Source organism: Hydra viridissima, unplaced genomic scaffold, assembly GCF_058129835.1.
Source record: "Hydra viridissima isolate aposymbiotic clone 2 unplaced genomic scaffold, HvirCarnegie_v1 scaffold_8, whole genome shotgun sequence".
NCBI lineage: Eukaryota > Metazoa > Cnidaria > Hydrozoa > Anthoathecata > Hydridae > Hydra > Hydra viridissima.
The window spans coordinates 14,346,343-14,407,290 of NW_028324307.1; the positions used below are offsets into that span (position 1 = coordinate 14,346,343).

The 60,948-nt window shown below is 31.5% G+C and overlaps 4 protein-coding genes and 1 long non-coding RNA gene across 8 annotated transcripts; 1 reads left to right on the plus strand and 4 right to left on the minus strand.

Annotated features, from left to right (window-relative positions):
• Window positions 1-2,897: 2,897 nt before the first annotated feature.
• On the minus strand, window positions 2,898-4,707 carry LOC149885251 (uncharacterized). Its single transcript, XR_016455209.1, has 4 exons — window positions 4,604-4,707; window positions 4,141-4,261; window positions 3,623-3,727; window positions 2,898-3,490 (listed from the first exon to the last, which is right to left on the minus strand). It is a non-coding gene; the product is annotated as an uncharacterized LOC149885251 (long non-coding RNA).
• Window positions 4,708-14,824: 10,117 nt separating this feature from the next.
• Window positions 14,825-19,639, minus strand: LOC149885252 (bombesin receptor subtype-3-like). Its single transcript, XM_090096636.1, has 2 exons — window positions 19,329-19,639; window positions 14,825-15,818 (listed from the first exon to the last, which is right to left on the minus strand). Exons 1-2 carry the CDS (start codon window positions 19,374-19,376, stop codon window positions 14,859-14,861), a joined length of 1,008 nt encoding a protein of 335 aa, XP_089952762.1. The 5' UTR covers window positions 19,377-19,639; the 3' UTR covers window positions 14,825-14,858.
• A 12,628-nt stretch (window positions 19,640-32,267) lies between these two features.
• LOC149885253 (uncharacterized) lies at window positions 32,268-36,337 on the minus strand. 4 transcript variants are annotated; one of them, XM_090096568.1, is made up of 4 exons: window positions 36,051-36,337; window positions 33,850-34,494; window positions 32,993-33,481; window positions 32,268-32,677 (listed from the first exon to the last, which is right to left on the minus strand). In XM_090096568.1, exons 2-3 carry the CDS (start codon window positions 33,929-33,931, stop codon window positions 32,994-32,996), a joined length of 570 nt encoding a protein of 189 aa, XP_089952694.1. In that variant the 5' UTR covers window positions 33,932-34,494; window positions 36,051-36,337; the 3' UTR covers window positions 32,268-32,677; window position 32,993. The 4 variants fall into 4 exon arrangements, with proteins under 4 accessions (XP_089952694.1, XP_089952695.1, XP_089952693.1 ...); XM_090096569.1 differs by lacking the exon at window positions 36,051-36,337 and having other exon boundaries at window positions 32,998-33,481; window positions 34,089-36,038; XM_090096567.1 differs by lacking the exon at window positions 36,051-36,337 and having other exon boundaries at window positions 33,850-36,038.
• A 2,127-nt stretch (window positions 36,338-38,464) lies between these two features.
• On the minus strand, window positions 38,465-41,502 carry LOC145182899 (uncharacterized). The gene is made up of 3 exons (XM_090096539.1): window positions 40,708-41,502; window positions 40,272-40,592; window positions 38,465-39,977 (listed from the first exon to the last, which is right to left on the minus strand). The coding sequence occupies exon 3, from the start codon at window positions 39,941-39,943 to the stop codon at window positions 38,507-38,509; it is 1,437 nt and encodes a 478-aa protein (XP_089952665.1). The 5' UTR covers window positions 39,944-39,977; window positions 40,272-40,592; window positions 40,708-41,502; the 3' UTR covers window positions 38,465-38,506.
• Window positions 41,503-44,755: 3,253 nt separating this feature from the next.
• Window positions 44,756-48,905, plus strand: LOC149885254 (uncharacterized). Its single transcript, XM_090094658.1, has 5 exons — window positions 44,756-44,931; window positions 45,150-45,195; window positions 45,274-45,898; window positions 46,486-47,313; window positions 47,472-48,905. The coding sequence occupies exons 1-5, from the start codon at window positions 44,756-44,758 to the stop codon at window positions 47,558-47,560; spliced, it is 1,764 nt and encodes a 587-aa protein (XP_089950784.1). The 3' UTR covers window positions 47,561-48,905.
• The last annotated feature ends 12,043 nt before the right edge of the window (window positions 48,906-60,948 follow it).

Sequence of the window (60,948 nt, forward strand, 5' to 3'; positions counted from 1 at the left end):
CTATCAAATGTTTGACCTTGACTTTTATTAATTGTCATTGAATAAGCCAATCTGACAGGAAACTGACGCCGTTTCAGAACAAAAGGTAAATTAGAATTTGATATTCAATTAATTTCAATTATATTGTATGTGTATTAAATTTGCATTCTTTTTAGATCTAAATATTTAGATTCATAAAATATGGTTTTTAAGTGTTGTGTCTCAGGATGCAGAGGTAACTACGATGTTACAAAGTCTGTGAAAGTTTTTCGCCTTCCAAATAAAAAAAATCTGGATGAACGAAAAAGATGGATAAGTGCTATACCTCGAGATAACATTCCAGATGGCCCAAATACTTTTATTTGTGAAGATCATTGGCCTAAAAACTATGAAAAAGTTTTAGTTTACGGAAAGTTAAGACCAAAATATCCACCATCTGTATTTTCTTCTGTAAACTCAAGTCAAATTCCAACTCCACAGGCACCACCAAGACCAACAAGTAAAGCATTACCATCTTTTAGAAGTATTGTGCCTGATGAAATTGAGGATTTTGTAAAAGCTGACAATATTTCATCCTTTGATGATTTGTGTGAAAAAATAATGTCTAAATCTATATCTTTTTCTTTTTCAATAATATCAAATATCTATGAAAACTGTTTACATCTTCAATCTGCTGATATATTAGACAACTTGGGTGTTCCAAAGTTTATTTTATAAAATAAAATAAACTTTGGATAAAAAATGATTTATCCTTTGAAAGCTACCACTGTGGTATTAAGTGCACCATAAAACCTCTTTCTTACAACCATATAAGTACTATTAACTGTATTAGTTGTCTCCATGCTGCAATACACTATCTGAATTCATTACCAATTGATCACAAAAAAAGTATTATTATTGAACAGATGTTAAGTATGAACTCCTTAGTGTTTATTGGTGAAAAAAAATATTCTCCTGATATGGTTGCCAGGGCATTTGAGTATTTTTCACTCTCAAGAACACTTTATTCTCGATTATGTGATGACTATGAACTACCAAGTATATCACTGATGACAAAATTGACATCAAAAGTTAGAAATGTTGGAGATGATGATTTTTTAAAGTTGTATTTTGACAAATGTTCTATTTCTCAAAGACTGGTCATTCTACTAATTGATGAAATTTATGTTAAACCACAGTTAACATATCAAGGAGGGAACATTTTTGGTAAATCTGTTAACTCCCCAAATGAATTGGCAAAAACAGTTTTGGGTTTAATGATTTGTTCTTTGTTTGGTGGAAAACAGTTTTTGTATAAAGCATTACCAGTAACAGGTTTAGATGCTAAATTTCAGTATGATCAAACAATGCAAACGATTGAAACAATAAAAAATTGTGGTGGCTCTGTTGTTGCTATTCTTTGCGACAATAATAAAGTAAATAAAAAGTTTTTTGGAATGTTTAATCTCCGTAATACTTGGTGTACTAATGATAATATTTTTCTTCTTTATGATTTCGTTCATTTAATAAAATCTATTCGTAATAATTGGCTCACAGAAAAATGCCAAGAACTATGTTTTACTTATGAAGGTGTTTCAAGAACTGCAAAATGGTCAGATCTTAAAAAACTTTTTCAACATGAAAAAGATGCTATTGTAAAACTGTCTAAACTAAATGAAACTGCAATTTTTCCTAAACCAATCGAACGTCAAAATGTGTCAACTTGTTTAAGAGTATTTTGTGATGAGACTGTAGCTGCTTTAAAAACTCATTCATCCATAAAAAATGTTGATGACACTACAGTTTTTTTTATCTATTTTTATTAAATTTTTTAAAATTGTTAACGTTAAAGGACTTTATGAAAACATTTGTACTAGAGATGAAAATCGTGCTGTTTTTTCATCAAACAATGATGAACGATTGAACTTTCTTTTAAATTTGGCTGATATGGTCGAAAAAATGGCACCTGAAATACATGGTCAAAGAATAAAAAATTTAACCAAAGATACTTTTCGTGCTTTTTCCCATACGTGTTGTGGAATGGTTGAACTAGTGAAACATTTACTAATTACAAGTCATAAGTATGTTTGTCTTGGACATTTTACTAGTGACCCTATTGAGAAAGCATTTGGAAAACTTCGCCAAGGATCAGGTGGTACCTATTTTATAAATGTTCAGCAAATATTGCAAAAAGTTGACATAAAAAAAACAAAACTTAAATATTGGTATCATAGCTAATGATTTAGAAGTTTCATCAAGTCATTTGTGTGACAAATGTAATTATGTAATGCAAGATGATACTTTGTTAAATGTTTTTCATAATCTTCCTGTTATTGAAAGCGATTTGTCTAAAGAAATTAAAATATCTTTGGTTTATATTGCTGGCTATGTCAGTAGAGAAGATCCTCCAGTTGAAGATACATCATTTTGTTTTGACCAATTTGGAGAATATATCAGAGAGATTAATCATGGTGGGTTAACTTTGCCTGGTGATAACATCTGCCATTGGATATTTTATTCGTACATTTTATTTCACCATCTTTACAAATGTGTCTGTCGTGTTAGCTTATCTAACAGTTTCTTGATGGTATCTGACTTTTATGGATTTACCAATGTTTCAAAAAAACATTGTAGAATCCTTGCCAATATATTTTTTAACAATTATTGCCATCTTTACTCCCCGCGATCTTCAAAGGAACCCAAAATGAAAATATTGAAACTATCTTAAACGTGATATATATAATATTGTTTTTTTTAACTAATTGTAGTTTTATTTTGAAAAGTTATGTTGTTGTTTTTTTTCATAAAGATGTTTGAGGTTTTAGTACTATAAAAAGTGAGTCTTTACTATGTTATAATGAAATGCGGTTTGCATTTAATAAACGATTTTTTTCATTTAAGAGGTTTTATTTGTTACAAAAACCTTTATTTATGATAAATTAATTACTATCTAATGAACTAATGAATCTATTTATTAAATAACCTAAAAAACGAATGCTTCCGTAAAAAAAAACAAACTCGCCTACAGTTTTTTTAAAAGCCGTACGTTTACTCGGCCTGTCACTATAGTAGGCCATGGTTTATACACAATTCTACTATATCATTTGTTGAACATTTTCATCAAAATTTTCTAGATTTAAGCCAATAAACTCATCAATAACAGGCAGATTGTAATCAGTCAGCATTTTACCACTGATTAATAATCTTTTCAATTTGATGAAGAGTAGCTTGTTCAGCTATTAGAAGTGGGACTGAGTGGTAAATGAAATCTTCTATCATAAAAAATTTGTATGTATTCCAGAGATGTAAAGGATTGTCAGATTCACAAAAGGTCAAAGTAATTGAAAACAACTGTCTAATTTGCTTTGGCATACGTGTTAAAACCGCCTCAGAAAGAATATTCTGCCATTCAGTGTCATCTTGCAACAGACCTTTCAAAACTCAAGCTTCACGAAACGTTTCAAGGACAATACCATTAACAGTATGCACATCCTCCCAAGATGTTGCTCCTTTTGCTTGCAAAAGTAACAGTCTAAGAAAAAACAATTCTCCAGTTGGATTAACTTTATACATTCTTACTATCACCTTATTACCACCCCTTTGTCTAACCTTCCATTTACAATGTTTATCATTAAATATAAAGTGAAAAGGAATGTCTACATACGAATAGCAATGTGCTCTTTCATTTTCAGTATTTAACTTAAACCATGCCGTTAGGTGCCTATCATGTTTAGCTGCACGATCTAAAGCCATTTGTTCTGCTCCTTCTCTAAAATACACAAATTGATTTTCAGGTAGATGTTTACCAAGTCACAGCACTCTGAAAACACGGAAACAACATAATATAAACATATGTACCGACTATAAACACAATAAATGTGCTTAAATATGTATATAAGGTTAAATATATTCCTTATATACATATTTAAACACATTTTTAAAACAATTATATAACACATATTAACACATACACAAACAGTAAAAAAACACTTTACATTATTATAAAAACATTATTATAAAAACATATTGATAAAACAACTATAAAGCACTTATTACCACATACACATACATATCAAAAAAGCATATATGCAAACAATAAAAGTGTGCAAACAAAAATTTTAAAAATGATGCGAGAAAATTTAAAAAGATACAAAATATATATTTACAAACAATACTCTTTACCTTATTTTTTTTCTTCATAAGAACTGTAATCCTCATAACAAAATTTAACCTTTTCATACAATAACATGTGACATGCCATGTCAGTGTTGGCACAAAAGTTTAATTTACTTTTCTAAATTTTCTAAAAAAGAACAAAAATAGTTAATAGCATCACAGAAATTTCAATGTAGTAATAACCATTTTATGGAAATAGCATTAGTATAACTTTAAATAACATACATACCCCTATTTTCCTACTAAAGTATAAGATAATAAAAACAAAACTGCAAAAAGAAAAACTAAAACAAACAAAATATAAACGATTTAAAAAATTAAAATCCTTTCTACTTTATCTAATAAAAATTTAAATCCTTTCTACTTTATCTAATAAAAATTGAAATCCTTTCTACTTTATCTAATTAAAATTTAAATCCTTTCTACTTTATCTAATAAAAATGTATATATAACTATTTTATATACTTACTTCAATTATAAGATGATCTTAACGATTGTTATTTATCTTCATATGATTCTTTATGTAATATATCTAAACTAATAATTAGATTCCAAAAGGAAGAAAGTTTTAACCCTCCGTCGGGCGCAACTGATCTAACAGGCACATGCTTCATTCATTTGTTACTTTCTCCACACCGGAGCGCTTTTAAATCTAGATCTTTCTAGTAATTTCCTGTCTTTTTAAGACTTATAAAACCCTCTCACTTAGTTACTTAACAGATAACGCAAAGTGTATTAATTGACCTGTGTGTTCTGATAGGCTCATTGCGCCCGATTAAGTCATTTTATTTAGGTAGCTATTTTTTAATTTTTTTTTTTCAGATTTGTTGATTTCGCACATTTTAAACTAGTAATATTAAACTAACTGTGCGTATTTCATAAAAATAAATAGAAAATCTTCAAATGGCCTAATATGCACATTGCGTCTGATTATGTCATAATTTATTTATTAAAGAAAAATTTAATGGCATCTCAATTTGATGAGCTAAGGAAGTTACTTGAGGAAGAAGTTGAAGAAGAACCTGCACAAATTGAATATTTTGCAGAAGAAAGTGATATTGACTCTGACGATGAAGTTGAACAATGCATTCTTAATTCAGAAACTGAGCAATCTGAAAACGAAACAAAAGAAGATGACAAAGAAGAAGGAAACTCTTTTATGGGCAAAGATAAAAAAACGGAGTGGCTAACTAAACCACTAAAAAAAAGTCGACGTCGAAAGACACACAACATTTGCACTCATCTTCCAGGAGTAATTGGAAATGCAAAAAATGCCAAAACTCCATATGAATGTTGGAATAATATTTTTAATGACAATATAATTGAAATGATTGTCACATACACAAATATTTATATTGACTCCGTAAAAGATAGGTTTGTGCGGCAGAGAGATATCAAATCCACTGACATAATTGAGGTAAAAGCATTCATCGGACTATTGTATTTAGCAGGAGTATATAGAGCAAATCGAATGAGTTTGGAAGATCTTTGGGGAAAAGAAGGTGATGGCATTGAAAAATTCTCTCTTGTTATGAGTCTCAAACGGTTTAAGACACTTATTTGTTGTCTTCGTTTTGATGACCGAAGAACTCGAAACCAAAGACAAGAAACTGACCGCCTTGCCCCAGTTCGAATAATCTTTGAAACATTTGTCAATAATCGTCAGAAAAGTTTTAGTCCAGGGGAAAATCTTACTGTTGATGAAATGCTTCCGGGATTTCGAGGTAGATGTCAGTTTCGGCAATACATACCCTCAAAACCAAACAAATACGGTATAAAACTTTATAGTCTAGTTGATGCCAGGATGTTTTATACTGTCAAATTGGAAATTTATGCTGGGCAACAACCACAAGGCCCTTTTTGTTTTAGCAATAAACCAAATGATGTGGTGATGAGAATGGCTGAACCTTTATTTGGATCTGGTCGGAATATAACAGCGGATAACTGGTTTACTAGCTTCGATCTCGTAGATAAATTAAAAACTAAGAAGCTTTCATATGTCGGCACTGTCAGAAAAAACAAAAAACAGCTACCAATTGCATTTATAAATGTCAAAGGTAGAAAAGCAAACACAAGCATGTTTGGTTTTAATAATAATAAAGTTTTGGTCTCCTACATCCCGCGCGAAAGAAAGAATGTCATTCTAGTTTCAAGTTTGCACGATGATGATGCCATTGATCCTCAATCTGGAGAGCAAATGAAACCGGAAATAATCACTTTTTACAATCAAACTAAGTGTGGAGTTGATGTAGCAGATCAAATGTGCGCTTCTTATAACGTGAGCCGAAACACCAGACGTTGGCCTATGGTAATTTTCTATACAATACTAAATATTGCTGGGATCAATTCGCAAGTAATTTACATTGGGAATAACCTCGAAAAAAAACGAAGAAGATTATTTCTAAAAGAGTTGTCACATGAATTGGTTTTGGAACACCTACAGAGAAGAAGCATGAATATCGTTGGAATACCTTTTAGTCTACGTATTAGGATGCAAAGATTCCGTCCAAGAATTGATCAAGAAAAATCACAATCTCCTACAACTTCAAAAAGACGTAGATGTGTCACGTGCACTTTAGAAACGGGTGTAAGAAGGTTATCTCAATACGAATGTCGAAAATGCCACCAATCACTTTGCATGAGCCATCAGGTTTTAGTCTGTCAACCATGCTTTTCTTTATACGAATGCATCAATTTAAGTGAACATGAAATATCCAAATCAGAATAAATATGATTTAAGTACATTAATGTGACTTACAAATGGAATATTTTGAAAAATCTTGATGCTTAGTATTATTTATGTTTCTGGTTATTTTGAAACTAGATTTTTTTTGTTTTATTACTTAAATTGTAATATTACTCAGTATTTTATCATAAGACTGACTTTTTGCATAAAAAATTTGATATCATTTTTATATACATCTTTATAAAGGTCAGTGATTACTTAGTATAGTATATGTTAATATGAGTTGTTAAAAATAGCAGCTTTTAACTCTGTGCCTAATACGCACATTGCGCCCGATTTCACATGTTTCAATATTGCGCCCGACGGAGGGTTAACTCGCTTCATGGATCTTTCTCCAATGGCCGCGTGCATTTTAAGAACGCGCTCTTTCAAAGCCTAGTAACTAATGACGAAACGGCGACATTAAACATTAAACATTAAACATTAAACATTAATTTCTGTAGGAATTATATTATGATTATAAAAAACTAAGTAATGCACACTCGGTCAAAGCTTTAACTTAAATGAAGACCTCATGGGGAAAAAAAGGCAGTCACTACTGTATTTGAGATTTTAAACTTTAAGTGGAGCTACTTTCGTTTTTCAATTTTTTATAGTTGCTTCTTTCAAAGTTTTTTTTGAGACTCCACCGACTACTAATACTTAAAAACTGATTCAAAACATACATTTATTTATTACTAATAGATAAATGTATGTTTCGAATCAGGTTTTAAGCATTGAAATATTTAGTATAAAAATATTGAAATAAAGAACTTAACTTATGTAAAGTATGTTGGTTCTTAGTAACTAAAGACTACCAAGGAAAAATGGGCAGTCATTTTTTAAATATTTAAGCTACGCCCCCCTACCTAATAGTATTAACAACATACTTTAATACACTCAATAACATACTTTACATCAATAAGGTTCTTCTATTAAGTCTTATTACCACAGCTCTACAGTATAGCCAAGACCGCACTTATATCTATAGACTCTCCAGATATCTAAATAAAGATTACTCCAAATTTTTTAAGTGTTTTGAGCCTCATTTGTATCCTTTTCTGATAGCGCCAATACCAACACTCCATTTACAAAAACCATGTTGTATCTTTGACAGGTATGCTTGATATTTTTATTTCCACACTCCCTAAAATACTTTGATAGGCCGCATATTATAGATTTTACAAAAGGTAATACATGACAAAATATCATGTGAGTTTTCCGAGGTGATATTGCTGTCTTTTCAAATGAAGCAGCCACTTTCTGTAAGTTAAAGAAAGAAACTTTGAACTTATAGGCTTTCTGATAAAGGTCTGAATCAGGGAGTCAGAATGAATTAGAGAGTTAAAGACTTTTAGTATTCGATGGATGAACAAAACAAAATAATATTAAAAAAGAAATTTCACAAAGAAAGTATATTTTTTAAAAGGATCGTGTTGATTTTAAATTGGATGGCAGAAAGTAGAAAAGATACTTTTGAATTTTTTTTTTTTTTTATGTTTGAAATCTTGAAAAAGGCTCTTTAGGATGCCTAGAAAATTTTTATAGACTTTTTGAATTCTATAAGACTTATAAGTCTTATAAGACTTCTTTAAATTTTATTTAAAACTCGTTTTTTTTGAAACGTTTTATCATTTTTTGTCCTGGGAACCAGTTCCATGAAATCCTTTTTTTTATTATGTAATGCTCCTGTAATCATTGGTTCAAACCTATCACATTTAGTTAAGAGAATTCATGCTGTATTGTAATATTCAATAAAAGGTTACACTCAATCAAACCTACGTGACCTTTTAAACTACTATGTTCTTTTGTGGTGTGAGCCGATTGTCGGCCGCTTTGGTGGCTTTTGTTTAGTTTTTTAACTTTTTTTTTACATTTTTTCAAATGTTCCGTTTGAAAAAAACTTTAAAAAACGTTCCTGCTACAAAATCTAATTATCCATTCTTTAAGAATAGTACGGCTGTTTGTTCCTACAACTACAGGTGTATGACTTCAGAATGAAGATAATTTAATAAAAGGTTTAGCGGTCACCAACACTCTTTCACTTTGGTTTGTGAAAATTTCAAGCTGTTGAATAATGTCTATGTATATGGTGTACAAACAGTCAGGAATAAAAACCGCCACTATTAATTCGAATATCAATCTTAAATTTTAATGTCGCAGATTCATAACAGTTATCTTTGATCAGCGCTTAAATCATTTCAAGAAAAATTTTCTTCTATAAGAAGTATTCGAAAAAACCAGTTCCGATTGCTTTTCACTAAACTCAATTTATTGTCTTTAACATAAATTAGGTTAATTTATCAAATAAATTAGGTTGATTACCAGAAAAAATATGGTGCAAACTTATAATAATTGCAATTAATTTAAATCCTTTACGTTATATACAGAGACGTAACCACAATTTGATAAATTGGGGGGGGGGGGGGGGGGGAGAGCTTACTAGTGGGTTCTAACCTTGGAATGGCTAAGACCTCTTCAAAGTCATTTCTTCAAAAAAAACTTTATGCAGAACTCAAAGAAAAATCATTATAAATGCATATTATAAATGTATGTTAAACTTATGTTAAATAAATGTTAAATGTATGTTAAATGACCATCAAACGCCCTTTGATCAGTATAAAAATGATATAGTAAAAAGTTAAAACGCAAAATACAATAACCACGTTAAAAATTATTTATCTCAACAAAAAATTTAACTGAAATAATCGGAAAAACTGAAATAAAAACTGAAAATACTGGAAATGTTCATTCGTTTTTGACATTTTTTAACAAATTCATTTACAATATCGACCAAATCAACTTTATCAACTGCTTCTTAATGTCTATGAAGAAACAGCATGTTGTTCAGATGGGAACCTGTTGTTGACAATCGAAGAGAGGTTTTAAGTTTTTTCAAAACAAAAAACATCAATAGCTGACATGAAGAAAATTAGCATTGCAACCTTTACGACTTCAGTAAAAGTAAAGTTTTTTTAAAGTGATTAAAACACTTAAGAAACAAGATGAGATCTTAGTTAGTTTTTTGGTGTCGTAACCAAGTGAAGCTACAATGCTAAAGAGAAGGGCACTTTGTGCTTTTACTAAAAGTGGGTAAATGCTAACAAACAAGTTGTAGCAGTTTTACAAAAGTGAGCTAAATTATACAAAAGAATAGTTTTACAAAAAAGTAAGCTTTAGATAAATCTTAACAGATTTTTAATAATAAAATGTAAATTTTAGTTAGACGTACTGCTTTTATAAACCATCCTTTTTTACCTCTAGTTCTGACCAAATACCATTAATTTCGGTATTTGGTCAGAACTTGGTGTAAAAAAGGATTTCATAAACATATTTATTTTTTCTGACTAACTTTATGAGAGATGTTTATTGTGTATCTAATTCGTCAATACTTTTGAAAGACTTTTCATTGGAACTGGAAGCGTTGAGAGCAATCGAGGGCACAACCTGGATCCAAAAACTGTCAAAATGCTGCTCTTTACGTAACAAAATTATAAAAAAGTCAGGATCAAAAATCGGAAATATAACTCAGCCGTAATGAAAAAAAACACTTTTTTTCATTTTTTTTCTTTTGACTTTTGTTGCTTACAATTTTTTTTTTTTTTGTAATAGGAAAAAACTTTACAATTTTTTTCTCTAAAAATATTTAAAAAGATTAAGCTTTTTTGATACCAAGTAAAATTAATCAGCTTCAAGATATATTCAAAGGTAAAAAAGATTTTTTTAAAGTTCATTTATTTACAATTGGGAACCTTTTTTCTTTAAAAACTATTATTGTCAAAGGAGAAAAGCAATGACATTGGGGTGGCTCTTACATATAGTCAAAAAAAAATACAACTAATCAATATATTTATGGCACGCATCATTACTTCATCTGAGCGTTCAAATTTATTAAGCCCTGCAACAAGTACGTGCTAGCAGGTTACTTTGTAAAGTAAGTAAACTGGCGTAGATGGTCCCAGACAACCTGATGGGGGAAACTAAAGTTGATCACCGGCTTTTGTCAGCTTTTTGTTAAAATCTTCGAAAAGGACCACCCTTATATAAGGACCACCCTTGTATCAGCCCTGTCAATGGCGAGTGCTACTCCTTTTAGTACTTCAAGTTCATTTGATTCATCTTCTTCCCAACAAGAAGAATCTTTGGTTAATAACGTGAGTTGGTTATGCAGAATCATTCAAGGCCACGGGTGCCTAAAAAAAGTTCTGATGTTATATTGGATTTTTATAAAGGTTAATAAAGTGCCACTTCTCCATAGTGGAAAGCTTTTCATCATGTGACACTCTGGAATCAAACTACACCGATCAGTTTCTTTAATATATTCCACAAGTGAAGCTAAAGCTTCTTGTTTGTAGCAGGTTAAATAGCTTTAAGCGAATATCTCAGCGGTTGTCCCTTAAATCTAAAGTGTTTCAAAGGGGTTGCTTCTCGGCCTAATGGCTAAGATCAAGTGTAGTATCCCAAAGCTCATCAAAAATTCAGCACTTCACTTTCGTGGCGTAAAAAGCTTGGTCATTAGCTGCTAAAGTCGGGCAGGGGATCCGGATCTTATTCAATTTCTTTCGTTTTTTCTTTCGTATTTTGGACACCCAGAGGCCCCAAGGTAGATCCGTCGGACTGGCAGATTCTCTCTGACTTCAAGACGTAAAACGGGGTGATGTAGGCAAGTGTCGAACATCCCACATTCTGTAGGGTATTTTAGCCGGTCGGACGTAAAACCGAAATAAAAAAAAAAAAAAGAAAGGTGTTTCAAAGGGGTCGTAACAGCAAATGTTGCATTTATCTAAGGTCTGATAACAAAAAAAGAGGCGAAATCGTATTATTCATTTTCTTCCGAAGCAGCCATATTGAATTCATTTTGAAGCAGCCTTTTTGAATTGACTATCGAACAGCCACATCTTGATCGCATAAATAACTTTGGACTTGATGCCCAGCATCATACTCGATCCATGGCACCGGGAGTTTGATATCTAATTCAACAAGTAGCGTCTCCAAGAAACACAGCTGAAAGCTTAAGAAACTCTTTTTAGCCGTCTCTTGGCTGTTCATCATGTAAATAAACTCAAGCACAGAGTCACCAAAAATATCTGATGAAGCTGCCAGGAAGCTGTTCAAAAACTGCCATTGGATTTACATCGTTGAATTTAACATCAATTTTATACACCAGGACTTGAATCCTTCCAATAATCTTTAAATCAATCTGATCAAGGTTAATACGTTATTATCAAGGTTATCGTGTAATTATCAAAACTATCATTATTATTATCAAGGTTATTGCATTATTATCAAAGAGGCTTTAAGTAAAAGATTTACGTCTGTTAATACAATAAAAGGACATACTAGTCTTTGTAATTCTTAGAATATCCGTTGAGCAAATCTAATAAGATCTTTGTTCAGCAGAGTGAGAAAAACTATAAGAAAAAAATCAAGAAGACATGTAATTAGGCTGTAATCGCATTTTTTAGGCCTTAAGATTAATAGAAAAAAATATAAAAACTTTAGTGACCAACTCGTGAGATGTTGATGGGTTGTTTTCATGCAAAAAAAGTGTGTTTATAATTGTAGGGCAAGCGTGATGCATGTATAGTAGGTGATCCTGTTATAAATTGCAGAATTCCTCCGATAAACTGTCAGGGCTAAAACAAAAATCAAAAGAAATGATTTCCATTTTGAAATCTAGTTAATCAAATGACAAAAACAGTCGTTTTTTTCTATGAAAATTTTTTCACGAAAATAATTTAAAAAAAATAAACAATGCAAAGCAGAATTTTGTTTGTCTAAGTAAAGCACTAATGCACTAATCACATAGAGGTATAATAGATAAAATGTTTTGGTTTAAGTCCTATAAAAATACATGTTACCGTAGGACTCCATATTCTTTTACTATAGAAAGATAAGAGGAATTCAAAGGGGGTGTTAAAACAGTCTGAAATAAAAGACACCGTTGATATAAGTGCACCCCCAGGGCAAAAAGTTCAATAGCGTTTCAAAAGTTTATACAAGTTCTATTTTTAACTAAAAGACGTGTTGTAAGACCCTTATAGAATTCAAAATGTCTATAGAAACTTTATACGATTTCTAAAGTATTTTTAGACCCGGCCTGCTTTAAAAATTGATAAAAAATTTAGGTTGATATAAATAAAAAACAAAACGTAATGAATTTGCTAACAATTAACGTATTATTGAAAATGAAGTTTTATTTCCTATATATAAATAAACGGCTTTTCTTTTGTTTCTTTTTTGCTCAAACAAGCATCTAAATTGGTTTTAACGTAATACTGTTGAAGAGAACAGTGATCATTATGAGTCAACTCTACTTAGTGGTTCGGATAAAAAAGCTTGATGTCCGCTTTAAAATCTAATTTTTTTTTTACATCTGATTACAAAAGTACAAAAAGTCACTAAAATGAAAAATCTCCATCATAACATTTTAAGCGTCATAAATATCACAATATCTCCATCATAACTTTTCGTAATATCAGCAGTTTTTGACAGTAATTTTTGAAAATGTTATTCTTTAAAAAGGCAGTATTTGTTTTCTTAAAAACTCATAAATATGTAACAGGTTTTATTCTTGACGAGACTTTTGTTCGCTAAAGTTTAACGTTGTTTTTTACTTTTTGTAAAAAAACTTAAATTTCCACGTATTTGAAAAATATTTCCAAAATAAATTGAAAGCCGAAAATATAATTCTACTTTTATGATTAAGAAATTTGAATTAAAAAAAGCAAAAACAAAAACAAAAGTACAAATAATTAGCAAACATTAAATGGTTTTACACAACAGATACAAGAAAAAAATCGACACAAAAAATTGATTTGGGATGATTTTTTAATCTCTCTGGATTTCAGAAAGAAAAGAAACCAGACAATTAACGAAATGTGCAGCAAGATAGCTCAATCTACTAAAACATACTTTGACTTGCTTCCTATAGAATCAGTGGATTAAACCAGGAATGGGTGCAGTGTTAAGGTTGGCAAGAGTTTTTCCTGGTTAATTTTTCCCAGAGAAAGAAAATGTAGTTATTGCAATGGTTAACATTTATTAGAGTTTTTAATCCTTTTATTTGCTAAAGCAATTGGTTCATCAAAGTTATTCCCTTTTTCAAAACATAGCTTCATTGGTTTAAAATTTCCTATTGTTAGATTTTTTAGCTTTTCATCAATTCAAACAGATGCTCTCCTTTTCCCTAAACCTGCATTGAAAATTAGCTATTTTCAGAAACCAAATCAAAGTTCAAGCTCCATTTTTTCACAAAATCATGGTATTTTGGGCTGGCTGATGTAGGCTAGAATAATCCAGGCTAACTTTCTTGGCAATATGAGACTTTTTTATTAATCGATACTACTTTGAGTAAACACTCATGTTGAAATCATCTCATTTTTAGAAAAGAGGTTCAAGACCCCCCCCCCCCTCCCGTATGACGGCATACAATCAGTTTTTTATTTCAATAGAATTATTGACGCTAAATTACAGTTTTATGTAACTAATGATCATCTTTTATTATACCAACAATGAAAATTACAGTTTTATGTAACTAATGATCATCTTTTATTATACCAACAATGAAAATTACAGTTTTTATGTAACTAATGATCATCTTTTATTATACCAACAATGAAAATTACAGTTTTATGTAACTAATGATCATCTTTTATTATACCAACAATGAAAATTACAGTTTTATGTAACTAATGATCATCTTTTATTATACCAACAATGAAAATTACAGTTTTTATGTAACTAATGATCATCTTTTATTATACCAACAATGAAAATTACAGTTTTTATGTAACTAATGATCACTTTTATTATACCAACAATGAAAATTTTAATTTGAAGTAAAAATACCAGTACCTAAAAAGTAATACCTAAAAACACCTAATACCTAAAAATATCAATAACCCTAACTTTTTAGTAGAAAAATAAAGATGAATCATAAATAAAGCATAAATTAAAAAACTTTAAAATCTGAAGTACAAAATCACAACAATGATCATTACAGCTTTTCAATTCTTTTTTTTATAAACACCGAGCGAAAATGTCTCCTAAATTCTCGACTAAAAAGTGAGTATACTAGTGGATTCACCAATGAATTTGAAAAACGCAAAAGCACAAACACTTGGTAAATGACTGAATTCATCCCTAAAGATTTAATAAAAAGAGAGAAAAAAAATAGCAGTCTGTTCGGTAAAATACAAAAGATAAACGCAAATACAACTATTCTCATTGTTTTCATTGTTTTGGTTTGACGATCTAACAAAAAATTGCGTTCACTTTTTGTCTGATACTCAACTAATTGGCTGGCTTTGAATAAACAATTCGCTTTCTTTATAGATGATGAGATTCTCCAGAAACAGATCAACATCAAAGTAAATGGTATTAACGTGTCCAAAACAAAAATAAGCAAATCAATAGTAATCATCTTGGTATATGTAAACGAATAATCACAAAAGTTACCATACGCACTTTGAGATGATTTGTACACCATGCCAAAAATTCTAGGAAGAAAATGCACCAAAAACGCTGCGAAAAACAATAACGCAACTCTTAAAAAAGTGTTTTTCACTGAGTTTGACAACAACAGAAGGGGATAGAAAACAGCTCTTTGTCGTTCAAAAGCAATATAAACTAACAGATAAATTGATGCATCCATCATCCAAAATGTTATCAGAGATCCAGTAATGAGCTTACACATCCAATCTCCTAGAATACCGGTTGGGTGATGAAAAGCATTTGTTCCAAGAATATAAATAGGAAACGAAGTTATCGAGGCTATCAAATCAGCAACTGCTAACGAAAATATAAGAATGTTAAATGTAGAAGTCCTTTTGATTTCTTTGCTCGCAAGTATCACCACCATTACAATGGCATTTCCAATCACTCCAAAAAAAGTGATGCATCCATACCAAACAGCTTCCCATATTTGAAACTGAAACGAGGTGTTATTTGATGCAGACTGAAAAAAAAAAATTAATAGAAAATATTTTTCTGGAACTGAAAAGTTTTGGTACAAAAAACAACTTTTTGTTTAAAAAAATTTTATTAAATATTTTGAGTCTTTTTTTTTTCTTTTTTAGAATAATATTCTATTTTTGATTACTTTGAATACCACTAATCAAATAGATTATCAGAATTAGTAAAGAATATTCTTTAACACAATTAAAATTAAAGAAAAAATTTCTAGTAAAGAGCAAAAAGAAAAAAAGAGTAGGAAAAATTAGACCATTGTAAAACTTTATGTTGTGTACAAAAGAAAATTTTATCTTTAGTACACAGCATGAAGTCTCCCCAACCTTGCTCAACCCCCCCCCCCCCCCTGAGAACTTCCATCCATATGGGAAACGGGAATTTGATGATCACCCACTTCATCAAAACCATTCATTCTTGCCACAATCTCTGAGATATACATTCTACTCAGAAGTTAAAGAAATTGAAAAAAAAGAAAGATTTAAACTTGAAGTCACAACATAATTTACCATCAGGTAGGTGCATCTTAAAAACTACAAAAAAAAGTGGTACCCTATAACTGAATATTGGAAACTTCGGAAGTGCTGAAACTTTCGATACTTAAAAACTACTTAATATGAATGTCTTCCCTGGCCTTATTTTGTAATCTATGGTTTTTAGTAAAGCCTTGTGATTTAAAGAAAAGTCACCTTTTTTGGTTGTTACCCATTAAATATCGCTATCAGGTTTTTTGCTTATAATTTTAGAGCCGTTGATCAGATTCTCACAAAATTTTCTACACATTTTGTTTTCGGGCCATAGTATTGGTACACACATTATTGTAAACTTATTATTAAAAAAAAGACATAAACAACCCCAAAAAACCCTTAAAAACTACAAAATAAATCCTTAAAAATTACAACTTCTATGGTAATGAAATGTAGTTAGGGGGACTACTTTTAATTAAAATTTGTAGTTAGTTTAACATATAAGGCACTCTAACTGTAGACATTATATTTAATAAAAAGGAAGCCAGGATAAGCATTCTTTATTGGACCTACACAAAAAGTTTGATATATATTTGTCAGAAGAGAATATACAACGACCTGTTGTAATTCTAGCAGATGGACACAGTTCAAGATTTGACTGCAATGTTCTACATTTCCTTCATGAAAAAAAAATTAACTTGTTTATAAGTCCACCTGATACAACTAGGGTTACTTAACTGTTGGATCAAAGTCCTTATCAGAACATGCATCGTGAATATGATAAAAAAAGAGATGAACTTTTTATAACTTTCCAAACAACAAACCGAGAAGGCTTCATGACAATTTTAGGAGGAATGTGGGATAAATGGGCTTCAAGGGATACCATAATTAATGCTGCAAAGAGAGTTGGCATATCTAAAGAAGGTTTAAATGTAAATAATATGCGGGAAAATAAATTTCAACAGGCTGCTAACTGTATGGCTTAAAATCAAGAGCAAGACCCTTCTAGCCCCCTCTTGTTCCAAGTACACCAAAGAAAATATGCACACGTTCATCAGCAAATGTTTTTTTAACACAAATTACTCCATATTCATTTTCAGAATTAGCAAAAACAAACCATTGATATGAATCAGCTAATTATTGGAAATTTATGTTCAAGCAGTCGCAGATGGTTATGAAAGAAAGTTATGAAAAAAGCTTAAATCAAGAAGATATATGAGGTTTGCTTACAGTAAACAAGGTAAAACCAAAAGACATGAATAAAACAAAAAATATACGTGTCACCAATATACATGAGTCAATGGAGTATAAAAAATATACGTGTCACCAATATACATGAGTCAAAAAATATACGTGTCACCAATATACAAAGTCCAAAACATCATTGAATAGGTCGAGTTGATTGAAATTGGAAAAACATCATTGAACAGGTCGAGTTGATTGAAATTGGAAAAATATCATTGAACAGGTCGAGTTGATTGAAATTGGAAAAAGGAAAAAAAAAGGATCAAAAGGAGAAAAAAAAAGTGAGAAAAAGATAAAGAAAAAGAACAATTTCATAAATGTAAATTAAAATGTGTTTGCAATGGCATTTGTGCAGTAAAGGGTTTTAACACGTTCGCTGCCGAGCTATTTTTAACTACGCGTTATTTCTTTGCCGAGCCATAATGTCTGCAATGATTAATATTTGCCGAGGCTGTTTTGCGTGGTTTCATTCTCACTGCCAAGGCTAGATATCAACATTTCAATATAAAAAAAATTGAAATGTTGAAAATCTGAAATAATTTTATACTATCTCTTATTCTGAATATAACTGACAAAAAAAAAAGCACTACGAGTATACTCGTAGTTTGGCAATGGCGAAGGAATTTTTTTCTCCAGTGCCGAAGTACTCGTAACACCGTAATGAATATAACTCATTGCGGTGACTACATCTTTTCAAGATGTAATTGAGAGCTTGAAAGTTGTAATTAAGAAACGTGAGATGTAATTGAGAAATACAACAGGTAATTTAGAAGTCGCAAAATGTAATTAAGAAACACAACATGTAATTAAGAAATTTTAAAATGTAACTGAGAAATCCAACATGTAAATAAGTAATCGCAATATGTAATTTGAAACATATATTATAAGCTTTTCTCAATTACAACTTTCATCTTCTCAATTACATCTTTCGTTTCTTAATTACATCTTCCATGTTCTAAATTACATATTGCGACTTTTAAATTACATTTTGTATTTCTCAATTACATCTTACGTTTCTTAATTACAACTTTCAAGTTCTCACCTATATCTTGAAAAGGTGTAGTAATGTAACAATTTCATAAATGTAAGTTAAAATGTGTTTGCAATGGCATTTGTGCAGTAAAGGGTTTTAAAGAGTGACCTGTCTGAAATAAATAAATCATTATGCAGCAAAATTTCTTCTAGAGTTAATGGAATGAAGCCAATAATGATTAAACTAGCCACATCAGCCGAAACAAATGCTAAATATAAAGGCGATTTGAATAACGTGGAAAGCGATAACATCAGTTAGGGAAATGTTTTATATTGTTTTGAAATGTAACTTATTGATTCTGAAAAGAAATTTTAACTTTGTGTCTCAATGTTTGTATTAACCTTAGTACCCCTTAAAAACCACATGCGTCTCTACTGCAAGCAAAAAGCTCATTTTATCAACCAGAGAAGGATATTGTGAAAAGTTTTTTTATTTTTATTTGTAGTAACAATATAGTTATCCAAAAAAAAAGGAATTGAAAACTTATTTTCAAATTGGTGCTTACCCATGCCAAAAGTGTGTTTTTTTTATTTTAAAATTAAGTTATTTTTTATTTTTTAATTGTTTTTAGACCGGATTTTAGAGCATAAATTTCGGTCAAAGGGACAAGAAGGTGTTTTCTCGGATTCGGGTTATAACCTATACTGTTGCCATCGCTACTATTACCATCGCTATATTGTTGCCATCGCTAGTTTAAAAAATAACTTACAAGTTTAACGGTGTAAAATTCTAAACCACAATAAAAATTGCTTACTTCGTTCTTATTAAGCAAGTTTGAAGAACTTATGTAAAAGTTCTCCATAATAATATCCTCCGTCAATTTACAGCTTGTTCAACAAGAAATGTTTGCGAGTCGCTTTTTACTCTAAAGTCTTTTTATTTTTCTATAACAATTTGGACAACTTTCTCTCAAAGTAAAAACCGAATACTTCTACTGTCTAATTTCATCTTCGAATAAAACGAAAATGCGTTAAAATAAAGCAGTTGGTGTAACTTAAACGTAGAATTGTTATTAAGATTTATTTTTGTGGTAAACTGAAAGATGCAAAACAATTAGTAATATTTAGATTACTTGAATCGATCTGAGTTTTAAACGGAATTTTAAGCCGTAATACGAGAATGGGATTAGATTTTGCATTTACGCAGTAAAAGTTTAACAAAGAAGTATTATATAGCTTGGGCAAAATAATAATAAAAAAACAACCTTCGGCATTTATTTTCATTGTTCGATTTATAGAAAAAAGATTAATTTTATTATTATTCACAAATATTTACGTTTGGTCATTTGACTGGGAGGAGTTTTGACTGGCATTGATATTGATTTGTCAGAGGGAAGCTGGTTTGTTAGGACTAATTTTAATCATTCTGCGTTTTAAAAAGCTTATTAGCGTTGACATTTAGCGGGAACAACGACCTTATTTACGCTTTTATCTATTTGTGAGTTTAGCATCTTGAGCGCTGGATCGACAGGGGACGATGACGCAAAGCAGGCGCGATGAGCGCTGGTATTGAGCGAGTGAAACCAAGTAGCGAAAGTTAACAGCGCTGACATCGAGCGGGAAACGCAAGTTCAGCAGTACTAATATCGAGAGTATCGAGAGATATGATAATAAATCTTTAAAAAAATGCTTTAATACAATTTATTTAACACCCAATTTCTCGATACGTTTATCAAAAAGGCTGATATTAATAATACGCCTTCATTTTCCTTCCGAGTTCATCGAACCCCTATTTGGTGAATTTTTTAGCAATACTTATTCGCTTTTTTAAAGAATATTCTTTTAGATATTGCTTATTACCATACCCACAAGTTTCTCAAATATGCCGTTATCTATTATTTTACCGACCCAGACATTTAGACAATCAGCATTTCTCTAACTAGCCTTAATGGTTAGTGGATCGCCACTGATATTTGGCTTGTGTAAACTTTTGTTTACAAACTTTTTTTAAATTAACCAATTTAAATATGCAACGAAGGCACTTTCATACGCGAGGAGGTAACTGAAAGAGGACGGACGAAAAGGTCCGTAGGATAAGAGGAGTTCAACCCTTGATGGCAGTTAATATTGAAATATTAAAATAAGGCTCGATCTCAAAAAGCTCAAATTAAAATCTAACGACAGCTATCAATGCTAACGATTGTATTAAAATGCGCCGCGAAGAAGAATTTCTATTGCCCAGAAGAACACAATTAGTTGCTGTGAAGAATACAGTTAGTTTCCACTTTGTCTTTACGTTTCTGAAGTAGACAATGGGTAGAACAATCAAGCTTTAGAACGAAATTTGCAGGTCGGGTTTATTTCTTTTCGCAAATAAGCGTGTGTTTGTGTCCTTGCATATTAACAAAACAATTTTATCGTTTACTCCTCGTTATCGTGTTTGGCTCAACTCTCTATCAAACAAAATTTTGCTGTTTTTGACTGAGAAAAAGGCATCCCGCATATCCGCTTCACAAATGTTGCTGGACCAATGTTAATATCTCAGATTTGAAGTTGAACAGCTTGCACTTCTATGGGAGGGTCTGATCTAAAAGTGAGAATAATTCTTATAAACTTTATTCATCCAGCATTTGCCAGCCCAAAAACTAATGAAGTGGTTGTTTAAATTTACTGCATTTGACTCCAAAGAAGCACATTTTTTGTTTTGGGTTTATTTAACCATAAACTGGTTGAGTTCAGCATCATGGAAAGGAGTTGGATTCTTACGCGTATTTTTGGAAATCTCATGCCAATCTGAAAGTTGTGATTTACATTTAATGAAACCTATGTTTTTGTCATACTCCTTTTAAGAATGACCTTTTTGGGAAAACAAAATAGATAATCCAAGGAAATAAAAAACTGTCTAACTTTTGTTTTGACCAGTACAAGAATTTCAAAAGTTTGATATCTTGGCTTGATTGATGACTTAAAAAATCAAACGATACTTTTGCTACTTCATTTGTCCCCTTTTTTGGCAACAGTTTCTATCATTACCATAGATCAGAATATTTTTTTTTGCCAAACTTTTTCACCTCTTTTTTCTTTAGCTTAATTTTTGCTTCTCCTCTATTTAGCTTGATTTTTAAAGCTCGTGAGCGTTTTAAAGCTCGTGAGCGTTTTAAAGCTCGTGAGCGTTTTAAAGCTCGTGAGCGTTTTAAAGCTCGTGAGCGTTTTAAAGCTCGTGAGCGTTTTAAAGCTCGTGAGCGTTTTAAAGCTCGTGAGCGTTTTAAAGCTCGTGAGCGTTTTAAAGCTCGTGAGGTTGGTTAAACTATCTTTAGAAGTGACATCAATTTAAACTTTTAGCTCATCACACTTTAAAGAAATCACCTTTCAAGAATAACAAAAACCATTCTCAATTTCATCTTTAAGTTGTCAGAACAAATTTTTTTATCCGGATAGAGAATAGTAAAGCATATTTATCACTTTATGCTCAGTTTCTCTTGAAAATAATAAAGCGGTTCTACACAAATCAGCTCTTTTTATTGAATTTTTCATTACTTTTTTGAGTATTTCAACCGGTATGTTTTCTATTTCTTGTCGAATATTGTTTTTCAGTTGATCAAGAGTTTGTGGTTTATTCACGTAGACCTTTCCTTTTAAATAACCCCATAAAAAGAAGTCTGGAGCTGTTAAATCAGGTGATCTTGCAGGCCAATGCAAATCACCAAAACGAGATATTAATCGATCTGGAAAAAGGTCTTTCAAAATCCGTGTTGTTTCTTTGGCTGTATGTGGTGTGGTACCGTCCTGTTGAAACCACATATTGTCCAGATTTTGTTCTTCCATTTGTGGCATTAAAAAGTCTCGGATCATTTGTTGATAATTATCACCAGTAACAGTTGTTGTTTGTCCATTTTCGTCTTCAAAAAAATAAGGTCCAATGATATTTTTAGCATGAATAGCGCACCAGACTGTTATTTTTTGGGGATGTAATGATGTTTCATGAATGATTTGTGGGCTTTCACTTCCCCAGAATCGAGAATTTTGTATATTGACATGGCCACTGAGATATAAATGTGCTTCGTCACTCATCATTTTTTCACTAAAAATATCAATTTCTCTCGCAAGATTCAAAATGGCATTACTGTACTTCAAACGCTGATTATGGTCTCTGGGCAATAGCTTTTGCACTAACTGGATTTTGTAAGGGAAAAGGTGTAAATCTTTTTTCAAAATTCGTCGAAGAGAGCGCTGAGAAATGTTTAATTGTTGAGCACGTCTTCTTGTTGATGATTTTGGTGACTCTGCAACACTTTCAACTTATTTAACTAGAATTCATTGCAAAATTAAAAATTTTTTTCACAAATGAGAAGTTTTTGTATCAGTTAAACATTGGTCATATAGCCAGTCTATAATTTAATTATAATTGTAAAAAAGTTATTTAAGATTATCTTAAACTTAAATCTAATAATTTTAGTCTATACGAGTAAATCAATTTATCTTTTCATAATTATGAAACTTTAGGTTTATGAATAAACAAACGTTTAAACAATTCTTCTTATGAAACGAATTATGTAAATAAATATATAATACCTTGAACAATTTTATCTTTGCCATTCTTACAAAAACTTTTTATTGGTAGCTTTTTATTATCAGTGTTGGCTTCATTTTATTGTGGTCACATTACAGACTGAAATTTCAGGCCAAAAAAAAATCTTGCATTTATTTATAAAATAGCGAGGAAAAAATAAATCCATTAAAGGTATTGTTTATTAGATTGATTCCCCTGCTACAAGTTGTTTGACACTATAGTGTTTGCTGCTCACAGTGAAATAAAAATAATGTGTTGATAACCAGGGCTGTGGAGTCGGAGTCGGAGTCGTGGAGTCGGAGTAGAAGTCGGAGCTCATTTTGGCTGGAGTTTGAGTCGGAGTCGGAGTCGGAAAAAATGTACCGACTCCGACTCCGGTTTAAAAAAAATCTTTCAAATTTTCATAATTTTCATAAGGATTTTATAGATGTTACAAAACTACAAGTCCCAGGATGGTCTGAAAGCTGTAGGATATCCAGACACAATGGGAATTGTAGTTTGCGACAACTAGAGGACAAGGAGTTTGACATGTTATTTTTAGGCCTTTAAAGCAGTGATAAGCAATAGGGTATTTTGCTGCTTATCACTGAGAATCATAAATCACCTCCTTTGCACTCTCCTCTACCTTCCCTTAAACTATATAACTTCATGATCCCCTAACTCCCGACTTAAATTGTCTGGCACTGTGCTACATATTCTTAGTAGAAAGCTAGGCGTGCCACCACCAAGCACCTAAGAGTTGCTACACAAACAGAAAGACTGTAAGTATTCAATTAATTTGTTTCTCTGGAGAGAGAGAATATTAGAAAATTAGTGATTGAAGAAGCTGTGAAACAAAAAGAAGAACTTAATGAATGTCTCAAGGGACGCTTTGTGTTTCTTAACAGAGTAAACTATTTTGCAATCAATGTTTAATTCTTTTTTGAAAAATATGAACCAGTTGCCAAGACATTGGCAGTAAAAGACACCAAAGCTAATCACACCAGCGAAATTCTCCAGGTCTTAATAGAAAAGATTCTTAAAGAATATGAACTTAAAGAAGAACAAGTTCTTTCTGTCCAACTGACAATATTTCAAACATGATTTTGACAAATTCATAATGTTATTAGCGACTGCATAAGAGTTTATTACATAACAAGAGTTCAGAAAAGTTGTTTGTTCAGAAATTGTTTTCTTATAAATATTGTTTAAAACACTAAGTGGTTGGATTATTTGTATCATAGTGATGAAATAGCCAATGTTAACATTTTACTACAGTTATTTGTTGTTACAAACAAATAACTGAAGTAAAACAAACAACTATTTGTTGTTAGAAATTGGTTACTTATGAAGGAGTCGGAGTCGGGAGTCGGAATCGGAGTCGGAGTCGGAATCGGAGTCGGAGTCGGAGTCGGAGTCGGTCCATGATAAAATCAAGGAGTCGGAGTCGGAGTCGGAACAGCAGCTTACCGACTCCACAGCCCTGTTGATAACTCAGAACATGTTTGAAGCTGTTTACACGAAATAAACAACATTTTTTGCGTCAGTACATAACAATAGATGAAATATAGGTCCAGCACTATATTCCAGAGTGTAATGGTGGATTCATGTTTTATCAGTTAGGTGAAAAGTAACAGGTGAAAGCCATCCTAAGTGGCAAAAAATACAAAAGTCAGACAGGTTCTGGCGAGTGTTTTTTTGGGAAACGCGGGACATAATATTCATGGATTATCTGCAAAAGGGAAAGCTATCGTGTATTGCAAAGCGCTATTGTACCCAGCGAAGGATTAAATAAAAAAAGGGCGAAGAAGAAAGTTCTCTTTTACCAACAAAACGTCAACCCGATCACAATTAGATGTTTAAGATGAGAAAACTAACCCTTTTCACCAGATCTGGCCCGCAGCGAATACTACCAGTATCAAAAAAACGTTCTATAAACTATTTTTTGAACAAATGATGAAGTCATATTGGAAACTGAAGCATTTTTCGGAAGTCTCTATAAATCCTGTGATAAAAAACGCTGGAATGAATGTATCACTCTTCAAAGAGAATGTTAAAAATAATGAATAAAGTCAAATTAAGCAAAAAAAAAATTTTTTTAATTGTTAATCTCAAGACTCTTTGACCGATATTTTTTAATGCAGACTTTAAAGCAGTTGCAGTTACTGATGTCTAAAACAGGCCACCAGTTTTAAGAATGCTGAAGGTTTTTTAATTTTTTTGGTTTTTATTTCATTAGAAGTTAAAAAAAGATCTTTTTTAGACATCTTATAAATTTGGCGATCCTATTGGTTGATGTTTTAGCGGTTGTTCTTAGCGGTTGTTTTCGAATTTTATCATCAATTTTATTGGATTTTTCAATACATTTAGGACAGTTTTGAGCCAATTTACTAGAACACCCTAGTTTATGCGAAGTTTAAAAAATGTTTTGTCCGTTCGATAACATAATTAAAATAATTTTTCTTTTTTCTACTGTTTGTTCTGTGTACATTACAAATAATATTTGACTTGTTACAGTACTCAATTAGGAACTTCATTGAAAAACTCCAATTTTTAATAATATATGGAATTCTTCACTTGCATGTGGTATATGCCAATTTTTCAAAACTTATTCTTTAATTCCAAAGTACTTGTGTCAGCACATTAAACTGTAACTGCCTTACTGAGTTGTTCGCTTATTCAAAAGTACTTCAGACATCGTTCTGCTAAGAATATCCTTTTATACCAGTTTATCATTTATGAACCTTTTAATCAATATAATAAAGTCTTTTTGTTGGAAGTAATTTTGTCGTTTGATCTTTTCTGTTAATGACAAATTGAATAAAAAATTCTCAATCATTCTTGAAATCAATTTACTATAATTTATATATTTAGAATATTAAAAAAATTATACTAACCTTATTGCACACCTCATAAATTTGATTTAACCTAAATTATTGCGGAATAAAATTCGAATAAAAAAGAGCACACAGCTCTTTTTTATTCGAATTTTATTCCGCAATAATTTGACCAATGTATTAAGAAGAACTCTGCAGAGTTCCTTTTTTAAAAGTTTAAAAATAAGAGTGTAGTTAAAACACTGCACATAAAAGCTACAACATTTCTTCTAATGATCATCAAGATGAAAGAAGGGTTTATTGAAGTACAGAGTTTTTTAATCCAACTTATTTATGTTTAAACTGTTTTCAAGTTTGCTTATTATTGATTTTCGATGGTTATAAATAATAAAAAATTTTTTCGTCAGAACTAGTGACGTATTACTGTTATAATATGATATAATATACGTGGTGGTCGGTAAGCTGTATCTGCAGCTGCATAAAAGACTTCAGAGATATATGGTTGTTGAAAAGCCAAATGTCATAGTTGTTTACTGCAGATGCAGCTATGTGAAAACTTCCTGTATATCGGTCTTTTCAAATAAAGACTGATGTATCGAAATATTTATAAAGCTTCGTTAAGCTGTCTGAAAAACTAAATGATGTAATGGTCACACATGGTTCTCAACTGCTTGGTAGAACTGTATTGAATCGCAGAATTCTCATCACTGGTACATAGAATGGTATTTTGAATTTTGAATAAGCTAGTTCTTTGAAGGTAGTAGAATGCCAGAAAGAATTAGATTAGTTGGTATTTTGAATTGAAGAATAGTATAACGTAGTTGTGTCAGCCCCAACCATTTACAATCGTTTACAAGAAGCTGCCCTTCGAGTCTGTATTGCAAAGAAGAAACCTCTTGTTTCAATACAAAATCGACTAAAATGATAAAGAATTGTTAAAATGTTTCTCAGTAAAAATATTTCCTTTTGAAAAAACGTTTTATGGACTGATGAACCCTAGTTTAACCTCTTCCAGTTTAATGGGAATATATAAATATAAATATATATATATATATATATATATATATATATATATATATATATATATATATATATATATATATATATATATATATATATATATATATATATATATATATATATACAGCTATTCACGAAAGTTTAAACGATTGCAGAATTTTTATCAAGTATGCTTGGTTTTTGTTTAATAAAAAAAAACTGTAAAATGATATCGACTTAATTTTTTTTATTTATTAAAGAAAAAGTAATTAGCTTTAAAATGAATATGAACATGTTATAAAAATTTTAATATTTAGTTAGAAAAAAGCTATTACAAAAAATCTTATAGGAAAAATAAGAAGCACAAAAGTTTAAACGAATTCCAACATTCGAACAAAAAATGAAAAAAAAAAGCGAAATTAATATTTGAAGTGTCCTCCTTTGTTTTTATAGCAAAGATAAACTCGTTTATGCATTGATTCAACTAATTTCATGCACATCACGCGAGGTATCTTCAGCCAGTACTCATTCAAAAGTTGCTTTAAATGCTGAGTTGATTGAATTTCATGGTATGTGAGTTGATTGTCGATCCAAGACCAAATATTTTCGATTGGGTTGAGATCTGGTGATCTAAGGCACCAGGGCATCACATTGAACTTTTTTTTCAAAAAATATTCTTTGATTGAGTGTGCTGTATGAGCTGAAGCCCCGTCTTGTTGAAAGATGAATTGCTTGCTTCTGCCATACAAGTGTCTGATTGATGGAACTAAACACGTTTCCAATGTGTTCTTGTAGGTGTATTGATTAATTCGGCCTTCATACAGCTCACAGAAGCCTATACCTTTGTGAGAAAAACATCCCCAGATTCCAACCGAACCTTCACCGCCTTGTCGATGATGTTGCAAAAACCTGTCTGAATATTCCTCAGTTGCAAATCTTTTGACATAGATTCTTCCCTTGCGGTTTACAACTTGAAAGTTAGCTTCATCACTCCAAATAACTTTTGCCCACTGTTCTACAGACCAGTCCAGCCTTTCTTTGGACCACACTCGTCGTTTACGTTTTTCCGTGATTGAAAGAATAGGTTTTTTAGCAGCTATGTACGTTCCAATACCTTTGTCCGACAATGTTCGTCTCACGAGCTCTCTGCTAACTTTTGGATTGTTTTTTAACTCATTGAAGATTTGTGCTAGCTTTTTGTAGCTGAGTCTGGGGTTTTCTCTGCTCATTCTGAATATACCATTTTTGTCACGGTTGCTGAGTTTGGATGGTCTCCCAGTACGCGGCATGTCGGAGACGTCCTTGGTAAGTTCCCAGGTTTTGATGGTTTTTCTAACGCAATATTCAGAAATGTTAAGTATTTTGCCTATTTGAACGTTTGTGTGATTTTTTGTCCGCGCCATACCAATAACTTGCCATTTGATGTCACTAGAAACTGATTTTCAACCCATTTGCACGCAATTGAAATTAATTTGAAATTCACAATATTTTAAGTTGATTTTTAATGAATTAAAAGCTGCCTGATGATGTTGTGATGAATTTTTTGATTGAAAAACTACTCAATTATTTGCTAATTAATTGATAAATTCGCTGCAAAAAAAAATTTCGCAGCGGATTTATCAATTAATTGATCCTAAATAAAATCGCTTAAACTTTTGTGAAACCTCTTAATTTGTATCACCTACCTTTTAATGAAATTTCTGAGTAAACGGTAATGAGTCAAAACCTACTTTTTTTTATTCTATTAACAAATAACCTATTTACCAAATTGGAAAAAGAATTATTTTGATATCTATTTCCGTTAGATTTTTATTCAAGAAAAACTGAAGATTAGATTTTAAAATTCTGCAATCGTTTAAACTTTCGTGAATAGCTGTATATATATATATATATATATATATATATATATATATATATATATATACACACATATATTTACATATATTTATATATTTATATATATATATATATTTACAGGGTGTCTGCCAATATTTTAAGTTGGATTTCCCTAGCTTTTCCCTGATATTTACCTATTTCTCGTTTAGAAAAATGCTCTTCAACTGCAAAAATATAAACAATAATACAACCCACATTAAATATATCAAGAGAAGTTCATAAAACTATCTGCCAAATAAACTTTTAGATTACGTGTACTATATACAACTTATTTAAGTTATATAAGTTTGATAAAGACTCATCTTTCCTGATTTTTCTAAAATCTAACCTAATTTCCCTGACAGTCCCCTGATTTTTTTGAAGATATCGGAATTCCCTGGCATTTCCCTGATTTCGCAGACATCCTGTATATATTTATATGCAGATCTTGTGTGTAAAGACCACTTAGCAACATTGCAACATAACATAACAAGAATTTAATTTGATCTAAACTTATTAGTCACAACAACAAGGCTAAATAAAATTGACAAAGTATGTATGATGAATTTAGCAATTAGTATGTAACATAACAATGTTTTGTTACATATGCTATATTATTATTAACAATAACATAAGTTATTTTTAACATATTTATCTTAACTAAAACTACTTGATTACTCACAAACTTAATCAAGTTATGATCAAGGTTTTGTGTTTAAATAATCGCTATTAATAAATGTTTAAATAATCGCTATTATTTAAGAAATTGTCGAATTTTATAAAAAACTTCAAATATTTAAAGAAACACCACCAAAAATTTATGCACCCGAAAAACGCAGATAGTCCAAAAATGTATCTGGCAAATATGCAGATAGTCCAATTTTGTTTTACGCGGAGATTGCAGATAAGCCGATTTTGTTTTATACGGAGAAAGCAGATAAACCAAATTTGTTTTCCGCGGAGATTGCAGATAGTCCGATTTTGCGCGGAGCCATCGTTATCTACTTTATTGCTCAAAGTGCCGTTAACGATAATTGCTTCTTTTAGTCGTGTTAGGGACGATATTCTTCTTTTTCAGAAAAGACAAAATCCGTCATAACCCATAACGTCGTAAAAAATTAATATTTTAATTTTTAACAACTTTTGCCTGGTAACTTTCATTTTAGTGAATTGTTTGCCAAAAAAAGTTAAAAGGGCGGAGATTGCAGATCGATAAGCCTAATTAAGATTTTTTTTGTCGGGTGAAACAATGTGATCAAATTTATATTTTATTTGACATGAAATTTTAGATTTTTAAATATTATGCAGCTGTTTCAAGAAAAACAAAAATCATTTTCTAGTTTGAAAGATTTACATTAAAATATGTTAAACCAGTTGTCTTGTTGCTAAGTTTATCTTTTTGTTTTTAGTTTTTACTTGAAAAGGAATTTAATGTTTCTCTTAGTCTTTTCTAATTTTTATGATTCTTTTTCTGTGTAATATACTTGGTATATGCTGGAGGTACATACATGCATACATACATACATACATACATACATACATACATACATACATACATACATACATACATACATACATACATACATACATACATACATACATACATACATACATACATACATACATACATACATACATACATACATACATACATACATACATACATACATACATACATACATACATACATACATACATACATACATACATACATACATACATACATACATACATACATACATACATACATACATACATACATACATACATACATACATACATACATACATACATACATACATACATACATACATACATACATACATACATACATACATACATACATACATACATACATACATACATACATGCATACATACATACATACATACATACATACATACATACATACATACATACATACATACATACATACATACATACATACATACATACATACATGCATTCATACATACATCTAAGTTATAAATTTTTCAATTACTACTACAAGTTTTGTGAAATTTTCATTTTTCAGCAAATGTAATAATTTCAAAATCCAAATGTTTTTCATCAATTATTTGTCTTTAGTCAACCTTGAAGCTTTAATGGTGGTTGGTCTAAATAAAACCTATACAAATATAAGAGAGAAATTTTTTAAATTTCTTCCTTGAATTCCATAAATTTTTTTTTTTCATTATATGATAACTACATTATAATGTGTATAAAATACAAGGTGCTGGATTAATATTGACAATTTTTTAATCCTTGTTTCTTATAGGACAATTAAAAATAAATATCAAGCACTCTTCAAAATGCAATATATGGGAATGAGATCATAGTGTTAAGCAGATTGTTTCATCGTAAAAGTAAGAAATGATAATATTAAATACTAATTAACCTTTTTTTTTTTTTTTTTACCAGTAATTGATCTTTTTAAATAATTGTGTTAAATCTCACAATAGGGTTTTGCTAAATTTCAATCTTTCATCCAGCTTCTCCATTGTTAATTTTTAGAAAATACTTTGGAAAACTTTTGGAAGTTGACAAAAGCTGATATATCCAAGGTTATGTAAAGCACATGGTGGATAAGACTGATGGCAGGGGCAATAAACCTAATTTTAATGCAATTTAATAGACAATCTTTAACTCTTTTTTTGTTTTAGAAAGAAAATATTTTACCACCTTATGTTTATCTATAAGTTTTTATTTTCTAAGCTCAAGTAAGTTATTATCTCCTGATTTGTTAGAGTCAAATGTTAAGATGTAGCCTATGCTTGGGGTAATGAAAAGTGAAAAAACAAAATTATCAGGAAAAATCAGGGTCAATCTTTAGCCTTTTTGTATTATAGGCGAGTGACAAATACCCCTTAAAAAGTCAAAAGACTTTTAGGGGGTATTTTACTACGTTTTTCCTATTTCTACCGTGGAAATTTCGAATTTCGCAAAAAAAAAAAAAGTGTACAAAGTTGAATAGGTTTGGAACATTTAAATTTGAACCTAAGAACATAGCTAAACTCTATAAGTGTTTTTATATGAACGCTAAAATTTTAGGAAGCCTAAAAGAAATTCATCATTCTCAAAAAAAAGTATGAAGACTTTTAGTGCCAGCTTCTTCACATTCGTATCGAAGAAAAATCTAGTAAATTGTCCAATTTTTTCCTTAACGAAAAATTGGTTGAAACAATAAAGGCATTTCTGAGCAGTATTCTCAAAAATGATGTAATATTTTGGAACCTCAAGTTCAATAAGAACTTACACTTTAAATAGGTAAATATAATCATTTATATTGAATAATAAAGTACTTTTTTTTGTTAAATATGAATGTATAGATTTGATAGATGTATATTTTTATCTATTGTCGGCTGTTTATATAAAAACAATGTCGGCCTTTAATAACGGTATACTTTACGTCTAATTCTTAATGCGATCAATCCCGCGAGGTGAAAACACGTCACACGCGTTTAAACAAAAATAACACGAAAAAAAAAACGAAGTTTTCTCAGACTGACCTTAAATCACCCGAGCACTAAATTACAGTTTTTATGTAATTAATAATCATCTTTTATTACATCAGGAAGGGAAATTTTAATTTGAAGTAAAAATACCAGTACCTAAAAAGTACCAAATATCTAAAAACACCTAATACCTAAAAATATCAATAACCCTAACTTTTTAGTAGAAAAATAAAGATGAACCATAAATAAAACATAAGTTAAAAAACTTTAAAATCTGAAGTACAAAATCACAACAATGATCATTACAGCTTTTCAATTCTTTTTTTTTATAAACACCGAGCGAAAATGTCTCCTAAATTCTCGACTAAAAAGTGAGTATACAAGTGGATTCACCAATGAATTTGAAAAACGCAAAAGCACAAACACTTGGTCAACGACTGAATTCTTCTCTAAAGATTTAATAAAAAGAGAAAGAAAATATAGCAGTCTGTTCGGTAAAATACAAAAGATAAACGCAAGTGCTACTATACTCATTGTTTTGATTGTTTTGATTTGACAATCTAACAAAATATTGCGTTCACTTTTTGTCTGATACTCAACTAATTGGCTGGTTTTGAATAAACAATTCGTTTTCTTTATAGATGATGAGATTCTCCAGAAACAGATCAACATCAAAGTAAACGGTATTAACGTGTTCAAAACAAAAATAACCAAATCAATAATAATTATCTTGGTATATTTAAACGAATAATCACAAAAGTTACCTTACGCAGTTTGAGATGATTTGTACACTATGCCGAAAATTCCAGGGAGAAAATGCACCAAAAACGCTGCGAAGAACAATAACGCAACTCTTAAAAAAGTGTTTTTCACTGAGTTTAACAACAACATAGAGGGATAGAGAACAGCTCTTTGTCGTTCAAAAGCAATATAAACTAACAGATAAATTGATGCATCCATCATCCAAAATGTTATCAGAGATCCAGTAATGAGCTTACACATCCAATCTCCTAGAATACCGGTTGGGTGATGAAAAGCATTTGTTCCAAGAATATAAATAGGAAACGAAGTTATCGAGGCTATCAAATCAGCAACTGCTAACGAAAATATAAGAATGTTAAAGTCCTTTTGATTTCTTTGCACGCAAGTATCACCACCATTACAATGGCATTTCCAATCACTCCAAAAAAAGTGATGCATCCATACCAAACAGCTTCCCATATTTGAAACTGAAACGAGGTGTTCGATGCAGACTGAAAAAAAAATTAGTAGAAAATATCGTGTATCGATAAATATCGTGTATCGATAAATATCGTGTTTTTCTGGAACAGAAAAGTTTTGGTACAAGCAAAAAAAAACAACTTTTTGTTTAAAAAAAATTTTATTAAATATTTTGAATCTTTTTTTTTTTAGAATAATATTCTATTTTTGATTATTTTGAATACCACTAATCAAATAGATTATCAAAAATAGCAAAGAATATTCTTTAACACAAAATTAAAGGAAAGATTTCTAGTAAAGAGGAAAAGAAAAGAAGAGTAGGAAAAATTACACCATAATTAAACTTATTGTGTACAAAAGAAAGATTTATCTTTTGTACACAACATGAAGTTTCCCCAACCTTGCTCAAACCCACCCAGAGAACTTCCATCCATATGGGAAACGGGAATTTGATGATCACCCACTTCATCAAAACCATTCATTCTCGCCACAATCTCTCAGATATACATTCAACTCAGAAGTTAAAGAAATTAAAAAAATAAGAAAGATTTAAACTTGAAGCCACAACTTAAGTTTAATTTAGTACTTTTCTAAACAAATCTAAAACAAATACTACAAATATCAAAATGTGGCAAGTACCTCAAAACTCTCCATGTATAATTGCTTCTATCTTGGATAATATTCTTTGGACTATTACCCCATCTACTTGATTACAATCTAATATCACAGATAAAAAAAAAAGCTACCAGAGAAAAAGTTGGCAACTTCATAAAGTGTTTTCAACATGAATCCCAAACTGCATCAGTTGGTAAATTCTTCTTACTCTCAACATTTATCTCAACATATATCTTATAGAAATAAATCTATAATTTTTACAGCAGTTTCTAACATCAGATAAGTCAAACCCCCAGCACGTTTTGCAATCACAAAAATTTCTTAACACAATCAGCTTGGAATTAACAGCTTCCTGACTTTTTTACTGTACCAGAAGAAACAGACCAGTATGTGACACATTAAAAATCATCTTTTGTGTGGGAAAAGAAATCTAAAAATCAATTGTTTAACTGTTTCATCCTTTTATATAGTTTTACAGTTGGGTTCACCTTACGTTTTACTGTCTTACACTTTTAGTAGTTAAATTAGTAATATGTTTGAATTGAGGGAAAATTTTAAACTTATATTTTTAATTTCTTTAATTTCCCTTTCTTGCAATATGAGTATTATGGTGCATATAAAGTACATTTCCATTTTTTAATATCTCTCTTTGAAAGCTTGAGATCTATGAGAAGATTATCATAATTTACAGTTTACAAATTTGATTCACATTCTACAATCAATATTTCAACTCATAGCACTTAATAAGCAATCAGCCTGATGTATAAAACTAAGCAAAGAATACGGTATGTAAATTAATTAAATATATCCGTAGGGCCATCAACTAAATAAAAGTTAGATTTTAACATAACTCAAAATAATACTTCTAAATATTCATAAACAATTAACAAAGTATCCAGAAAATGAAACAACTTTTATTATTGTTTGATGCTTTTTCATTGTAGTTTTGATTGTAACTCAGTTCTTAAGCATGGCTAATAACTTAAAACACTTGTTTTTCTCATCAATGAAATTTTTTTAAATGTCATTTTTTAAAGTTTCTTCAAATCATTTTGAAAGAAGGCTGAAGGCTAACAACCAAATTTTGAAGGCTTCTATGTTACCAAGTGGATAATCATGTAAACTAACCATTTTAGCAAGATTAAGTCTTGAATCATGTTGTTTTTTAAAATGTGAAATAGAGTTTTTACTGAGCTTTCTGGGTCCCATAAGTCACTGACGAATATCTGAGGTTCAAGGGCGTTTTTTAGAAATTCTAATGTAATGCGTTTTTTTGACGAAATATAATGACCTTTCTGTCCAATTCTTCCCACAGTAACTCTATTGGGTTTAAATCTGGTGATTGGGCCGGCCAGGTCATGTTTTTGAGGATACCATTATCCTCTTGTTCCTTTATATAGTTCTTACATAATTTTGAGGTGTGTTTAGAGTCATAATTTTTAGAGTCATAATAATTTCGTCATTTTTCCATTATTTTGGCAGAGCTTTCAAAAGGACTTAGTAGCATTAACATTATAAAAACTGACTTTTCTTACTAATCAATCTTTTCAAATGTTTCCAAGCTTCTGAAGTGTGCTTTCTTTTACTAAGTAAAGTAAAAAAAAAGTACTAAGTATAGTAAAAGAAAGTGACTAATAACTTTGTGAGTAGCAACAATAACTTTGAAATCATTATCATTATTGTTAAATAGAAGATCAATGTTAAGTCTCTCTCCAATCTCTCTCATTATTAATTGAGGAGGATTTTAAACATGAGTCCATTACAAGTTAAACCTCTGACCCATAAAGTTTCACATGAAATACTTGTCAATTGATTTTGCAGCCATTATCTCTTAGACCGGATTTTAGAGCATAAATTTCGGTCAAAGGGACAAGAAGGTGTTTTCTCGGATTCGGGTTATAACCTATATTGGTGCCATCTCTAGTTTAAAAAATAACTTACAAGTTTAACGGTGTAAAATTCTAAACCACAATAAAAATTGCTTACTTCGTACTTATTAAGCAAGTTTGAAGAACTTATGTTAAATTTCTCCATAATAATATCCTCCGTCAATTTACAGCTTGTTCAACAAGAAATGTTTGCGAGTCGCTTTTTACTCTTAAGTCTTTTTATTTTTCTATAACAATTCGGACAACTTTCTCTCAAAGTAAAAACCGAATACTTCTACTGTCTAATTTCATCTTCGAATAAAACGAAAATGCGTTAAAATAAAGCAGTTGTTGTAACTTAGGTGTAGAATTGTTATTAAGATTTATTTTTGTGGTAAACTAAAAGATAAATGCTTAAATGCAAAACAAATAGTAATTTTTAAACGGAATTTTAAGCCGTATCACGAGAATGGAATTAAGGTGATTTTTCCGTATCTAAAACGGATGAGTGGAAGCTCACCTTTAGATTTTGCATTTACGCGGTAAAAGTTTAACAAGAAATAAATATATTAGCTTGGGCAAAATGATAATAAAAAAAAAAACCTTCGGAATTTACTTTCATTGCTCGATTTATAGAAAAAAAAAAGATTAATCTTATTATTATTCACAAATATTTACGTTTGGTCATTTGACTGGAGGGAGGGGGAGTAGTTTTGACTGGCATTGATATTGATTTGTGAGAGGGAAGCTGGTTTGTTAGGACTGGTTTTAATCACTCTGAGTTTTAAAAGCCCTATTAGCGTTGACATTTATCGGGAACAACGAGCTTATCTACGCTTTTATCAATTTGTGAGTTTAGCATCTTGAGCGCTGGATCGACAGGGGACGATGACGCAAAACAGGCGCGCTGAGCGCTGGTATTGAGCGAGCGAACAAATGTCTCTGTGGCAGTGATATTTTCATTCACGTGAAGTAAAATTAAAAGTAAAAATAATTGATTTCGTTAATATGTCAATGGACCACTAAACTGGTCACTTGATTGTCATTACGTTAAGTATAAATTCAATGCGTTTAATCTTTGTTGTAAAATAAAATAAACATCTAAAGATTCTTAAGAGTTCAAATCAATCAGTAACAGAATAATGAGTTTATCAAAGCTGTTGGCTGGTAGGAAGCGTGACAGTCTTGTATGGAAATTCTTCGTTTACGATGAAAAAACTGGCAAATCCACGTGTCTAGTTGAGAACATAAATAATGGGAGCGTGTGTGGCGCATCTCTTGCCGGAAAAAATTCCAGTAACTTGGTAACGCAAATTAAGGGAATACATAAAGACACACACAAATATTACACGGATGAAAAGAAAAAACGAAATGCAGAAAAAATATTTTTGAAACGCAAAATTGATGAAATCAATTCTACATCTTCCCGAAATAGTGGAAAGACAAAAACCCAGACAATAAGAGAGTGCTTTGAACACCGAATCACCGCGTGGCCAACGGAATCAAGTGAATATCAAGTGCGTTAGTCTGTGACAAGTGTGGGAAGTCTGTGATAACTGACTGCACCTCAAGATGGAACAGTACATATCAGATGATTGACCGGCTGTTGAAAATAAAGACATCGGTGAATGAAGTTCTTACAGAAATTGGTACATATTATTTTATCATTTATGTTATTAGTGTATATAAATTATTTTCGGAATTTTATTAAATCTACAAAATTGCGTCTTACCTTATTTAAACTAAAAAAACGAAAATGGTTATAAATTGTCAGAAGTTCATTAGTCATTTTCATTAAAAAACAAGACAGGGTATGTATTTTTTAAATTAGGTTTACTAATAACACGGAAAGACTTTAGCCTGCCTTTTAAATCACATCACAACAGCATGGAAAAAAGAGACGTATATCAATGACAATTATTAGTTATTACAATTGTTATTAGTAAACTTTAATTTCAGATAGTTTACTTAAATTTAGGAATCGACACATTCAAAGCAAGTGAATGTGTTTGTCTTCAAAACATTTCTTCACTTTTGGAACCCTTTGCAGTACAAACATATATACTTCAGACCGATGCCCAGTCTCTTTCACAGGTTCTACCATCTATACTCAATTTGGAATGCCGTTTGCAAGAATATCCTATCAACAAGTCTTTGACAGCAAATCTTCTTGGAGATCTACGTCAACGGTTTAAATCAATTCTGCAGCCGGACTCAGACAGGTTTAATCCTCTTCCGTCTGCTGCATGTTTGTTATATCCAACCGTTGCTATCTTTATCCTCACACCGGAAATGGGCACCTTGCTCCATGCAGCAAAGATGTATATTAGGGTGTCCCAAAATTATACAAAAAAACACTTTTTTTTAAAACTCCTCTTGTACACCCAAAATTCCTTGCCTATACTAAGGCAGAAGACAAATACATGCTAAAAAATTACTCTCAGATCATTTTAAGTGCTTACTGTAAAATTCCAAAATCTCTATTTTTTAGCTTTTCAAAATATCAAAATAAAATAAATAACAGTGTGATTATTTCGTCCACTAATATATATTAATATTATCATATAGAGAGCTTTAAATATTTATAAGTTCTTTTTGAGTTACATTCTTTGTTACTTTTTTTCTCTCCTCTCTTGCTATCAATAGTATATTTTGGCGCTGTTCTTCCTTTTGAGAATATTTAAAAAAGTCGTTTATTAAGCCAATGTTTCTTTCAGCGCAGTCATTAGTTACACTAAGTCCTTTAACAAAAACTTCAAAAACACCATATGATTTAGTTTTTGAAAAGTTGGGATGAGAAGAAACCCAATCTTTAACTTGATTTGTGATTCCAAGGCGTAAAAATATAAGCCAGCTATCAGCAGTAACAAGTTCTGAAAGCTTGCTGTTTGGTAAGATTAAAACTGGATTAGGTTTTTCCATATTTATATTTTTTTGCTCTGGAACTGGAAAAGAAATTAACGAATTCAAAATCTGATACTTAACAGACATTTCCAAGTGAGAATCAACGAGTGAAAACACAACTATTGCTGGAGAAAGATACCACGAATGTTTATGAAAACTTTTAATCAAAGCATTACCAATATCAGCATTAAATTCATCCTTGATAACATATGCTGCTTTAAAAGCATTAAAATAATTAAGTACAGCGTGTTGAGCACATCTAGATTTAAGGTAACATGGAGCATAACAAACAGCAACAATAAAGGCACATGTTTCTATTTCTTTTTTATTTTCATCAGGTAAAAAGCTTATAACAGTGGATGTCATCTCTAGTGAAAGAATATACAAAGCATCCGCCATAAATCTTGCTTCGTGACAAGCTCCAGGTTGATGAATTTTAAATTCTTTAAGCTTATCAGATTCGACGCCAAGATAAAAAGCCAAATATTTTACAAGGTGATTATAGTCATTTCTTGGAAAAATTTTATTCTCTAATGAATACTTTGCATAATCTTTAGCTGCTAGCACCAAGATGTGAAGCTTGCTACCTATTTCGAGCTTGTTCCAATCAAATTTTTTCAGTTCTGGAACTCTTGAATTCACAGATTCATGAGAAGTTTCCCAGTTTCTTTGAAAAGCCAAGTACATAGATTTACTTGGACCCTTAGATTTAACTTTAGTGATAGCCTGTATTGCATGATTTATATGAAGTTCATATATGTGGTGACGACACATAAACCAAAACAAACATTTATTAAGAATTCTACTTATTATTATTATAGCTCCGTTTAGTCTACCTGTATTACTTGATGTAGTACCGGTACAGACTCCAATTATATTATCCGCTATTTCAAAGTACTCTAAAATGTTTTGAATAACAATGGCTTGATTTTTTCCTTTAGTGCTCTCTACAGGTATAATTCCAAGTAGGCGATCGTCTTTTGTAGTAAATTCAGGACTGGTAACAGATATAGCAACCCTTTCCTTCTTAACAGTAATTTTTAACTTTTCCTCTATTTCTTTTACCAACTTACTGTCAAAGTGCAAGATCAAATTCTTTCCTGCCATTTCTTCGTAATAGCTGATGATCTGATGGTGGTACCTAAATTAAAAAGAATTTATTTCTCTTTATAACTACTATTGATTGTTTTAATATCAGGGTGTTAGCCAAAATTAAACATTATACCACGTTTTTGCTGTATTGGGAATATTTATTGTTGTTGTTCAGGAAAATATTGGAAATTTTCAAGAAATTGTCCTAAAAAACTCAAAATAAGAATCAAAAAAAAAAGTCATTGATTTTTAGGAATTTTGAAACCATTGTGAATTCCCCAATATACACCTTTGGGCTAGCTAACACCCTGAATATAAATATTTTGAATGTAAACAAATCTACCTAAATCTTCAATATACTTGAATCTACTTCTAGCTACTGAGCTTCTAGATATATTTAAGTCATTGACATTTCCGCCTAAAGCTTTAATAACAGCTCCTAGAAACATTGTTTGTGAGCGAATGCTGATTCCGCATCTAACACTAACAGGTGTTGTAGCTAATATAAGATTGTCTCTGTCAAACTCTATTGCAATTTCTGAACAGCCCAACTTAGAGTGTTTTTGACGCTTTAGCTTTGTGTGTGTTGGAAGCTGGGTTTCACCCCTTTCTTGAAAATCTAAATCACTATCACTAGAAACTGAAGATTGGTGAGCAGCAGAACCTAAGTAACAAAAAGCAGTAATTACTTTATAAAGCAAATATAAATTTTAATTAAACCATTATTAAGAATAATTATTTAAAAGTTTTCAATTAAAGTTAAAATTTGAGATATTTACCTGATGCCTCAAATTCATCTGAGTTAAGAGAGATCACTTCATCCATTTCAAAATCAACTTTTCTATCCAATCCAAAATATTCATTAACTCTACATTTTTCTTCATAAGATCTCATTCTTTCATACCTTTTAATTCTCCTTTCAACTCTTTGCTGCATATCAATGTCATATTTATCACTTATTACACCTCTCCTCATTGTTCTTTGATCTTGAAGAAAAGCCAAATCTTCTATAACTGCATCATTCGATCTTGGCATATCTTTATCTGATTTGATTTTATCTTCTATGTTGTTTTGAGAAATATCAAATAAATTCTCAAGAAATTCTTCAAACCAATTTTCGTGATTTTTTTTGGTAATTGTGTTCCAGGAAAGATAACTTGTATTTCGCATAGAAATGTACAGTTTATTTACTTTAATAAATTTTTTAACAATTTGTACTTCAGAAATTATATACTTTCCAAAACCAGCATATTTCCATATGTTTACAACTTTTCTAAGGCAACATATCTCCATACTTTCATAACAAAAATCTTTGTCATGGCAAACCATATCCCTACTCCCACTCTTTGTTTTGCAAGAGAAATTTTCTTGAGTAGACTTGAACCTTTTACTTTTTTCTGTAATAACATACTGATAATATCGTAGAACTGTTCCATTTGTTGGTAGTTGATGTATGGGAAAAACAGAAATTGGACTTCTGAGAATGTAAAGTGGTCGACGCGGGTTTAAATTAACATTATAGTTGGATTTTTTTATTTTAGCAGTCTTCTTTCTTTTCGCCATAACATAAATATATTTTAATTTTTTTATAATTAATTTTTATCAATATTTAATTTGTAATAATAAACTACGCAAAATATTCTTTTGTAAAGAGTAACAGTTTGATTCGTTGTTTTTTTATCAGAAAAAAACGATTGGCTTAAGCTTGTTTACCTTATTTAATCAAGATTGCAGCTTTCAAAGTTGGTGTATTCGCAAGTCGATATTTTAAATTAGATAAAGTTGGTTTAATCAAAATCAATAATTGCAAAGAAAACAACTAATTGTCAAAAAAGTACAAAAATAATACTCAAATAATTATTGTATTAAAAACATATCAGTATATATATATATACATATTGTTTTTAAAAGTTCTTAATATTTAGAACAGTGATCAAGAAAAGTGTGATAATACTAAGTTATTGAGTTGCCACCATATCCTACTACAAAGCTACCAATATTTTTTTTAATGATTACAGATGTTTAAACTATAAAAAACTACAGTTATTAGAATTGTTAAAAGAGTAAGTTTTTATTTAGAAGAAGCGGAAATATTTGAGTTTAAAAAAAATCAGTATATTTAATAAAATCCCTTTTTTCAAATTTCTACAGTAAGCACTTGAAGTGATCTTAAAAACCTTTTTTCAATACTAGTGGTCTTCTATAAGTGTATAGACAAAGAATTTGGTGTGTACAACTTTTTTTTTTTTTTTTCGTATTTTTGGGACACCCTAATGTATATAATAAAAGTTTGTAGAACAAGAATTACAAGCTGCTACTGAGTCAAATGGATCTGAATGTGAATTTGCTGCCATAAAGCGCTTTAAGTTCTTGTCAAATAAAATCTTTACAAAAGAAGGAAAAATTTGTAACCAAGACAATCTCACTGTTGCAAGTCAGTTGTCAAGGTATTTGGTAGACATAAGCGGTGATAAAGCGCTGCCAAGTAACGGCCTGCTCTTTTCTAAACAAAACAAAAGCAAGTATAGCAAGATGGCAATTTTGGCTGAAGATTTACTGTCCGCCCCAGCATCATAGGTGTTTGTAGAAAGGATATTTTCACTTTGTGGAATTTTAACCGTTGGTCGCCTTAAATTTCTTTACGAAGCCACAGAATCCGACTATTAAAATCCAATTTTTAAACTACTGCACCAAGTTTTTTCAGTGCTTTTAATGACATGATTTCTGTCTAATAATGTAATTTCATACGTGAGGCGGTAACTAAAAGAGGACGGACGATAAGGTCCGTAGGATAAGAGGAGCTCAACCCTTGATGGCAGTTAATATATGCTCAAATTAAAATCTAACGACAGCTATCAATGCTAGCGATAGTATTAGAAAATGCGCCGCGGAGAAGAATTTTTATTACTCAGAAGAACACAATTAGTTGCTGTGAAGAATAAAAGTTAGTTTCCGCGTTCTCTTAACATTTCTGAAGTAGACATTGGGTAGAACAATTTAGCTTTTGAACGAACTTTACAGAGAGGTCTTGTTATCGTGTTTGGCTCAACTCTCTATCAAACAAGATTTTGCTGCTTTTGACTAAGAAAAAGGCGTTCCGCATATCCGCTTCACAAATGTTTTTTTGTTGCTTGACCTATGTTAAAACTAGAAGCCCCAAGGTGGATCAATTGATCCAAACACGACTTTGACACTTTGCCGAAGCCAAAATATTAACGTTGAAAAATTGATATATTACAACCATACATTAGAATGCAAAAAAAACTGCGTTTTGCGTTTGCGTTCCAAATAAATAATCACACGCAAACTCAAACGCATTTGATGCAATTTATTGCGTTTACTTACGTAAACGTAAACGCAATTTACGCGTATAAATGCGTTTACAAACGTAACTGAAACGGAACGTACGCATATACATACATACATATAAATATATATAATATAATATATATATATATATATATATATATATATATATATATATATATATATATATATATATATATATATATATATATATATATATTTTCCATTTCCTATTTCGTATCATAAAATTTACAGTAAGAAAGATCGTGTATATATAGCATATATATGTACGATATGTACTAAAGTTACTTTGACTCAGTGTTCTCCCCCTTCGTTCGTTACACCTTACAGTTTAATTTTTTCATTTCATTTTTTTTTTAACAATTGTTTTTATTCTCTTCTTTTGCTTTCTTATTTTTTCAAGTTTAGGATAGGGTGGGGCAAGATGTTCATAAAGTCAACATTATTAATTTACCTAGGTCTCACAAATGCACAAGGGACTTGACTTTAGGAACATCTTGCTCCACTAAAAGTTACAGAAAATTAGTTGTATTATTTGTGTGATTGTAATAAAGAAATATTTGTTTTGTGGGTAACTTATTCCACAATATTCCAAGTATAAAAAATTTTAAAACTCAATTAATAAAACTAGTTTATTTGCAATTAGCTGGTTTTGGATGAAGAAAAATGCCCTTTTATGTGGAGGGCAAAACGTCCTGTGATTATTTAGTGTTAAAAACTTTTAGGTAAGTTTATTTCTTTTGAAACAAAACATAAATATTAAAACTAAATATATACAGAGCGTTTTACCTGACGCATAAAAACCCAATTTCCTCTTTTTACTAAATACTATGTTATTCTATTTGTAAAATTTTTTTTTAGATTATAATTTTTTTTTGTTTTGTAGATCTTTTCCAAGCATTGGGCAATTAATTCCTTTGAATAACTGTCCCATTGTATGTTTTTTCATTTTATATATAAAAAAAGATCGCTTAAAACGGGCAATTAACCACAAAAACACTATATTATTGGTCAGCGCACTTTAAAAATTGCTTAAAACAAAGGAAAACTCATTTTCCGCTCACAAATTGAACACAATAATACTCAGTTGTATACGATACTATTATTTTAACCAAAACTATTTTTAGAAAAAAGTATAGCTTAATACCTTTAACTAGCAAGCTCATTTCAATTATTATAAAAATCTGGCTATATTCACTCAGTTTAAAAACATAATACACTCATTTTAAAAGGAGCCATTATAATGAGAAATTAAATATCATTTTTAACAAATTTAATTATTAATTATTTTTTAAACTCGTTATAAAATGACCTAAAAACATGTTAAACACGTAATAATTTGTTTTAAGGGATATGTCTAATGGCATTACCTTATAGCATAAGGAAGTTCCTATAGGCATTTCCTTATGGTATGCAGCTTATACATAAAAGTATAAAAAAAATTAGTTTAGGAAACAAAACCAAGTTTTACTAAATCGTTTCATAAATATCTAATTTAATATGACACATCAATCTCGCAAGAGTAAAATCTATCATGAGGATATCATAAAGTCTAGTTCAAAAAAGCGACATGAAGAAGATATATTGCAATCACAACAGTTGCAATTGCAACCTTATTTATCTCAAAGTTCGTCTGCATTAAATCTGGAGAAGCAATTTCAAAAAGAACAAGATCTGTAAATCCTACAAAAACGACGAAATCTACTATACAGACAACAAGTGCTGCGTTGACATCATTATCGGGAGAGTCTTCGAATAATACTTCAGTTTCCAATATTTCTATTCCTCCTATTCAGCAAGACCCGAGATTAAGGTTTCAGGGTTATAGTCTTTTGGCAAAATTATCTGAAGACTCGTGTAATTTGATAAAGAAAATGTAAGATTTTGGTCAAAGAAACATTTTTCCCAAAAAGAAGTTTATTGTAAATTTAACTGAACGGGTATTTAAATTACTTTTTTTTTTTTAGATTTAAAATATTATTAAGAACAATGTAGCGTATGATTTTTATATATTTTAGGAGTTTACTTCATATCTTCATTTCACTACATCTGATACTCAAATAAATAAATCACAAAATGATGTTGAGTTTTTCTGCATATTGTGTAATCAAAAGTTTACAGCTCGTATTGGTCGAACATCCCACATTAAGAAGCATTTACAAAGAAAACATCACGACATTTTGGGTAAGTGGTTTGACTCATACGATACACTAAACAAATCAAATAAAAAGCGAAACGCGCTAGATGCCGATACTTTGAACGCTATCAAGTTCTTTATTACATCAAACTGCTCGATTAATGCATTTAATAATCCCTTTTTGAGGAAAATAGTCAAAGTTCCACTTCCTTGTGCAAAAAGTTTTAGAGAAAACTTTATACCAGAAACGATGGCAAAATTATCAAACATAATTAACGAAAAATTAGAGGATGCCCTGGTTGTCACTTTATTTAGTGATATATGGACATCTCCTGAAATGTTGGACTTTATTGCAGTTGGTGCAACATTAACGAACAGTGATTTAAAAAAAGAAATCATCATTATTGGTATGGAACAGATGACGGGACGTCACAATGCAGAAAATATTAAATTAGGGATTGAAAAGATTATAAATACCTTTACCTTCAATGAATCAAAAATAAATGGTAATTTTTTTTTAATTTTATAGCTTTAATTACTGTAAATACAATGAATTTATTGATTATTTAAGTTATATTTATTTAATAGCTATAAAAGTAAGCTTCCTTGATTCAGTTAATAGCTGATGATGTACTAATAATGTATTTGATATCCATAATTCATAATTCGTTATATGACATAACATAAAAGGATTATAACCCCCTGAACCTTAAAGAGATGATAACCCTGACGTATTCCTATTGGTTAACGTAAGTGACATAACTCAAAAGTAACGAAGATATCGTCTATCTTCAATAGGCATCTCAACTTCAGTTCCATCTCTCATATACATTGTTGTGGTAGTTGAGGAAACAGCCATCTTGATTTTTTTTTTCGCAGGGCTTCCGCAGGCCAGAGTGGTGTCTAACACGTTTCTGGCCTGAATGGATTAGTGCGAAACTCTTATACCGCTATTTAATCCGATTATACAATGCGCCAATAGGATTCGTTCGGGGGGTTATAATATTACACTACATAAGGGGGTATTAATCCTTTTAAGTTATGTCACTTACGTTAACCAATAGGAATACGTCAGGGTTATCATCTCTTTAAGGTTCAGGGGGTTATAATCCTTTTATGTTATGTCATATAACGAATTATGAATTATGGATATCAAATACATTATTAGTGCATCATCAGCTATTAACTGAATCAAGGAAGCTTACTTTTACAAATGTTATTCAATTAGCCAAAACAGCTGAGGAAGTAAACATCACTTATGACTTTAACGAAGATAACGAATACGATCTTCATAGTGCTGAACTAATTAAAGATCTTGAAATCGAATTGGGAACATCGAAACTACCGCGGTTTTCTTGCGCAGCTCATAAAACAAACATCGCTGTACAAATCGCTATTAAGAAACAAAAATGTGTGTGTCGTTTACTTGCGACGCTTTCAAAGTACGCAAGAAGCATCAATCAATCTATAAATAGCGTTCAATACCACATAAAAAACGAAGCTAAATTACAAACAAGCTGTGATGGATTTCGTTGGTCAGCTGCTTTCCTAATGTTACAGAGTTTTCAAAGTGCTTATAAAAGAAATGCATTCGATCCGGAAAATCAATACCCAATCGAATTAGATAAGATTGAAATATACCTACAAATCCTTCTTCCCGCATACCAGTTCAACTTAATTGTACAAAAAAATCTTTCATCGATTGCTGATGTTTTGCCTGCATTGACTATTATGACTTCAAAATGGAGTAGAATGGAATTACAAGGAAATGGAAAAGAATTTGCTAACTTGCTAATTTCTTCTTTTAAATTAAAGTTTGAGTACGAACTTAACTCAGGAATTTATCAAGTAGCATCACTGTTGAATATCTCAAAGCTTAAATTGTGGTTCTTTAGACCTGATTGTCAATTTATTGTTAAAGGTATTTAGTTATTAGGTTTTATTATTTAGTTAAGACAAAGAAAAAGTTTTAAAATTTAGTTTAAAAACTAGTTCTTAAAAACCTAATTTAAAAATTTAACTACTTTTATATATCAGTTTATTATATTAAAGTTTGTATCGCAACCTAAAATTATTTAGGAGCAGTAGAAAAGCTACACGAAGTTCTGAAATTCTTTACGCCACGTAAAAATTTATCAAAGTGCTTTAGAATCGCAACCAGGATGTGAGCTTACACAAGCGAAAGAACGATTGAGTTCAAATGATCAGCAAACTGATTCGCTCAGCGGATTTATGCTTGATGATAACTTTTGGCCAGAAGCTCGGGATCCTAATTTACAACTCTATTTACTTGAAATTAAAAAAGAAAAACTTTACTTGATTAAGCAAATTGAAGAGAAAGGACTTGCTGTATCTGTGTATCCTTCTTATGATTTTTGGTTCAAAAATTCTAAAATGCCAATTTTACGAAAGCTATTTGTCATCTTACTAAATATTCCATCATCAGCAGCTTTTATAGAGAGATATTTTAGTACTTCTGGTTTTGTATGTGAAAAGAGACGAGGCATGTTGCCTCGTCTGCTGATCTGATTATCAGTCGCTCATTGTTAAAAGTAAACTTAAAACTTCTTGAAAGTTTAAATGATTTTTCGGACGACGATGACTCAGATAGTGAAATTTAAACTTATCATATAAAGATAATATATTTTTTGAACTTGAAAAGCACAAAAATAAAATGAATATATAATGCAATAGTTTCAACAATATCACAACGGTTTAAATAAAAAGTTATATTATATCTTTGAATTAAAATGTAAAAAGTAATTACTTAACGATTCGCGTTTTCCTAAAAAGACACATTTTTTTAAATAGATTAGGTAAGTCGCGTTTGTGTCAAGTTTGCAAACCCATTTATTCGCGTAAGTTGCGTTTGAGTTCCGTTTGTAAACGAATTTATACGCGTAATTTACGTTTGAGTTACGTTTTTAAACGCATTTTATATGCGTAAGTTATTTGCGTAAATTGCGTTTACGTTTACGTAAGTAAACGCAATAAATTGCGTCAAATGCGTTTGAGTTTGTGTGTGAGTTTTTATTTTGGAACGCAAACGCAAAACGCAGTTTTTTTTGCGTTCCAATGTAAGGTTCTAGCCTGGTGTCAATATTCGTTTCAACATTGACTTATCTTCGTGTGACTATAGCCTGATTCTTTTAGTTCTAGTCTAGTGTCAATATTTGTTTCAATATTGACATTTATCACTGTATTTCTAGCCTGATTCTCTTAGTTCAAGCTTAGTGCCAATATTCGTTTTAATATTGACTTATCTCAGTGTATTTCTAGCCTGATACTCTTAGTTCTAGCCTAGGGTCAATATTCGTTTTACTATTGACCTTTCTCAGTGTATTTCTAGCCTGATTCCCTTAGTTCTAACCTATTGTCAATATTCTTTTTAACATTGACTTTTCTCCGTGTGATTCTAGCCTGATATCAAAAATATCAAGTTGATCACGACATTTCTTCTTTCAGTTCACGAAGCCATTTTTAATTTATGCAACAGATACTTTGTTGCTACTATAGGATTATAATTTTATTACATTTAATAATTTATTAAAAATAGTTCAAATAAAAAATGATCATCATGATTAATATATATCAATACTTAGAAGCTATATGAATGGGCAAAAATCTTTGAAGCAAATTTATTATCTAACCATGTAGCTTTCTCGCAGCGAACATGTTTCAATTCTACATTTTCTTTTATAACAAAAAAACTCTTCTCTACAAACGTCAATATAAAAACACAAACGTCAATATAAAAACACAAACGTCAATATAAAAACACAAACGTCAATATAAAAACACAAACGTCAATATAAAAACACAAACGTCAATATAAAAACACAAACGTCAATATAAAAACACAAACGTCAATATACACTTTACGGAGCTTCTTCCGTGAAATTCAAATACAAACCTTTTTCATAAAACATGCTTTCTGAAGGTGCAGGTTTTTTCTGTTACAGGTAAAAGGACCTCAGAATGCAGTGGGACCTCAGAATGTCAAGTTTGAATTTAACCAACATAGAACTCGATTTTTTTAATTAAATTCTAAAAGTGTTGAATAATCTGATTAAAGAATATAATGTTAAATCATTAACAAAAAAATATTACAAATAATCCTTACAAAATAATCTAAATTACGAAGACGTTGAAAATAGTCTATAAGCAATAAACTTATTTTTTTTAAATAGTTTTAAATATTTCAATCCCTCCTGAAAATAAGTTTGCAGAACCTTATCAGAAATGTTGCCTTAAGACTCTAAAAACAGTGCTAAAAAGATGTGTGCGCAGAATAAGTCCAATTTTCTTAAAATCTCTTTTTTAAATACCTAGCATTTTGAGGTGCTGCACCTAACGTTTTTAGGTACCAAATCAAAAACTATATAACAAACTTAAGTTATTACTTTTTATCATTTTTTTTTTATAAACTGGAGGGTTTCATCGTGATTGTAGATCCTAGTGGTATCTATATATCCCTGCCATACACCTGTTTCTAATTGATTTGCATCAATGAAAATATTACATTCTATAAGTTCTTCAGCTAATTTGTTGAGGTGTTTACATGCAATTGCTTTTGTGCAGTTAAGGGCACGATTTATGGATACAGTTCCTTGTCTCTTTTTGGTTATATACTTTTGATATTTTGCATCCCAACGCTTTCAAAAAGACTTGCTAAGCTTCTTTGTTCGGAGTGCTCGTTGAGCATTTGGTGATAGCTTAGTGATCTGACGTCAAAGAAGGTTTCTACAGGCTTGCTTTCTTACTTCCGAAACATTCAACATTATCCTTGTCAACTCCAACCTGTTCAAACCTTGTAGGCACCTAAATATATCATTGAAATAATAATACAAGAAAACTAAATAGTATAAGTTTAGTTTTCTTAATGAACAATATTAAAAAACCAGGATTTTATTACAGTTTATAAATTTTCATTTCTCAATTATGTGTAGATATTACCTATTCTTGTTTCTTATATAAGAGACTAACGGCTCTTCTTCATCTTTTGTAAAAATTGAACAATATTCCTTCTCGTTTCAAGTTACAATGACACCATCAATTCGTTTATTAATTGTTCTAAGATCCTTACTTAGGGAAATTTTCCTGAATTGATTGTGGCCCAACCACGTTTATTGTTGAATTGATTGTGGCCCAACCACGTTTATTGTTGAATTGATTGTGGCCCAACCACGTTTATTGTTGATTTGGCACCACTTAACTTCTTCCTCTAACTGCTTACTTTTCATCATCATAAAATCTCTTAGAACATTGCATCTTGATTTGCTTGTTGGTTCTAAAGGACTTCCCCATTTCTTATTTATTCTTTACTGAAAGGAATATCAAAACACACTTTTGTACTTGTACTTTACTTTAGTAAATGCACTTTAGTTTAACTTATTCATTTTTTCAAAAGCAAACAAAAAAAACACACTAAAGTGTGTTTTGAATGAGGTTTTGTGACGAAACTATAAGCAGAATATTCATTTCATAATGTCGAGAAGAAACTGAATGCAAACAACTTTTTTTTATATGTTAATTAGCTCTCATTAACCAAGCGTTTTGAGGTCCCTCAACCTAGCATTGTGTAGTGGAATGCAAAAAGTATAAAAGATAAGTGAACAAAACATTAAAAGATATATTCAGCATTGAAAATTAATAATATATGCAGAAATTCATGATAAACTAAGCAATATTGGCAACAATACTACCTATTATTAAACCTGGCATTCTAAGGTCCCTAACGAAAAAAGCATGTCCTAAATATTTATCTAAAGGCATATGAAAATTGTATTAAAAACTACTAAACTTTTTTGGCAATCTAACAGGAGTATTATTTCGACTCTCAAAAGTAAAAACAAAGTATATGCTCAAATATTTGGGGCTTAACAAAATCTTTAAAAACACCTAACATTTTGAGATCCCTTTACCTGTAAATCGTTTTTTCCAAGTTTTAAAATTCCAGAAAGTTGGAGCCAATTTTGGGCTAGCCCAAATTTAGCCCTTACCCACCCTTTATTAGGATCTGCCCTAAACACCTCCTAATATTAAAAAATCATCAAAAATCTACTAATTTTGTGCTGAAAAAGCAATGTAAGCAACTATTTTTAAGGTTTGTTAAAAAAAATGTTTAAGAACATTCCCCATTAGAATACCCTTACCACTAAGGGATCCTTAAGGGGCCCTTAAGTCATTTTAAGGCGGGTCATTGATACTTTTTTCAAAAAAGTATCAATGACCCGCCTTAAAAAAGCTGGAGTCGGACAAAGAAAAAAAAAGGGAAATGTTTTTGTGGCGGTTCAACTCATGTAAACGTTTGAGATGATGCACTTATAGATTACAATAATACTATTCACTCTTCGATAAAGCTGATAACTGATGAATGAAAATTATATGGATAAGAATGAAATAATATGTAATATGGATGGAGCAGATGAGCAAATTTGTAACTTTTGTTTTCAATTCCATACTTTATTTATTGAAAAATTTGATATATCTTTGAAATTTAAGTTCCATATGTTTTAGTTGTTTTTCCAGTTAGATTTTTTTGTGCCTTGTAAGATTATAAGCAGCTGAAAATATTAACGGCAAACAAAAAAAATTTGACGGGGGTGTTTTGAGATGTTGGGCCCCAAAGTTGGTTGTTTTATTAACTTTTAAGCATGTTCCTTTTATATTTGAGCATTATAAGTAAATTTATTGAATTCAGCATCAAAAAAATATTATGTATGTTTATTTTCATATTTTTGCCATTTTTATTTCTTTTTTTTTTTAAGAAAAATAATTTTTCAGAATGTTATGAAAACCGGGTCATTTTGAGAAACCAGGTCAATCTTAAAGTTGCAGTATTTTGTCAACCGCTCAACATTTTTAGCTGAAATTTCATGTGTTAAATTTTCTTTTTAAGATGCAACAGTCAAAGAAGTTTTTTAAAAATTTGAGGACCCATGGTTCAAAATTTTCTAAGTTTTGGGTGATTTGATGCGGAATTACCCTTGGATAACCTCCGGAGGTAAAAAGATCAAAGCAAAAGAGTATACTAACTGTGTGGCGACTCCTTTGCTCTTTCATGAAGATGATCCTGATGACAGCTTGGTGATCCTTAAGAGTCCAACACTAGCTCTTCATCTTAAGTTGTCCCTAAATCATGTCCTTAAGGAGCTACAAAACATTTGGCCAAGACTTCAGGATTGGTTAGCAGGACATTTTATTCTCTTCGAATCATACCATGGTGACACACTTGAAGGTAATGACTGTTCTAAGGTTCTAAGACTCCTTGATAGATTGGAGAAAATACTCCCTATGGAGCTGTCTGGTTTTTTGGATTACATGCATGACTTTTCAAAGGGTACAGGAAGAGTTTGGAGTGTCTGAAACCCCTTAGCTTCATGTATACACACACATACTGAGCAGTTCATCAACATAACAGGAAGGGGACTTGGTCAGTTTTCAGAACAGGAGTTGAAAAACTCACATTCAGCATTCTTGAAGGTTTGGGAGCGATACTTGATAAAAGACATTTCTTCACTTAGATATATGGAAAACTACTCTAAGGCCATTCTAAACTTTAATGCAAATAATATTTAGTTACGTAGTGTGCAATTATATGTATTTTAAGTCTTTATATCTAATTAAGTTGTACTTAACTGTAAACTATATTTTGCATCACCTTAAAAAAAGATTTTATTGTTTTTTTTATTTTTGCGGGTTTTTAAGGGCCGTTTCTCAAAATTTTCCCAACAAATGTTTTTGATTTTTATAATTTTTATAACTAGTATATGTATGTCAAAGAATAACATAATACATTTTTTTGGGTGTTTTCATAGAGCTTCGGTTTCCCGCAGGCACTCGGTGATTAGTGAATTCCTTTTTGTAAAACGTTAAGTTTAGTGTCGTAAGTTATTTTTTTGTAAAACGTTAGGTTTTGCGTTGTAAGTAATTGTCTTAACGCGGGGCTACTAGAGTTAGTTCCCTGAACTAACTCTAGTAGCCCCGCGTTAGGTTTAATTTTTAGTAGCTCAATTATTAGAAAATAAAACAAGAGATCCCTTTCCAGTCGTGAGACTTATGGATTATCTGATCACTAGGGGTTTAAGTTACCTATACGTATTTTGCTGGCTATGGGCAGGGGCGCTACTCTCTGAGTAGTGCGAACATTACTTGCTACCCTTAACTAGAATTGGTGACTTCAGGTTTTAAAGCATCTAACATATTTTTTTTTTTTTTTTTTGATATATTTACAATATATTTGTATTTACAGTTTTAAGCGTTTTATATTTATATAAATATTATTTACAATGTTATTTTTACAACTGTTTTCTCTTTTTGATAATAAATATTTCCGTCTGATGGAGGAGTGGAAATTAGTTTTTTTTTTTTTTTTCCTTAGAGGAAACATATAGAGAAAGAAAAGGTTAGGAAAAGAGAGAAAAGTAGCAAAAAAAGGACATGGTGTTTGAGATGTTAAATAGTTTTTAGAGAATAGAAAGAGGTATAGATAAAGTAATATGATATGATTTCTCATATCATATTAGTTTAAGTTAGATTTAGTATAAGATCATAGGATCAAAAGGATTAATTGAAAAGATTTTATGAACGGAGCTGGTGTTTTAAATTTACCGTTTGAGTGATTTTAAATGTTCATTTTAAATTTTCCATCTTTAAGAGAACATAGAATGTCCATATGACAGAAAAGATCACAAAAGATGTTTAAAGTGTTTCTTTCTGCGTGATGGTTATATTTTTTTTGGATTATATCTTTAATTTTTTGCACAATCTTTTTGGTAACATTTTGTGCATTAATTTTTCCTTTTCTCAGCACCGCGTGGCAGCGTCTGCTCCAAATCTCACTCATTATTATCTGAGTGAGCGTCAAGAGCAAAAGCGACACCGGGTGCCTATCCGACAAGTGTGCAATGTCAAGTAGAAAAATAGAATTTGCCGGTTTTATTATTCTGCTCGGCACGAAGGATTTGTATATGTGTTTGAAATATTCCCAAATTTCAACCGAGGGAGGACAAAGGGTGAAGATGTGAATCGCGTCTTCTACGCGCCCGCATGTTGTACAGTTTTTGTTTGTGAACGTTTGTTGCCGTGAGTTTCTCGTTAGTAGAGTCGCGGTCGGTAAGCTGTTGTGTAGGAATCTGTAAAGTACGTTTTGAGTCGTTCCGTGTGCGTGGGAAGTGAAGTTTCGTTTCCATATTAATTTCCAGGGTAGTTTTGTTTTTGTTATTGCAGTCCAGTAGCGTTCTGACGTCACAACTGTATTTAGGTTTTTTGTTATTTCTGTGTATAATGTTTTGCAAGTTTTGTTAGTCGTGTTAAAGATGGATGGATGTGTATAATGTTTTGCAAGTTTTGTTAGTCGTGTTAAAGATGGAGTGCTTCTTTTAACAGGGTTGTAATTCTGTTTTTGCCAAAGGTTGTCAAAGATGGTGGCGTGTAGGCGTGTCTCAACCTATTTAGGCATGGGGAGTGTGTTTGCCAAAAACCATACCTTCGACAGACCGAAAGCGTTATAAAGCAAAGCCTTTCCTCTCAGTGATACCAGTCGGAGTCTCAGAAAGTGTAGCGTTTTCTCAACCTTGTTCAATGTTGTTACCCAGTTAGATTTTATTGTTTGCGATAGTCTTGCATGAAAGGTGACTCCCAGTATTTTCAGTCCGTTTCCGTTTGCCCAAGTTATGTCTTTTAGTTTATCATCAGAACTGGGTTCGAAACCGCCCAGAGCCAAACCTCTCGTTTTAGACGCGTTTATAATAGAACCGCTGGCTTTTTGAAAGATACCTACCTTCCGGAAGAAATTTTGAACAGATTGACCGTTTCTGGCGAAGAGAAGAGAGTCGTCGGCATACTGTTGGATTTTTAAAGGCTTGGATGTGCCAGGCAAAGGATAGCCCTCGATGCCGTCATCCGCTCTGACCAGCAGAGCTAGCGTTTCCGCGACGAAAACGTACAACAGCAGCGACAGCGGATCGCCCTGCCTGACACCGCGCTCTGTATGGAAGAAAGGTGATAAGAATCCGCCATTGATGATAGATGCTGAGACGTTAGAGTATAGAGTGGTTATGAAAGAGATGAAGTTCTTGCCTAAGTTGTATTTTTCAAGAATTTTGATAAGAAAGGAGCGATCGACTTTGTCAAAAGCCTTTTCTTGGTCAATGGACAAGATGAAACATGGAGTTTGTTTAAGCTCAGCGTATTCTATTAAATCCCGGACTAGGTGTAAATTTGAAAAGATGTTTTTTCCCGGGATGCCGCTTGTTTGGTTTGGCTCTATGATTTTTCCCATCACTTTTGACAGCCTTAGCGCGAGAGCTTTTGTTATGATCTTATAGTCCGCACCAAGGAGGGAAATGGGGCGCCAGTTCTTCTGATCTGTTAAGTCACTTGTTTCGGAATGAGTGATATTATTGATTTTTTCATGGACGGGGTGATCTGTTTTTCTGTGAATAAAATATGATTGGTGAGCTCTTCGAAATCGTTTTCTAAGTCCTGCTAGAAGGTTTTATAAAACTCGGTCGGAAGACCGTCATAGCCTGGTGACTTTCCGCTTTCAAACCTGTTCAGCGTCTCTTTTAGCTCTTGTTTTGTAAGGCGTTCGTTGAGCGGTTGATTTTCCTCTGTGTTTAGATGTTTGCTGATATGTGCCAGAACGAAATTTTGACTATCTTCACAGAGTTTTGTTTTCGTGAACAGGTTTTGATAGTATGTTTTGAGCGAGTGAAGAATGTCACCAGGCTCGCTTGTCAATGATCCGTCGCTTTTCCGTATTTCGGAGATGGTCTTATGTTTTTGCTGCGACTTCTCAAGATTGACAAGAAATTAAGACGGTCTTTCGTCCTCTTCTAGCAGTTTCTGTTTTGTGCGCACGCTTACCCCAGGGAACTGCAAATCAAAAAGCGTTTCTCGCGTGGCGGCTATTTCATCTGCGTTCGCTAAAACATTTTTTTCGAGATGGTGGAGGTGATATTGAAGGCGCTTGATTTCGCGTATTTTGGTTTCGCCCGCGCGCGCTGCGATCTTTTGCAGTTCCGCCGCTATGAGCGCTTTGAAATCATCCCACCAGTTCAGAATGGAGGAGTAGGAGGATTTCTTTGCGCGCAGGTCGCGAATGTATTTTTTGATGATTTGTTGGACTTCCTCGGTTTCAATGAGGGAACAATTCAACTTCCAGTATCCTGGTCCTCTCCTTACGGTTTTAAAATGTAGCGTGGTTGTCATGAAATCGTGGTCCGAGAAAGTATTTGTCAATATGTCTGTGCGCGTCGCTCTTGTCGCGTCGTCGTGTCGGCAGTAAATTCTGTCCAGTCTGCATTTTACGTTTTTGTTGGTCCAAGTGTAAGCCCGTTTGTCTTTGTGTTTCGCGCGCCATACGTCTGTTAGTTTGTAGCGGTTTTTAAAGTTATCCAGTTGTACTGTTCCGGTGGTGTGATAGTTTGCGTAGTTAGAGTCTTGTGTGTCTAGCGTAACGTTTTCCACCATATTAAAGTCGCCTGCTAATATGATGGGGAGTCCTGTGAAAAGTCATGCAGTACGTCAAAAAAATCGTAACGGTCGCTTGGGATATTCGGTGCGTATACGTTGATGATATGCATGTCGTATTTTTCAAAACAAATTATGGCACTTAACATTCTACCATGGTTATCCCTTTTTAGTTCGTTTAGTTCAATATTGGGCTTGCAGAGGATAGCCACCCCACAACTCGAGCTGCTGGGACCCGAGTTCCAGATGGACGCACCCGACCATTCGTCACTCCACTGTTTTGCTGTGGTGGGTCCGGAGCCCGTTTCCTGAAGGAGGATAAGATCAAAGGAGGAGTTTTGGAGAAACTCGAAAAAGTTGGTGCGTTTTATCGGGTTGTTTAACCCGCGTATATTACATGTTAGAATGTTAACCGCCATAATGGAGAGGACCAGTTACCGTTTTTCGAAAGTTCGCTTAAGAACTCTCGACAAGGAACAAAATTTATGAAATATGAGGAAATGTTTAGATTACAATTTAAACAAAAATTTTGAATAGTACTCATTTTCATTTGAAAAGGCATAACTAAAATTGAAAAATTTTTATAGAAGAAAAGGAAAGGATAAAGTAGGTTTAGATCAAGGATTAAAAAAAATAGTAAAAAGAAAAGGGAAAGAAAGGAACTCACTGATTTTCTTCCAAACATCTTGGAGTTGTGAAATCTTCTTCGTCAAAACTCAGGTCAGCATCATCTTCAAAATGTGGTTCTGTAGCGCTGTTTTGTTTTTCAATGTTTGTAATATTGGACTCTTCCGCAATTTTAAAATCAATGTCATTATCATTTGCGGAAAATTGGGGTGAATTTCTTTGTATTGATTTCTTAGGGTTTTTCTTTTCCCTTCTTCCTCGTTGACGTTTTCGATTGAAGGAAGGTCGAGAATCATTAGTTTCAATATTTTCAGAGGTCGTTTCTTCAGGTTTAGGGATAACTGGAGAATCGACTTCCACTTCTTTTGTTGGAACAAGTTCATTTTCAGGAGTTGGTACGGTAGAGATTTTTGTATCTTTTGGTTTTTCGACTTGTTCCAATGTTGGTCTATACTCCGGTTGGCCTCTACGTTTGTATCGTAGGGTCAAGCCGTCCACGTTTTCATACCTTGGTAACGGGTTTATATTTGGATTATTCCGATTTGATAGGATTATAACAACATTACCGGTAACGATTTCCTAACATATTACTTAGGCCTTAAACCTCCCAAGAGTCACCAGAGCTTCACAGTACTAAGAGAACTGATTGCAATGATATGAAAATAGGTTTTTCAATACTTGTGGTTTATAAATAAGTTTTTAAAAAATCTGATATGCTGATGCTTATATTAAATATCAAAAACGAACAAAAGTTACCAAAATGCGTTGAATTGCCCAATGTATATGTCTATCAAATCATTGGATCGCGAGAACGAAGTCATCTCATCTTTTATTATAGTAAAAACCTTGTCCATGGACTTGACTATCTGTTTGGGGTCGATAATACTACACAGATTGTAGGCCTTCAATTTATGAATCATTTGAAAGCTTCAAAGCAAACCTTTGAACTTAAGCGAGGGGTAAACAGCCTATTTTGAAGATGGCGATCAGATATAGCTCTTGAAAATGCCTCTATTTTTCAGTGCTTTGTAAAGTAACCACTGCCCGAGTAACTTATTCTTTTGAAAATAACCACAAGAAACCTCTTTATTACTTTTTAAAAAGATTTTAGCAAAAAAAAAAAAAAAACTTTTCCCAAATCCCAAATCGATCTTAATATCAGTGTTGCATATAGAGTTGTTAACCGGAATATTTCGTACAATTCCGGAAAAATAAAATTCTTACGGAAGGTAATTGAGAATCAAGAAGTTTTTTTTTTTCGTACCGAATTTTACGAAACAAAAAAACCATCGCACAGTGGAGCATTTCACTTGAAAAGTTGAACAAAATTATTTTATGTTTATTATCTATGTAATATGTAGTAAAAAGAAGTTTAGGGTCATTATATTGTATTAAAAACGATTGGTCACACATGAAATGTTAAAAATTTATATATTAAAACAAAAAATACATATTTTTATACATCTTACATACTTTACAAATATCTACAACTTTACAACTATTTAACATAATGACAAATAACTAAATTTATAATACTAAAAAGGATAATCACACTTGAAAGATGCATCTAAACCTATACTGGGTTTCTCAATCACTGAACTTAATCCTTAGGTTATACCTGTTGTTAATTATTATTTTTCGTTAAAGGATTAAATCCTATGGTTAATCCGCTACAAGGGGCTAATGATTTGACAACCAAATGTTTGAAATTAACAATCTAAATTTATTATTATAGCCCTACATTTAATCCAAAATAAAATAAAATATTTTTGTACATGTCAATGCAATCATTTTCAATCAGAATCAATATCTGATATGTCGTCAATCGTCATCGCTTGTGAATCTTCTAATGTTTCCGGCATCAAGAGTCCTATTGTCTCACTGGAGAACGGCTTTCTTTTTGTCTGGGGCCTTTTTCTCATACTGCTTAGCAAAGGATCCGAAGTTAGCAGAAGTCTGTTTAAAATATCTCTATTACAGTTTTCTCGCGAAGACTTCCTCGCATAATTCTGTCGATAAAGATGGAAATGTTTGTTTCTGGCTTCGGCTGCTTCTTCTGATAGCTGGCCAATAGGCAGTATAGCCTGTTCAATTATTGTGGTGCCATGTCTTAAAACGTTATGCATAGTTGGCGTCATTGGGTGCCATGCATATAAATCAACATAAAGTTTAGCCGTCTCATTTGCGAAATTTTCAAATTTTTTTACATTAATTTGATGCCCACTCGAAATTGCTTCCAAAATGACATTACATTTTTTTATAAGAGTTATATCAACCCCTGTGATGCGGGAAGCGGTTAAGGGATCGGCGAAAAATCTTCTTTATGTATTCCCATCATTACTGTTCCCAAATCCAGCCTTAGGAATATCAACCAACTGCCCTAATTCATCTTTAAAGGCATTTTGAATTTTTTGTTTTGTTTCCGCTACTATTTTTTTATCTTCTTCTGTTCTTGCTTGCCATTTTTTTATTGGTATTTTATACGACATATGCAGCAAGGATTCAAAAAATCTGATTCTTGCGTGCAGTATTGATAGCCCAAATTTCAGTGTTTCACGGCTTTCTGTCGTTTTGTTATTCAAGTCATTAAAATCTTTTGAAGTTTGCCCACATATATAGCATCTCATTGTTGATGTCGTATTTGTAGCAGCATTGCAAACTTTTCCATCAATCATAGTAAAAAGAAATACATGCTTTATTTGCAAATTACCACCAAAAGCGTTTATTATTTCACTTTTTCTCAAGCCTTTTATTTGGTTCTCTATGTATTCGATTTCATCATTCGTTACGTCTTTGCTCTCCCGAATAAAACGGATTCTTATTGGTCGGCAATACCTTGTAGATGATGGTGCTGGGTTTTGCCAAAGCACCTTCTTTTGGTTACCGATATGGCATATGAGCCGTAGGGGCACAAAAGAACTTTGAAATATGTTAGCGTCGCTATCATCGCTGTTTTGAAATTTTTGTTTAAACGTTTGTTGTTGCGAGCCATCACAACCCCATTTCGAAATCAATTCTAAATTATTTCTTTCTTTTTCATTTAAATTTTCAATAATTTCATTCATATAACAACATAATCGCCTAGACGTGTGATCCAGAAGATCTTGTAATTTAATTTCTGAACAAGTTTCTGTAACTGTTATCGATTCTTCTGGTGGATAACATTCTTTTTTGGCTTTTTTTATAAGTGAATAACATGGATAGATATTCTTGTTGGCTACATGAACAATTTCATATTGTTTTTTAGTCATATCAGCTTCCACAAAAATTGACAACGCTTCTGATGGTGTGTGCTTTTTAATGATATCTTCAGTAGTTGTGTCACTTTTTCTATATTGTTTGGCTTTTGTTGGTGTAAATAAAATTTCCTTTATAACGTTAGACGCGTCACTGTTCCCTGCAGCACGTTGACTCATTTGAGCAGCATACATCAACTGCTCACAAGGTATAT

What these genes read in the sequence shown, in the direction of transcription:
- LOC149885254 (XM_090094658.1), top strand. Translation starts at nt 44,756, where the DNA reads ATGACACATCAATCTCGCAAGAGTAAAATCTATCATGAGGATATCATA. An exon ending in TTGTAAATTTAACTGAACGG is followed by an intron (nt 45,196 to 45,273) that starts GTATTTAAATTA and finishes TATATATTTTAG; the next exon opens with GAGTTTACTTCATATCTTCA. An exon ending in CAATGAATCAAAAATAAATG is followed by an intron (nt 45,899 to 46,485) that starts GTAATTTTTTTT and finishes CATCTCTTTAAG; the next exon opens with GTTCAGGGGGTTATAATCCT.
- LOC145182899 (XM_090096539.1), bottom strand. Translation starts at nt 39,943, where the DNA reads ATGGCAGGAAAGAATTTGATCTTGCACTTTGACAGTAAGTTGGTAAAA.
- LOC149885252 (XM_090096636.1), bottom strand. Translation starts at nt 19,376, where the DNA reads ATGGAGAACTTTTACATAAGTTCTTCAAACTTGCTTAATAAGAACGAA. An exon ending in ACTTGCTTAATAAGAACGAA is followed by an intron (nt 15,819 to 19,328) that starts GTAAGCAATTTT and finishes TTTTTTTTTCAG; the next exon opens with TCTGCATCAAATAACACCTC.
- LOC149885253 (XM_090096566.1), bottom strand. Translation starts at nt 33,931, where the DNA reads ATGAATGGTTTTGATGAAGTGGGTGATCATCAAATTCCCGTTTCCCAT. An exon ending in TCTGGGTGGGTTTGAGCAAG is followed by an intron (nt 33,482 to 33,849) that starts GTTGGGGAAACT and finishes TTTTTTTTTCAG; the next exon opens with TCTGCATCGAACACCTCGTT.